At 37.9% G+C, this 65,068-nt stretch overlaps 7 protein-coding genes across 10 annotated transcripts; 4 read left to right on the top strand and 3 right to left on the bottom strand.

Moving 5' to 3' along the window:
- The first annotated feature begins 16,567 nt into the window (after positions 1–16,567).
- LOC133730101 (uncharacterized) lies at positions 16,568–24,456 on the top strand. Its single transcript, XM_062157772.1, has 18 exons — positions 16,568–18,131; positions 18,222–18,308; positions 18,405–18,606; positions 18,696–18,822; positions 19,338–19,556; positions 19,705–19,786; positions 19,869–19,928; positions 20,007–20,059; positions 20,382–20,548; positions 21,823–22,033; positions 22,217–22,274; positions 22,370–22,426; positions 22,546–22,791; positions 23,221–23,285; positions 23,387–23,443; positions 23,530–23,623; positions 23,707–23,847; positions 23,952–24,456. Exons 1-18 carry the CDS (start codon positions 16,851–16,853, stop codon positions 24,075–24,077), a joined length of 3,333 nt encoding a protein of 1,110 aa, XP_062013756.1. The 5' UTR covers positions 16,568–16,850; the 3' UTR covers positions 24,078–24,456.
- A 549-nt stretch (positions 24,457–25,005) lies between these two features.
- Positions 25,006–26,295, top strand: LOC133734268 (cyclin-dependent kinases regulatory subunit 1). Its single transcript, XM_062161894.1, has 3 exons — positions 25,006–25,226; positions 25,349–25,409; positions 25,875–26,295. The coding sequence occupies exons 1-3, from the start codon at positions 25,174–25,176 to the stop codon at positions 26,016–26,018; spliced, it is 258 nt and encodes an 85-aa protein (XP_062017878.1). The 5' UTR covers positions 25,006–25,173; the 3' UTR covers positions 26,019–26,295.
- A 4,878-nt stretch (positions 26,296–31,173) lies between these two features.
- LOC133733407 (uncharacterized) lies at positions 31,174–31,995 on the bottom strand. Of its 2 annotated transcripts, XM_062161038.1 has the most exons (3): positions 31,867–31,949; positions 31,663–31,781; positions 31,174–31,552 (listed from the first exon to the last, which is right to left on the bottom strand). In XM_062161038.1, exons 1-2 carry the CDS (start codon positions 31,932–31,934, stop codon positions 31,676–31,678), a joined length of 174 nt encoding a protein of 57 aa, XP_062017022.1. In that variant the 5' UTR covers positions 31,935–31,949; the 3' UTR covers positions 31,174–31,552; positions 31,663–31,675. The 2 variants fall into 2 exon arrangements, with proteins under 2 accessions (XP_062017022.1, XP_062017021.1); XM_062161037.1 differs by having other exon boundaries at positions 31,174–31,781; positions 31,867–31,995.
- Positions 31,996–35,007: 3,012 nt separating this feature from the next.
- LOC133732083 (uncharacterized) lies at positions 35,008–39,818 on the bottom strand. The gene is made up of 6 exons (XM_062159546.1): positions 39,459–39,818; positions 38,981–39,177; positions 36,969–37,046; positions 35,976–36,215; positions 35,686–35,763; positions 35,008–35,512 (listed from the first exon to the last, which is right to left on the bottom strand). The coding sequence occupies exons 1-6, from the start codon at positions 39,571–39,573 to the stop codon at positions 35,273–35,275; spliced, it is 948 nt and encodes a 315-aa protein (XP_062015530.1). The 5' UTR covers positions 39,574–39,818; the 3' UTR covers positions 35,008–35,272.
- A 4,284-nt stretch (positions 39,819–44,102) lies between these two features.
- LOC133730556 (uncharacterized) lies at positions 44,103–44,741 on the bottom strand. The gene is made up of 2 exons (XM_062158122.1): positions 44,197–44,741; positions 44,103–44,109 (listed from the first exon to the last, which is right to left on the bottom strand). The coding sequence occupies exons 1-2, from the start codon at positions 44,739–44,741 to the stop codon at positions 44,103–44,105; spliced, it is 552 nt and encodes a 183-aa protein (XP_062014106.1).
- Positions 44,742–46,838: 2,097 nt separating this feature from the next.
- LOC133729912 (uncharacterized) lies at positions 46,839–50,629 on the top strand. Of its 3 annotated transcripts, none has more exons than XM_062157540.1 (4): positions 46,839–46,995; positions 49,777–49,886; positions 49,969–50,103; positions 50,611–50,629. In XM_062157540.1, exons 2-3 carry the CDS (start codon positions 49,804–49,806, stop codon positions 50,093–50,095), a joined length of 210 nt encoding a protein of 69 aa, XP_062013524.1. In that variant the 5' UTR covers positions 46,839–46,995; positions 49,777–49,803; the 3' UTR covers positions 50,096–50,103; positions 50,611–50,629. The 3 variants fall into 3 exon arrangements, with proteins under 3 accessions (XP_062013524.1, XP_062013523.1, XP_062013522.1); XM_062157539.1 differs by lacking the exon at positions 50,611–50,629 and adding an exon at positions 50,186–50,379; XM_062157538.1 differs by lacking the exon at positions 50,611–50,629 and having other exon boundaries at positions 49,969–50,379.
- Positions 50,630–51,057: 428 nt separating this feature from the next.
- LOC133729910 (pheophorbide a oxygenase, chloroplastic) lies at positions 51,058–57,438 on the top strand. The gene is made up of 7 exons (XM_062157536.1): positions 51,058–51,663; positions 51,833–52,068; positions 52,246–52,372; positions 52,777–52,913; positions 55,502–55,661; positions 56,671–56,949; positions 57,088–57,438. The coding sequence occupies exons 1-7, from the start codon at positions 51,223–51,225 to the stop codon at positions 57,340–57,342; spliced, it is 1,635 nt and encodes a 544-aa protein (XP_062013520.1). The 5' UTR covers positions 51,058–51,222; the 3' UTR covers positions 57,343–57,438.
- The last annotated feature ends 7,630 nt before the right edge of the window (positions 57,439–65,068 follow it).

Raw genomic sequence — 65,068 nt, 5'->3', positions numbered from 1 at the left:
TTTTCTTTTTTCTTTTTTCATTTTTAGCATTAGTATTTATTTCTTTTTGTGTTTCACTGAGGGGTAAAATTGGATATTTTGGACATAATATGGTTTGTAGGGTGAAAAAAATAGACAATAGGGTGGCAATAGCCGCACCTTTGTACAAAACATATTATTGAGATACTTATGTTAAAAAGTTCATCAAATCCCGTTAAATAAGAGCACGTGCAGTGCACAGGACCAGAAAATCAGGGGTAAAAACAACTTTGCTCAATTATATTTCTTGTCCACTATCTTCATTCCCTTCATCTAAGTACCGCAGAAGCAAGAATACACATATCTTTCGTGCATAAACCCAAAAAAAAAAAAAAAAAAAAAAAACTTCTCTTGGTGAGGCCTCCAACAACCCATATTGATCAAAATTATGGTCGAAAAATTCTTAATTCTCACAAAATTTAGAGGCCTGAAGCTTTTCTGGCTTGATGAAAAAAAAAATCTGCTATTTGTAGGGACGCGAAGATCATGTGTTCTTAGAAGATCAAGGAGGACTGCAAAGCAATCGGGGTTATGATCAATGAAGTACTCATTAGAATTGTTATCATATTGTAGATTCCAACCCTTGTGAACGTGGCGCTGAACAGGGAATTCCAGCCGACATTGGTGAGAGTTGTGGCGACCGTTTTGAAGATTTTGCCTCCAACATTGAATCTCACATGGTCTTTCTGGTATTCCATGAAATTTGAGAAACTCAGATAGATTTTAAGCTGGAAAATGAGGCAAAGGAATCTATATTGAATCTCACACAGTCTTTCTAGTATCCGAGTCCGATGTAAGACCTTTTTGGTGGCAGAGATTTGAGGGAGGGAAGAAGATGGTTGAATTCGGTTTGGGGAGGAGGTACGAGGATTGGATGAGGGGGAAGGCAGTGAGGGTTGTGGCTGCGAAGACTTGGACTGCCATGGAAGTGAGTTTTGAGATATGGGGAGGGAGGGAGGGAGGGAGAGAGAGAGAGAGAGAGAGAGAGAGAGAGAGAGAGAGAGAGAACCATATCAAATCCTTGGGTGGGAGATGCAAAAGAATTTCAAAATTGTATAATTGAATATCTACCACTGGTATGGAAGATTATCAAATTTGATAATCAAATTTGGTATCCCATTTAGCCAACATTGACTACGAGTCATTGGATACTGCCAAATCTCTAACTTGAGGGCATAAAAGTCATTTCAATAGATCAAGATGTGCGATACCTTATTTATCCTCATATTTAATGGTGGATTGATAAAATTTTGACTAAAGTATCTCAAAGATATGTTTTATAGAATTCAGGTACCTAGTTGATCACTTTTAAAGTTTGGGTGTTATTTTGTCCAGTTCAATAAAGTACAGACTCCATCTATGATAAAAACCCTTTTCAATATGCATTGGGCGTTCATGAAAGACATCATTATGAGAAATGTAAATAGCACTTTGGTTATCACAATAAAGATTTGAAGGCGGCAGATTTGAAGCCAACTTGAGTTTGGAAACTAATTCTTTGAAATGGCCAGGTGGATATGCCTTGTTGAACAAATCTGCTGGTTGATAAATGGAGGAAATTGGACGAAGGCTAACAATACCATGAGCAATGTGTTGACGTACATAGTGACAATCATTTTCAATATGCTTTGTGTTTTCATGAAAGACATCATTATGGGCAATGTAGATAGCACTTTGGTTATCACAATAGAGAGTAGTGGCAGAGGAGTGAGAGACGCCCATATTCTCAAGTAACCATTGAAGCCAAATAAGCTGTTGAGCAGTATCAACAATGAGTACCGTGCTAGCCTCAATACTAAAACTAGAGTTGAGGGATTGCTTTTTACTGCCCCAAGATATGAGAGACTCCCCTAAGAAGAAACGGAAGCCTATGGTAGAACGACAATCTATAGGATCACCAGCCCAATTGACATTAGAATATGCAGAAAGCTCAAGAGATGAATGAGCAGAAAAATGAAGACCATGAAATAAAGTGCCCTTTATATATCAAAGAATGCAGAGAACAACAGCAAAATGAGTAGAGTGAGGAGCAAACAGAAATTGGCTGACAATATGAACAATGTAAGCAATGTCGGGCTGAGTAATAGTGAGATAGACTAGACTACTAACAAGTTGGCTCTAGAGGGTGGCATCAGCAAGTGGAGTACCATCAACATGAGTGAGTTTCACATTGGTTTCAAGTAGAGTAGATGCAGTCTGGTTATTAGTTAAGCTAGCTCGAGAAACAAGATCAGATGCATATTTGGCTTGAGAAAAAGTATAACCATCTGAATGGGATGAGAATTTGAGACTAAGAAAATAGCTAAGATGGCCAAGATCCTTCATCTAGTGTTGGCTGAGATGATTTTTAAGATTAGAAATACCATAAACATCATTCCCAGTGATTATCATATCATCGACATAAAGTAAAAGAAGAGTAGCACCTTGTCCCATCTTACAAATGAAAAGAGTTGCATCATGAGGACTCGAGGTGAAACCATATTCTCCAATAACACTGCTTAACTTAGAAAATCAAGCACGAGGGACTTGCTTGAGGCCATACAAAGCTCGACGAAGTTTGCAAACCTTATTAAGAGGATGATGGTAGCTAGAAAGAGGTTTCATATGAACATCTTCAATGACGTCGCCATTAAGAAATGCATTCTTAACATCCATATGAAACAATGTCTATTTCTGGATAGCAGCAACAGCAATCAGGCTTCATACATAAGTAAGACGAGAAATAGGAGCGAAAGACACTTCATAATCAATATCATATTCTTGTGTGAAACCTTTAGCAACCAATCGAGCCTTGTATCTTTCAATAGAGCTATCAGAGCGGGTCTTAATTTATATCCATTTACAACCCACAGCAGACTTGCCAAGCGGAATATCAACCAAATCCCATGTGTGAGTTTTGTCTAAGGCCTATAATTCTTCGGCCATTACTTGCTGCCAAATAGGTTAGAACAAGCTTCATGGTAGGACTAAGGCTTATATAAGAGAAGAATAGCATAATATCAATTAAAACCCTCAAGAATAGTGGATGGTTGTCTTACCCGAGTAAAACAACGAGGAGATAGATCATCCTCAAAAGAGGAGGAACTGGAAGAGATGACTCAGAAGAATCATTAATAGATGAATCAGTAGAAGAAGAAGCCAAACAAGTGTCAAAGATAATGTGGAAGATCACCATATGAAGCAGAACCTTGAGGCGGTGCAGTAAGATCAGTAAGACCAGCGATAGGGACATCAGTAGAAGAACCTATAGTGACATCACCAGGAAACAAGTCAACCAAAAAATTAGTAAAAAATGACAAAGTATTGGAAGAGCGTAAGTGGAACTGGGACAACGAGGAGAACATTTTATGTTCCCAAAAGACAACATGACAAGAGACACGAAGACGATTGGAGGAAGGATCCCAACACCTGTAGCCTTTATGCTCAATTCCATACATAAGAAAACAACAAAGACGTGCTCTGGGTTCTAATATTGTACGTTCATGAGGTTGGAGAAGGACAAAGAAAGCAGACCTAAAGACTTTAAGAGAAGTATAATCAGGAGGAGAACCATACAAGCGTTCAAATAGAGATTGATTTCCAATTTGAGGAGATGGCACACGATTGATGGTGTAAACAACAGTGAGAGCGGCTTCACCCCAGAAATGTTCAGGACAAGAAGTGGAAATAAGGAGAGCACAAATTGTTTCTAATCGATATGTCTATGTTTATGCTTGGCGCACCCATTTTGTTGAGAAGTTCCAGGACAAGAGCGATGGCAAATAGTTACTTGTTTGTTTGGAAAAAAAATTGAGAAATTATGCACTCTTATGGTCCATGTCATTGTTAGTTCGAAATATTTTAATGGACCGAGAAAATTGAGTTTTTATCATTTGAACAAAATTATAATAAATCTAAGGTAATTCAGAGCGATTTTGAATAAGATACAACCAAGTAAACCGAGAGCAATCATAAACGAATATGACAAAGTATTTAGATCCTCCCATTGTAATAGTAGGAGATGGCCACCATATATTTGAATCGATTATATCAAAAGGTGCAGATGAAACAGAAACACTGTTATTAAATGGCAAAGAAGTTTGTTTTGCAAGTGGACAATATAAGCAATCAACATCTTCAACACTAAAATGACCTAACTGACCATTGGAAATCAAGATACTTATACCGCTAAGAGAAGCATGACCCAAACAAGAGTGTCAAAGATGAAGAGGAGTAGAAGTGGCCGACGTGGATGTGGAAGCGGCAATGGAAGATGAAAACTTTGGTGGAATGTGAAGAGTAATGAGCTCAAACAACCGTCTATTCTTATGCCAGATCCCAAGGATCTGCCCCGTCTATGTATCCTGCACAGGACAACCAGAACGAGAAAAGATGACATCAAGACCAAGATCACATTATTGACCAAAGAGAGGAGATTTAACGTAAGTTTGGGAATTAAGTAAGTGTCAAAAAGTGATAAATTGGAAGTGGAAATTGTGCTATTGTGGGTAACAGACATATTTGAACCATCAGTTGTATGAATGTTTGGCACATGAGAAGTATATTGTTTGGAACTAAAAATGGTTTGGTCGGATGTCATGTGATTACAATATGCATAATCAAAAACCCAAGAGGAGTTACCTAAGGTAGCAGACATGGCAGAAGGTGGAGGAGTACTAGAATTAGAAAGAAGAACCTTTTAAAGAATGCATTTTAAATCACTCACAGAAAAAGAGATGGTGGAAGACTCTGAAAGATTAAGATCATCCACATTTGAACCTTGATTAGTAGCAGCAGCAACGAAATAAGAATTAAAGCTAGATTTGTAACTGAATCTGTATTGGCCTCCTTTAGGTTTATTGTTGAGGTGTTTGTTGGGATTGATCGGACAATCATCAGGGTAATGACTTGTTTTGTGGCAATATTTGCAAACCCCTTTTTGGACAATCCAACAGAAAATGACATGGCTGGTGACAATATTTGCACATCCTCTTGTCCATGGTAAATTAAATAACAAGAAGGAAAACAATGATGTGGTGACTTTTGATTATTTACAAGTTGAAAGAGAATGAGTCTAATCAAAAGGTTGTGAGTGAGTGAACTGGTTTGAGGTCACAGAGTCAAAAAAAGCTCTGATACCATGTTGAAATGGTAATTGAGATTTTGTATTCAACTTGTATGTTATGTATAAAAGCATGACCCTCTTTATAGGGTTGATTATGGTAGTACAATACTATTCTAGTATACTGAAAGTTATCATAAATCTAGACTAATATATCTATGTCTAAGTCCGGAAGTTACATATACATGACTATAAAGTAGAGAGGAAATCAAGGAATTGAAATATAGAACCAAATAAATTAAGCAAACAAAGATGAAAAAAGAGCTCTTCAGATGGAATAGCCCCCGTCTAAGCTCTTGCATGTATCTAAGTATCTGACCCAACAAGAAAAAAAGGAAGAATAATAAGAAGATGCCTCTTCTTGTATGTATTTATGAACGTAGGTTCATATTATTCATGAGAGACTAAGAGATTAATATTGATTTATTAACAACAATGTTTATATACACTTTGAAAATAATAGATGAGAATGATTAAACTAGCACTTCTCCATTACTTGGTTACTCCATTATTAATGGAGTGTAATCTAACTTTAGTGATTTCTTCACTTCCTGAATTAACCACAGAGTAATGCTATACACCTTGACATTAATAGAGCTCTCCATCTACCATGGGCGAGTAGCAAGTCTCTGTGAGAAAGTTCTACTCGTTCTTATTTTGCTTGCGTTACTTGAGAGTTGAGATAGCATCCAAGCAAAAGCTGTCTAGTCTCAAATTGGTGAGTACCAAAAGCATCTTCATTCATCAATATTCCCCTCATCTTTAGTTCACAAATACAAAATATTGCTAGGTTGATTCTTAATTCACTTGCTAGCTAGACTACCCCATGCCAAAAAAATCCCCAAAATGTAGAGCCATGAGAGAGTTAAAAATCAAAAGGGTGAAAGAACATTAAAGAAGTACTTATGAATTAAGAATGCACAAGTATAACACTAACCACACTCTTTGCAGAGCAATTAAATGCATTAAATGGAGAATGCACATGTATAGCTGGATACATTCCACAGCTTAAACAATACAACTTGACAAATTGTTTCGCTTCATAAATCATCAGACATGGAATGAATGAGGGATTGAACCATTCCAGGCAATCATTTTCAAGAATCACATTGGCAGTAGCAAATTTCACTCCTTGAGTGAAGGTATCATTTTCTGCCTCAATTGAAAAAATTACGGTGAGTGAATATGTTGAGCCTCTATCTGCCCAAACAGGCACCCTCTCATTATCTCTGATAACAACCCTAATGCTAGCATGAAGGGGGGATTAATTCCAGGCTCAACCAAAATTTGCTTTGACAAAGGAGATAGGAGGAGGGGTCGAAACCTTTGTTGGAGCTAGATTGGGTAGGTCTGTGGCTAGGTTAACTGAGATATTACTTTGATGATGAGAAACTTCTCTGTTGCTCAGCTGGCTTTGAAAATAGTAGGGTCAATAGTGATTTATGTTCCCTTGTAGATGGAAGCACACCTTGATTTCCTGATTTCCCAAAGAATGAAACTAAGAAAGTTATAACCAGAAGGAGCTGCCCGGGGCTGCATGGTGGTTCTTAAGGGTCTCCAAAATCCAGGAGTTAATGGTGGAAATTCTTTCTTTATGTATTGTTATCATTGTTTGGCCAAAAGCACAGCAAAATCAGAGACTCTCTGTCCATGAACAAAGCAAGAGGTAGTATTCCACTCATCATGGGAACCACAAAGACAGCAAATGGGAGATTTGGTCATTTTCCTTTTGAGTGTTCTTGAGTAGACCTCGTCACAGCTTTCCAAAGAAAATGCCACTTTTGGAGTTACCCTGACTTTTGACAAAATTAGAGTGTAGCTTTAAGAATAGGAGCATGGTAGCCTCAATGAACAGAATAATTGCCTTCAGGTGAGTGAGGCCAAATAATTCTATCTTCGAAGGAATGGTCACCAATAGGGAGAGCTAAGATGGCTTCGACTTCAAAAGGAGAAAGGAAGGAAGTGTGTGGTTAATGTTCCATTGGTGAGTGTCTAGGTCAATGAGGTCATGGACAGGGAGGGGGCGAATTTGTTTGGGGCAGTGTTGGGTGGATGAGGCCATCTGCAATGTTTAGGATCCAGCAACTCTTCCATATACATCAGTGCTCTTTGCCATTGTTAACCTACCACCTCAGAGTTGATTCAATGATTTCTCACCCAGCCAAGATACTGCTCCATGCCCATGATGCACAAGAGCGCACATTTGCATCAAGAAAAGAACTTTTGGGAAATACCTTGCTTTGAGGATCTTGACACAAAGGCATCTGGATTTTGCAAAATTCTCCAACACTGCTATATAAGGAGAGATTTGCTGAAAGTTCAAAGAATTCTAGGTCCTATTCCATAAGTTCTTTTTACCTTTTGCAAAGAGAATTTCAGGATTTCCCAAGGATATTCTGCTTGACATTATCTTCTCTCCACCAAAATTTGGCAATATCTGAGTTGACAGAGTCATATAGAGTTGCTAGTAGGAGGAAGCATGGCATTAAATAAGCAGGACAGCAGTAGCTACTGATTAGATAAGAAACTCTTGTGATTTCAGATTAGATAAGAAACTCTTGTGATTTCAAACCATTGATCTTACTTTGAACGCTTGTATATTGAATTTGATAACATAGAACCTGTTAGAATTGACCAATATAACATCTTTCATTACCTTCAGTTAAGGGCTCTATTGCAGATAGCATAGCTTCTACTGTAGTGGCTTCCTGCAACATTAAATGAAATTGAGCCTTTAAATGAAGGTATAAAAGGAAGCATCTTCTTTGCCAAATGTTCCACCAGAGGAAGAAGTCATCAATTTAATCAAAGCATCAGAACTATTAAGAATTACATCAACCTTCAACTGAAGACTAAAAACATAAAAATAAAAAATAAAGACTTGACCTTTCAAGAAATGTTTGCTAGTTGGACTGTACAATTGGTTTCCAGCAAGAAATTTTAAGTTCCTTCATTCTTTAAATTGCAAGCAGAGAAGACGAAGATGTACAATAAATTTGTGAGTAATTTTGTGTTTTAGTGCATAGCAATGGCAAAAGAAAAATAAAGAAACAACTAATAAGTACTTTAGTAATGGTAGTTGAGAGGAATATTGGGCATTAACACACTTGAAATGTAGGAAACTTAAAACACAAATCAAACTAGTATATATAGCAACTATTTCTGACATAGTTTCCTCGAAAATTAAACAGCACTATGTGCTTTGCTTTAATATGATGGTGACTTGCTTCATGTGCTTTCTTTAATCTTTACAGACGCTAGGCATTATCAGACAAGAAATCTTATTAACCTATTAGTAAGTTAAGTTGAGCACTGCCACATGACTCGCCTGTTTTACTCGGACTTACTTGGTCCAGAACCCTCAGAACCTACAATTAGTGTCTGTTGAGACAGAAACTTAGTGTGCTTGCATGCACCTTTTGAAATAATTACTTGTTGCCTCTGAAAATTGTCTCGGCCAAGATAGCCGAGAGATCAAGGAACAAACGTCCTTCTTGATGAGAAGATTGCGGGACATGCCTGCACATCTGGATTCAAGTGTTTTAAAGTAGGAATTTTCTCTATGAGCTTTTCTAAGATGTTTCTAGTCTTTGTTTGTACCACGATTGAGTGTTGGCAGATTAGGCTAGATGATTGATTTTTCCTTAGGAAGCGAGTTATTCTTGCTTAGCTAGGCTTGCTCTCCAGCAAGCGTCCCTTTAGACTTTAATGAGTTTTTTTTTTTTAGAGAAATAGTCAGCCACTTTATTAATAAAAATAAGAACGATTACAACTTATAGATGTAGAAACTACATCAAAATAAAGGATAACAAAAGCAATACTAGATGCCACAAGGCATCAGAAATAAAACCTAACAAGGATATTAAGGGATGCAATAAAGCATTTGATGAAGCACCGGGAAGACCCCGGGCTCTGTAAAATAGTACCAATAGTATGGTCAACCATACTTCCACGTAAAGAAATACGTTGAACAGAGGGTAACCTTCTATCAAGGTAACTGGCGGTAGTGTGACCGACCTTGCCTACTCCACGTAAAATAATACGTCGAATAGAGAGCAATCTTCTACCTAAGTAGCCGATAATCCAAATCCAAAATGTAGTTGAAGAAGGAGTCCATGAAAAGTCTCCTGGATCCCAGATGCGAATCCAAATAGAAAATAAAGCCCAAGCAAAGACCCATCTTGAGCAGTCCAAACAAAAAATGGCCCAAGTCCACAATTGGGCACCCAAAAACTCTTTGAGCACCCAGCTGTCCCCTGACCTTGACCCCAGCCAGAGCTCCACCTTCCCTCGCCGGAAATAACCAATCCCGGTTCCGTCCACTCGACTCCAAGTGCCACCACCCACGCCACCAGTCATATAGCCCCATCCGAGATCAAACCAACCTTGAAGCCCCACGCCGGCACCTGACTGCTTCACCTCCGTCCCAAACCTGCGCCGGACTGTCGCACCGCCATCACCTACGGACTGCTGCGCCGCCGTCGATCGAATCTCCTGCCGCGAATTCCCACAGATCTGATCTGGGACGTAGCAACCAAGAGGAAAGCTCGACCCCCACCACCGCTCCAACAACTGCATCAACTTCTGTCGCGCCCGAATTGGGCGAAGCCGCCCGACTCTCAGTGCCATCCAGATCCAAGAGGACAGCGCATCATCTTCTTCTCCCCATTGGACAGAGAAGCCACGATCAGAAAGGATCTGAACAAAAGAGGTTGCCACATGCCACAGTGCGAACCACGACCTGATACAAGGCACGAGGTGAGTCGTGCGCGATAGATTCGACACAGAAAACGGTGCCAGAACAGTACTCCATCGATGATGGAGAAAGGTACAGAGAGGCCGGAGGCGGCGCTCTCCCAACACTAGCAGAGCAAGCCCGCTAGGTATTTTCATTGTATACTATGGTTTTAGACTACAAAACTGACTTTAATGAGTTTAGTATAGGCTTAGATAGGATATCTGGTCTTGTTAGACTCTGTCCTGTTTTCATGGCTTTGATTTATAATAATATCAAATCCTATTCAAAAAAAAAAAAAGTAAAATTTTAAAAAGCCAACATGGCCTGTTTTGCAACACATTCTTTTTTCCTATTAAAAAAATACACAATTTAAAGAATAACTCAATTTAAATCAAAATCAATAACATAACCTCTTGAAAAATCATAATTCTTGAAAGAAAGATAAACTCATCATATAAGCACAGAAATTGAAATGATCATTCGACTTTCTCCACAAACATAACAAATATTACAACAAGATAACACAAGAGCCTAAGTGGTTTATCATACCCCCAGGTAAGTAGATAAACTAAACCAGATGTATTCTGGTTATATACATATATCTAGCTTCTGATTTAGGTTAGCTTACTATAAGAATGCATCTTAGCTCACCAAAGTTCTTGATCCTTCAAAAGCGAAACAAAAGTTTGACAGTGAGGGGAAAGTTCCAACTTCAACAAAATCAACTAATCACCACTTGAAATTTTGAGGGAATAGGGATGAGCATATACAATGCCTAGTAGGGATTTCAAAAAATCAATTTTGAAATCACATTTGTCTCAAAAATCATTCTATGCCTTCTTGAAACAAAAGCTCAATTTGAACATGAAAAAGATCAAAAATTTCTCAAACCACATAAACATCATGTAACTAAAATATATAAGTTGGTGTCACAAGGTAGGAGAGTTTCTTATGCAATATAGCAAAGGAACTAAAATTCATTGTTCCAGAAGAATCATTGAGAAACAACTCTTTAAATCTAAAGATTTCAAACAGAAATCATTACATAGAGATCAACACAATTGGAAGGGATTTCGGCATACCTAGCCATTCACTTACTTCTCATATTCATAACAAACTGCCTTTACAAGGGGCTTCCCCAGGGAAATTGGGTCATTGTGCCCATTACAACCTGAGCTTAAGAGTCATAAGCTACCACAACACTCTTTTAGGCCACCAAATATCCACTTCCATTACATAAACATGCAACTATAATTTGGATTTCATTACATAAGAACATCATAAACATAACTTTACTAGCTTTTTAATTTTCAAGCTCGAAGAAGCAAATAGTGTTGCATGAAAGTTTGGAGTCTAAAACCATAGCATGCAATTGCCTCTAATTAACAAAGAAGCAAACTGGGCACTGGCAACATAAATCTCAAAATAAAGTAGTTTTTTTTTTTTTTTTTTCCACTCAATATTGAAAAAGAGAAATTGGGCAATATCAAGCTGGTAAAGTAGTTTTTTTTTTTTTTTTTTTCACTCAATATTGAAAAAGAGAAATTGGGCAATATCAAGCTGGTATGGCCTGGGTTGGAGGCGATCTTACGCAGTCGCGCCTGGAGAATCTGCCTTTGGTTGATCAAAATCTGGGTTTTAATTTGTTCGAACTCCGGTTTGTGATGCTAACGGTGGTGTTGCAGGGAGGCAGAGGGTGCCTAAAGTGGTGGTCAGCTGGGGCACAGATGAAGGGTGCCCGATCTTGGGTGTCCAAATCAGATTGAGCTTCCATGAATTTGGGCTGCTTATGGGCCCAGTTTAACTTTCTATTGGGCCAGACCTCTCCATGGGTCTAGATTTGGGACCCAGGAGACCTTCTATCTGGTTGCTGTTTAAGTTTTGCTACGTGTAATATTTTGGGTGTGCTGCGTTTACTCTTGGGTAAATTGATCATTGCTACATTCTACGAAGAGTCTCAGTACAATCGCGCTGTGAGTACCACAATTGAGTGCCTTGGCAAGCAATGTGTTTTAGGCTGGGATGAATTTGGTTTTGATTGGTCTACCAATTCCTTGCATACCCGAATTGCAGATACTGATGATTTGCTCTACAAATTTCAAGGTCATGACAATGGTGCTATTGTTGGTAATTATCTTGAGGAGGCTGAGATTTTATCTTCAGTTTTTGCTAAGTTCTCTATTAGTGCTTCAGAGCAATGTTTTATTGTAAAAGGACAAATTGTTGGTGGAGTTCACGTTCTAATTTGTTCTCATTTAGCTCTATGGTCAAGCCGAATTTGGCTTTTGTATGCTCCCAATCTCATGTGGGATGCCCTCTTGAGCGATTTCTATCGCTAATTCAATGAATTCTCTTCTTTCAAAAAAAAAAAAAAAAGTGATCAATGCATTCAAAAAATGAAAGTACAGAGTTTAACAAAATCATTAAATAAATTTTCTTTTAAGAGAATCAAAACCCCAATAGCTTGAAAACAAATTTTCCCTACCTCAAAGTTTAACAGCTGGATTTTGCATGATCATGATGCTCAACAGCTTGCTCCAAATTAATCTCCCTCTTGCTTATCTTTTACATCTGCTGTCAAGGACTTTATATTATCAATTTCTTAAAATTTTGGACAGATTTGAATTGAAAAAGAAGATGAATAGGTGACCGAAATATGCTGATTGCTGATTTCTGAGCAACCTATAATCAAACTGACGTATAGATCTCAATGCAGATCCGATTGTGCCAAAATTTTTGGATATTGTAGATAGACGATGATGAACAACTTTTCTGAAGACGATGTTGTACTAAGGCATGCAAGTTAGCTGACGAACATAGGTAAGAGAATATACTTGAAAGGGAGGAATGAGTCTTAATCAAATTTATCGATAATCTCAGAAATCAAGTGAATGGTCGGTTTATAAATTTTTCCCTATAAGGTTAAGATTGGGCTAGGCTTTTTTTTTTTTTTTTTGAATAATGGGCTAGGCTTAATAAAATTTGGATAGTATTTCTAAACTTAAGAAAATCATATCTCAAAAAAGGGTGGTTCTATTCAGACCTCTTTAATTGATATTTGGACCTCCATTGATTTTTATTTTCCCAAATCTTCCAATTTTATCCCTTTTTATTACTATTTACACCTCTTTTTTATTTTTCTTTTTCATCCCCATCTTCTTATGTTTCATTTTGGAAGAAGATCGATGCGAACAAATGGGAAGAGAAACCCTTTGAAACTTCAATTGCTCTTGACCTACAATCAAATAGAAATCAAATGAAAATTTGAATTGCATTTGTTCACAACTCATTGAAACATTAAAATATTGAAACTTTTGCCTTCGCTGCTAGAAGAAAAACCATGATTAGATTAAACTTGCACAGCTATGGATCTAATCAACCATTTATATCGTAGAAAGACTTGGGTCAAATTAAAATTATCATCAGACTTTATTATCAGTGACATAATTAAACCAAAACATGAAAAACATGCTAGCTTCAAAGTGAAAATTCAATGGATATTCATTCTATGAATGTATGGCAATAGTAAGTTCTTTATCAATCAGATGAGCAACACCACCTCCCGTCATAAGTATTATGCTTCTGCTATCTTTATCCTTCCTTCTATGTATATTCTTAATTAAAGACTCAAACATATCTACGTCCCCTCTCCTTCGCCCATTTGCCCTCTCTCTCGATCTTCTCAGCAAAGGATTCACTGTTTTTTAATATATATAAAGGGTAAATAGGATTTTATAAATTACTAAAAAATTAAGAGGGTCTATATAGCAATTTAGGAGGTCTGAATAGAACAACTCCTCAAGAAAATGCCAATTGTAGAAAAAGTAAATTTATCTTAAAAAGTAAAATAGCAGGCTGTAACAAATTTTGGCACAAATTAAAGTTCCGTAAAAGTAAAAAACAACTTACTTTTTTTTTTTTTTTAATTCCTAATAAAGAGGATCAAAGGGTTTCACTCCTGCCCCCATGGTTACTTGAACCCATGACTTCGTACATAGGTAGTGGGCACTTTGAAAGAGAAATTCATTCATTTATTACGAGCATCAAGATCACTATTATGCGATTACATACACCAAGGCCTAACTACATGCGACAACAATGTGCCTTATTGCCTACTTAGTTGAGGTAATGAAAATAAACCTAGAAAATAACACACAATTGAGTTTAAGAGAAGTACACTTATTAAAAGTGAAAAAAAAAAAAAAAAAACCACTGCAAGTGGCCTAGTGGTTCTTGCCTAGTTGGGTGTGCTCCCCAATTTAGGTTCGAATCCCAAAGCTGTCAAAGTGGCCAGGCACTGTGCTGCAATGCACAGTCATGTTAGTCACTGGAACTTTAGAAACTGACGTACAAGGGGACTTGAAGTAATTAAGATTTACAATATATAGCTCTCAGCCTTGAAACAAACCAACCACCGTGGCTAGATAATATTGAAGTACCTTGAAGAAGCGAGTGATCGAAAAATTTGTATAACATTATTCTTTGTACAAGAAATTACGAATCGAGTAATCTAAGGAACTAATGTAAGATAAAAATTGTCGCCGTGACATTTTAAAATTTTGAACCATCTGGTCAATATGTCGTGTCTTTTATGTCTCAAAATATCGTCCGGTTGTGATTGAACATGAATTCAAATGCATAGAATCTGACTATAGTGATAGTCTGTCACATGGCCGTTGCGTCAATTGACAGGTAAACTGCAGCAGATTAGATACAATGCACTTTCTCTCTTCCCTTTCTTCATTTATTTCGCTCTCTTCTTCCCTTCACAACATGGACTTTATGGTCAAGTTCAAAAAGCACATTGACATTTGATTAGCCAGTTTAAACCAGACACTCAAACTCAATGGTACACACTTCTATGCTATATATCAACATCAATAGTCACTTTAATGTCAAAATGCACCAACAGTGAGATTCACATGTAAAAAAACATTATTTTTATCCCAAGTGAGTCTTGTCTTTTCTACCCTTTTCGCTCTTTCATTCTTATATATATATATATATATATATATATATATATATATATATATATTTTTTTTTTTGGTTACATTGATTTTTTATATTTTTAAACGAAATAATTTTTAAGAGTTTTTATCACCATTAGGTGATGTTTGTTACATGGGATTGGATGGGCTTATCTAATATAACAAGGATTATCCCTTGTTTGGTGTGACCCGGGACTCATTTAAATGAGACTCTAGAGTCCCAAAAACGGAGTCAACTCCTTCTTCCAGAGTGACACCAAAACTCATCGGACTGTGGCAGCTTCCTTCTTCGCTTCAACCTCGCCTCGTCATTCTCACCTCTTTACTGCAAATTCTTCTCCATCTGAGCATCTGGATCTTTTGGGTTTTCAATTTCTTGTCATCAATTCCTTATTTCTTATCATTGTCTGGGTTTCTGGTTATTCGATGGTGCTCTCTCTCTCTCTCTCTCTCTCTCTCTGCAATTTCATGGAGGTACCAATGCTTTGTGGGTTTCCAGCAAAGGACGAGTTGCTGAAACACTAGAAACTGACCTCCGTCTTGCGATCCAGATTTCCAGCAAAGGACGAGTTCCAGCAAAGGCTGTCTTGCGAATTTGAGTAGGAATTCGAATGGTTAGATGGTTTCGAGAGAAATTGAGAATGCCCAGAACGTTTGAAGAGGGTTTTGCAACCGGAGGAAGAATTGAAGAGTTTGAGGAAGAATTGAAGAGTTTTGCCCAGAAATTGGCTGCAAGAATTGAAGAGTTTGAGATAGAACCAATTCAATTCCAGGTATGGAAGAGGGTTTTGCAATTTGTGTTTGATTTGCTTGCTTCTATTGTTGAGACAAACCCAATTTTGTTGTGAATTGTGAGGATTGTGCATATGATTCATTGTCTGGGTTTCTGGTTATTCGATGGTGCTCTCTCTCTCTCTCTCTCTCTCTCTGCAATTTCATGGAGGTACCAATGCTTTGTGGGTTTCCAGCAAAGGACGAGTTGCTGAAACACTAGAAACTGACCTCCGTCTTGCGATCCAGATTTCCAGCAAAGGACGAGTTCCAGCAAAGGCTGTCTTGCGAATTTGAGTAGGAATTCGAATGGTTAGATGGTTTCGAGAGAAATTGAGAATGCCCAGAACGTTTGAAGAGGGTTTTGCAACCGGAGGAAGAATTGAAGAGTTTGAGGAAGAATTGAAGAGTTTTGCCCAGAAATTGGCTGCAAGAATTGAAGAGTTTGAGATAGAACCAATTCAATTCCAGGTATGGAAGAGGGTTTTGCAATTTGTGTTTGATTTGCTTGCTTCTATTGTTGAGACAAACCCAATTTTGTTGTGAATTGTGAGGATTGTGCATATGATTCATTAGTTGCTTCTGTGTTCTTTCTTGCTGCTCCTTAGTCCTAGACAGTGCCAAACATGATTCATGGCTTATTATAGCATAACCCAAGTTAAAGGAGTCCAGGACTCTAGTAGAAATTAAGGTCGGGAGTGATAGTCCGGTGAAACAAACACAGCCTTAGTGTTATAAATTTCTTGCCTCGGACAAAATGATATCTAACTTTCAAAATTAATCAAAATGATACATGATTTTAATTCATGACAAAAGGAAACAGTAATTTTCGAGAATTTTTGAAGGAAATAAATACCAAGCAAAATCCCAAAAAACACAGGGCATGGTCGTAACAGGGGTATTTCCGTCATTGCAATAAATTCCTCCTCCTCCTCCTCTCTCTTTCATACCTGGTGTGACTCCCGGTCTTCTACAACTCCTCTTCAAAGCAAACACCTTGGCATTCCTGTTCTATCCTCCAAAATCGGAAAGCACAAAATTTCTCTCCCGCACAAACCCTAATTTCGATAATTCCGCCAGATTCAATTTTTAATTCCAACCCATTCCCACACACACCCACCCCACCTTATCGGTTGCTTATTATTATTATTATTTTTTTAATTTTTTTTTCCTAAACGAAATCTGAACCGGGAGGGAAGATTGGGGGAAATTTCTAGGGTTTTGGACGGCGTGCATGGCGAACGGAACGGGTTCCGACGAGTTCGTGGTGCGGTCTCGGGTCCGGCCGGGGCTGAAGCGCGAATTGACCTTCGCATTGGCTCAGGCGGAGGTCTCCTGTTCGTTGGGCCGGACCCGGGCCAGGAACGCCCTTCTGGTGAATGTGAACCGTAAGAGATTGAAGAAGGAGGCGAAAAGCGAGCCGCAGAAGGACGACGAGGAGGAGAAACCGGCGAGTGGTGGCGAGAATGTGAAGGTTGTTGAGGATTTGGTGGAGGCTATAAGCGAAGAAGATGCGAAGAGCGATGTGGTGGATCTAATGAGCGACGACGAGCCTAGAAGCCATGCGGCGGAGTCCAAGGTCGTCACCGAAGACGAATTGAAGAACGGTGTTGTAGAGATGGCTATGGATAATGAGCAAAACGTTGGGTCTGTTGGTAATGAAGATGAGGCTAAGCGGGAGCAGTTGAAGAAGGAGGAGCCCGAAAAGCCCGATTCGATTGGAAAAGGTGAAAAGGTGGAACCGGAAAAGCCCAATTCGATTGAAAATGGTGAAAAGGTGGAAGGAGAAGTGATTGAAAAGCCGCTGAGGAGGTACACTCGGTCGGCATCGAGGCGGAAGAGCCAAGTAGCTGAGTCTAAGCTGACAGAGAAGGTCTGCGGAGACGAAATGAAGAATGGTGCAGTGGATATGGCTATTGATACCGGCTGCGGTGGTGATTCCGTGAATGAAGATGAGCCTAAGCAGGAGGAACAGCCTTTGGTGAAACTAGAAATCCTCAATTTGATTGAAAAGGGTGATACGGTTGAAGGTGAGGTGAGTGAAACGCCGCAGAGGCGGTACACTCGGTCAGCATTGAAGCTTAAAAGCCAAGTCGCTGAGTCTATCTTGAAGGTCAGTGAAGATGAAACGAAGAATGGTGTAGTGGATATGGCTATTGATGATGAACCCAATACCGGTAGTGTTGGTGATTCTGTGGCTGAAGATGAGCCTAGGCAGGAGGAATTGAAGAAGAGTGAATCTGAACAGCCTTTGGTGAAACTAGAAATCCTCGATTTGATTGAAAAGGGTGATAAGGTGGAATGTGAGGCGAATGAAAAGCCGCAGAGGAGGTTCACTCGGTCAACATTGAACACAGAGAATGAAGCCCTAGACTTCAATTCGGTTTCCCAGAAAAGCGCACCAGCTGAGGTTGAGACGAAAATGCGGAAGACTGTGAAAAAGTTTAGACTGTTAGAGCTTCTTGAAACTGGTATTCTCGAGGGGCAGCGGGTGACTTACCTTAAAGGATCAAAGGTACATCCTTTTCGATTGTTGGTGCTGTATGTTTCACTGTGTATGATTATTACTAATGTTGCTTTAATTTTATAATTTTATTGTTGTTAGGGAAGAAAAACTGCAGAGAAAGGGCTTACAGGAGTGATTACTGGTTCTGCTATAATGTGTCACTGTGAGCGATGCAACGGAACTGATGTGAGTATTTTATGATGCCGTGTTATTCTGTACTTTTATTTTAAATTTGTCTCTTGCTCTAGTGATTTGATAGATTGGTTTATTGAATTTCTGTAGGGTGTTTCACCAGCTATTTTTGAGTTGCATGCTGAAAGCGCAAATAAACGTCCTCCTGAGTATATATATCTTGAGAACGGGAAGACCCTTCGGGATGTCCTAACTGCATGCAATTCTTCATTGGAAACCTTGGAAGAAGCTGTCCGGCTCGCTGTTGGTCGCTCATCTATAAAGACGTGTACCATCTGCCTCAATTGCAAAGGTGCTTACCTTCACTTTAAGAAAATAAATGCCTTGGGATGTTCCTTTTTTTCCTTTGCATGTGAACCTTTCATATACAATCAAATGCAGGATCTATTTGCAAAGATGATACTAGATCAGCAATGCTTCTTTGTCGCTCCTGCTTGGACTTGAAAGAGACCCAAGCTAAGTTATCTGTAGCTGCAAAACCTTCTGAAGTTGCAAACGATTGTTCTGAGTAAGCTTTGCAACTCTGCTTATTTGGTTATGTGTCATCTGATTGTTTGACAAGTCCTGCCTTGTATGAAAGTTTAATGTATCTTTGAGAGGTAGAAAGTTAGCATTTTAATATACGTTTAAATAAAAATAAAATTTTGTGTTATCTGGGTTGTTATACATGGTATTTTGAATTCATTAAGCTTTTCAATAACACATGGAGTCTCACAGAAACTTGCGCTGCGAGTATGACAGTGACTTTTTGGCAATACTTGTTATTTTCTTCACATTTGATTGCATAGTTATGTTTATGAAATATCTGTTGTAAACTGCATTCATGGATATGCAGAAGTGTACATCCAGCAAAGTAGCAATAATTTCAGTCATGCTCTCTTTATGTGTCTATCAGGTTGTTTGATGTATAGTCAGGGTTTTTGTTTTTCTATGAACTATAAACACAAACAAGTGTCTTTAATAATTTATTTGTTTAGATGTTGTTATTACTAATTAGTGATGGGCATTTGGAAAATATTTCAGATTACCCAAGCCGGTTTCAGTTGCAAACTGTCCTGACACCGTTCCAGAGTGTCCTGACATTGTCCTAGAGTGCCCTAACGCCATTTCAAGGTGTCATGATACTGTTTCAAAGTGTCTCGGTACCATTTCAAATTGCCCTGATTCTTCTCCTAAGTGTCCTGATACTGTGCTGAAGAGTAGGTCGTCAGCAAGTAAGAGTCGAGGAAGAGTAACCAGAAAGTATTCATCCTCTCTCACTCTCTTGTTTTCTATTCGTTTCATGTTTATCGGTTTTAAAGAAAATTTTAGCATTTAATGTTCCTTTTTTATTTTTTTATGATCTAATTAGAGCACTCACTTTGCCTGTTGTCTGTCATTTTTTCATTAGGGATACCGGGATGCACAAGTTGGTTTTTGAGGATAATTTCTTACCGGATGGAACTGAAGTAGTTTATGTTTCGGGTGGACAGGTTGCAATTAAAACATGTGAAGTAGTTTTTTTTGGCTAGTTGAAGTAGAATTTTGTTTTGATTGATCGTATTTTGCTTGCAGAGACGGGCTGTCGGCTATAAAAAGGGGTCTGGCATCATGTGTAGTTGCTGCAATACAGAGGTACTTTTACTTTTTATGGAGACTAATATTGTTGGTGGTATTATTAACAGATATATGATTGTCTTGCATAATGTGCAGGTCAGTCCCTCGCAGTTTGAAGCCCATGCTGGCTGTTCATCACGTCGCAAACCGTGAGTCCTTGGTTAAATTTTTATTTTTTATTTATTTTTTATTTTTTAAGTTTGTGGTCTTGCAATTGCAAAACGATAACTTGAAAAAGTTTGTGGTCTTGCATTTTCTAAACGATAAACTTAAAAAAGTTTATCATCTTATGTACACACTGGTCCTGCACTGACTAATTCTAGCTATGTCATATGACCTTTTGAATTGGGAAGACCACCGTGGGTGGGCCCATTTTTGGGTGGGAAGATGAATGTGGGCAATTTTTTTTATTCATATTATGTTTTTATCTTTCCAGACTATAGTTCAACTTTGGTTTGCTTTGTTTGACAGCTACCACAACATTTTCATATCTAATGGGGTATCTCTTCACGAGTTGGCATTAAAGCTTTCAAAAAAGCGGAGGTTGTCTACCGAGGACAGTGATGACCTTTGCTTCATCTGCAGAAAAGGAGGAAAGGTCATATGCTGTGATAGTTGCCCAAGGGTTTTTCATGCAGGTTGGTTTTGTAGTTATTTGGCTGCATGAACACATATTTCTCAAATTTCATGTGTAGATTTTGTGTAGTATATGTTTATATACTGAAGTATGTTTCTATTGACATCCATAAAAGCGCTGGTCATGGCAATGCTTTGCAGCTTTTGCCATTTCTTTTTGAATGTTTTATTTACATATGTGAATATGGTAAATTCCAACGAAGTTAGGGGCTGTATCTGCTTCTGCTTGCACCGCTTGTTCCATCACACTGTTCATAACTTAATACATCCCTCCCTAAAACATTACCACACTTCTTTTCACACTGTATACACATTCCAAAACTGTCCGTCTGTTTTATTCTTGGAATACTAAAGGTAAAGAGTACTTGACTGGTCTGCCGTGGCAGAAGCCAAAGCTATGACAGTGCCATGGCTTTTAAAAATAAAAGATCAGGATATGGCCAGAGGGGGCTGAGAGAAGAGAAAAGTTGCATCCTTCAAGTTTTGTAAAAAGTAGATAAATGATATTTGGTGAGTGTAGAATTTGAATGCACTTCTGGTCGCACCTTTTATCCCACGACACTGTGCACAACCCCCTCCCTCAAAAGTGTGAAAAAAATGGGAAGTGCGGCCTGGCCAGGGAAGATGAGTTAACCATATAGTCATATACAAAAGCTAGCCATTTTGCTGGAGTAACACAAGTCAAATTGAAGAATAGTTAACCATATAGTCATATACAAAAGCTAACCATTTTGCCGGAGTAATACAAGTCAAATTCCAGTACAATTGCGTGCTGGACCAGCATACAGTCTTGCAAGTGCATGCCCAACCCATTGTGTTAGCTTCCACAACTCTGTAGTCTATAGGTGATTGTGAGTCGAGTTTCTTAGAATTTGTTTGTATGATTTAACCAGAATTTTCCTGCACCTCTTAATGCATTTATTTTATTTTTCTTTAATTTTTCAATTTGATATGTCCAAGTAACTGCAAATGGAAATTTGTCCAGTTAACTGTATTTTTTTTTTTTAAATGAAACGAATGATAAAATCGGATTATTGATATTTTATTTTTTATTATTTATTACTGCATGTGTAATTCGTGGGTGTCAAATCTGTCAATGTTCATCTATATCTGGTTTTCTCTTAACTTATTTGTTGTCCAAACTAGTTTTTATAGTAGTGTCAGAATTATGACACAAAAGGAACAAAAGAAAAGAGATGGCCATGCATATATATACTTCCACATCTCTTGTGCTTGATTACATTTTTATGCCTTTTTTTTTTTATGCGAATTGCAGGGTGCCTTTCTCTACCAACTGTCCCTAATGGTACTTGGTACTGTAAACATTGCCAGACTATGTTCGATAGAGATATAGATGCAGAGCGTAATGTCAATGCTGTTGCAGCTGGAAGGGTTGCAGGAGTTGATCCTATAAAACAAATAACCAACCGATGCATTCGTATTGTCACAGCTTGCGATGAAAAGTTTGGTGGATGTGCACTGTGCAGGTTGCATCTTGTTTTAGTCTCCTATCCTTCAATGATCTTATGTCTGTTTATTGTCATCTACAATAATATTTTCCGTTGAGCAATTACTGATTTCCATATCTTTTGATGATATATATTTTATCATGATTTGCTTAAATTTCTTGCGTTTACACAAACATGTAAAATTGATTTTGATGTCTGCAGAGGCCATGAGTTCAAAAACGAGGGTTTTGGTCCTGGGACAGTTATTTTATGCGATCAGGTACTATGATTGCCTACTGATCTGTGACCTTCCTAATTGACTTTGAAGTATTTAAATTTTTGCTTCTCCAAATGATATTTTTCCTTACTCTTCAGTGTGAAAGGGAATTTCATGTCGGCTGTTTGAAGGAAAAAGGAATTGTAGATTTGAAGGTGCATCAGTCATCCTCTGTTTGTATTTTGCACAGCAGTTTTCTGTATTATTGTTGTTATGCTCTCTTTTTGGCTGGTCAATTTATCTAAATGTAAATGTACAAACATTTCCTCTCCAGGAAGTTCCAAAAGAGAAGTGGTTCTGTCATCCAGATTGTCTCAGGGTTCATTCAGCTTTGCAGAAGTTGGTAGTTCATGGGCAACAGAAGCTTCCAGAGTCCCTCCTGAATGTTGTTAGGAAGAAAAAGAATGAAAAAGGTCCAGCAAAGGGGGGTCTTGATATAAAATGGAGGGTGCTTAGTGGGAAAATGTCTAATGATGATGAAAGTTTACAGTTGCTTTCCAAGGCTCTTGCCATATTTCATGTGAGTAAAGTCATAATTTGTTACTCTGTTAAGAATATCTACGTCTTTTGTAACATCACCCATCTTTTACCAAGCTATACCCTCGAGCCATAGTGAACCATTCTAAGTTTGCTTTTAGGAATGTTATTTGTTAAATTTAGTTCTGTTAATGTATGACCACATGTGTCCTTAAATTTATCTATAAAATAGGGGACAAGGTCTCCACTGATTATCTAACAATCATGTGTCCTTAATATTTCATGCTCCCAGGTGTCCACTGATTATCTAACAGTCATATGTCCTTAATATTTCATGCTCCCCGGCCCTTTGTCTATATTTAGCACCATTGACCTTCTGATACTACAATTATGACTTTCTGTCAATTGGGGATTACATTTTGAGGCAAATTAACTTTTTTTTTTTTTTTTCATTTCTTTTTCTGTGCTGTAGGATCAATTTGCTCCTATTGTTGATAAGGAATCAGGCCTCGACTTCATTAGGGAAATGCTTTATGGGTGAGCCACTGTGTTCTCTTTTTCATTGGCCATCTTTAGCAGTTACTTATTGTCATCCTTTTTTAATTGATTTTGACGTATTATATCAACTGAATATGCAGAGGGGCCATAAAGACTCAAGATTTTGCTGGGATGTACTGTGCAATAGTTACACTCAAGTGAGGATCATTTCCGACTCTTTTAGCAACCTTATGTATATGATAAGGTAACTTGTTTTATTTGACATGTATTGCTTATTATGCAGCGAATCGGTTGTGTCAGCTGCTATGTTTCGTATCTATGGGACAGATGTGGCAGAGCTTCCTCTAGTGGCAACAAGTGCTGATTGCCAAGGACAGGTTAGTTTAGTACTGCTGTCTACCCTGTGTCGATGTGTGGAATGTCGGATTGTGACCATTTTTTTTTTCCTTGACTTCTGCAGGGTTACTTTCAGACCTTATTTTCATGTATTGAGAGGCTTCTTGCATTTCTAAACGTGAAAATTCTTCTGCTGCCTGCTGCTGATAAGGCAGCATCCATATGGACAAAAAAATTTGGTTTTCAGAATCTAAACCAAAGTGAGGTGTGTAAACTGTTGAACTTCGTACCCCCTATGTTTTTTTTTTTTTTTGGTATAATTATTAATTCAAGTATTTTTATTCACATTTGCACCATGCACTGTTGCAGATACACGAGTACAGGAAACGTTACCCAATACTGATTTTCCATGGGACATCAGTGCTGCAGAAGTCAGTCCCCAAGCGCAGAGTACCTGGTTCACAGGAGAGTAAGGCGAAGGTTGAATCATCGTAGTTTAGTTGTTTTGAGATGGAGAAGCTAATATTTTGTAGAGCCTATCCCACAGAATGTACAGGGCTCCCATGTTTCTTGGTGTACAGAAAAGCAGAAGATATAGCTTAACTATACTGGCAGGTTAGGTTTTCTTTTTTGGTCGACCTATATATGAGAGATATTGAATCCACAGAAAATGGGGGAGTAAGTTCCGAAGACACTATCAAAACTCGAATATAGAAAGTTGGGGAGCAAGTGTATGGAGAAGTTGGCTCTGATGTCTCTGTTTCTGGGCACGGGATTCCATTTTTGTAGCTTTGGTTTGGTTTTTCTTTGTACTTTCAAACTTGCATTCGCATTAATTAAAGAAGAACACACTTTGAATGTGGTGATTATGGAATTGTTATCTTTCTTGCTGCGTTTCGATTCAGTTTTATCATCCGCTTTATAAACTAATCATAAACTAGACTAAAATGATCATGTGAGTTCCGGATTTATGAACTTCTTGCAAATGAAGCAGATTATTCAAATTGTACCGTTGCAAAAACTAGAGGGGTGATTGCATGTGAACAAAGCCAATCAAGAACTTTACGAGGAGAATTGCGATTGGCTCGGTGCTCGTTATCATAATAATAAAAGTTTGAAACAATCTTACCGTTATGGAGCTAATGACGTGTCCCCCTAAAATAAATAAAACCAATTGCGAAAAAAGGAGCGGGATAAATTCAAAAATTTGAAATTCAAATGACCGACGCATTTGCTTTTTATTTTTCCAAATTACGAAAAGAAGAAATAAATGAGCAAAAAAGGCACATTTTAGGAAAGCGAATTTACAGTTTACCCCCTGGTAGAAGTTCCCTCTATTCACTCTCAAGTCTCAACCCTATTATATAAAAACCCCTCTCACGCTCTTGTGACTCTGTGGCTCTCTATGTGAGGTATGTATGGGCTTTCTCTACTTTCTCTCTCCCTGCTCTAATTCGTGTTTTGGGTTTTGATCGCACTATCGATTTCGATTGGGTTTTTGAAAGAAGAGGGTTTGTTTGCGCAGATCGAAGTGAGAAAATTGGGAAAAGCGGTTGAGATTTTGGGGATTGAGAAGTGACAAGTGAGAAAGATGGGTCAGATCCAGTATTCTGAGAAATACTTCGATGATACTTACGAGTACAGGTAACCCAACCCCCCTCATTTTCATTTTCATTTTCACTTTCCATCTCTTCTTCTTCATTTCTTTTCTTTTCCATTTTTTTTTTTTTTAATGTTTGGATTAACCTAAAATGTTTGCACTACAGGCATGTGGTTCTTCCTTCAGAAGTGTCCAAACTACTTCCAAAGAATCGGCTTCTTTCTGAGGTAGGTTTCTAGGGCTTACCTTTTTTTTGAATTTGTATTGTGATCGCGGGTCTGTTTTTGTTGTTATTTGGAACAATATTTGTGTTTGGTTGCTGTGGAAAGGGATTTAATCACTGAAATCTTGTTATTTAAATGTGTTATCATACAAACCCCAATTGGATATTTAACTGGGTGAATGCGTCAATTTAGTGTTTACGTCACTGCATCTAGTGGGTTTTATGTTTGGCTATCACTCTTTGATCCCCAATTGGTGTTTTTCGCCTTTTTTCTTTTTAACTTGTCGTGTTGTTTGGTTTATGTCGAAATTGAAAGAGGAATAAGATAGTGACATTATGATCATGTACCATGTTCTTGATGCACAAGTAGTCATTAACGTTTAACTGCAATGTGGTCTGTTGATGTTGGAATCCTAGTCCCTGAAATATAGTTATTAACCCACATTTTTGTGTTGTGTTGTGTTTTTAGAATGAATGGCGTGCTATTGGGGTTCAGCAGAGCCGTGGTTGGGTCCACTATGCAATTCATCGCCCTGAGCCACACATCATGCTCTTCAGGAGGCCATTGAACTATCAGCAGCAGCAGGAGAACCAGGCTGTGCTTTCAAAGTGATTGTTGTGATGGAGCAGACCATGTAATCTCTATAACTGAAATGCTAGATAAGGAGAGGTTATTATATGTTTAAAAGTAATTTGGATGATGTTTGTGTCCTGGCACACATGTACTGTAATTCTCTCCTTTGGAGAATTGCAAGTCTTTAGTGACTTCCAACTACCGTAAATTCTGGTGTGTTACTATGTAAGCTGTGGTGTTGGTGAATTTATGTCATCGTACTGGTATCCTCTAGTTTATCTATGGTCAATGTACTGCTTTTCTTCTGTGGATTCAATTGATAATGTTCAGTTTCTTGCTTTAGAACTAGAATGATGTATGATTTGTGTGATTGTTAAAATTTCTGACCAAGTAGTGGTTGTGATTTGAATCTTGTCTTTTTAGTGGTTGATACTCACAACAGGCAGAATACTTTAGGAGTGAGTTTGCTAGTGATGTGAAAACCAGGGCAAAGTGAAAAACTAGGAGTGAGAGTTTTCTTTGCGGGTTGTCTGAGTTATGTTTGATTGTCTGAGTTATTTTTGATTGACGCATCAGAAGTGAAAGAAAAAGGACTTAGACACAGGTTTTGTTATCCAAATTTTTGATCCCAAAATTTAGTGGGCTTTGGTCAGTTATTTTGTTTAATTGGCTTTTCATGTGAAGACCTTGTATAACTCAAAAGTTAGATAAAAGAGGTTTATTTTTTGTATAAAAGTTTGGATGTTTGGTTCCTGGCACTCGTGTAGAAGTCTCCTTTGGAGAATTGCAAGCCTTAGTGATTATTAATTATTGCAAGGCTTTGGTCAGTTATTTGGTTTAATTGGCTTTTCTTGTGAAGACCTTAGATAAAAGAGGTTTATTTTTTGTTTAAAAGTTTGGACATTTGGTTCCTGGCACTCATGTAGAAGTCTGCTTTGGATAATTGCAAAGCTTAGTGATTGCTAATTATTGTAAACTGTGGTGTTTTACTATGTAATCTCTGGTGTTGATGAATTTGACTGGGTATTGTTTAGTGAGGTTATTATTTGTCTTGCTTATGTCGCTGCATCTAGTGGATGTTCTGTAATCTGTATAGTTCAGTCTTAGATTCCTAATTGGTGTTCCCACCCATTATGCTTCACCTCTGGCAAATGTTCTGATTCTGCTTTTCTTGTGTGAATTTTGTTCTGTTGTGGCTTTATTATTGCCTTCTGTGGCTGTTTGTTTGTTGATTCTGGCCTAATTTCATAACAAGAATTAATGAATTATGAATTATGTACTGCTTTGGTGGCTAATGTTTCTGACCAAGAGACGTGAGTGAGTTTGCTTTGGGACTTCTGTCAGTTGGTTAATGATAGGCAGATGATATTGTCCTTATTTGATTGACAGTAGGAATAGATGATTCTCTAATTGTTGGAAGAAAATCTGATCCATGGAGAAGATTTCAGTCGTTGAGCCAGTTTTCTTTTTCTTTTTTATTTTCTTAAGCTCATTGCTGTAGATCATTAGTATTACAGTTGCATCCTGTATTAGATTTGTGTTAATACCGGTCTAATTATTTGCTTGCAATACTCTTTAACATTATGCTTCTGTCGTCTGTATGAGACAACATTTGTATTTACTACTTAGTAGCAGTTTTGTGAGAACCACATATTAGCTCAGCTAGGAGTATATTTTTGATCTTTTCTAGGCAATAACGCAGACCACACGTTCATGGGTAATATGAAAAGTAACATTTTTGTCCAACACACTTTCATGGTTTAATAGGAAAAAGAACCCAGGCACCCAACCATCCAAAGATACTTAGAGGTGAAAGGAAAGTTAATTTGAGATATTATGGGTAGAGATACCGGTTCGGGGTCTGATACTCAGATTGATGTTAAAGCGACCAGAAGATTCCTGATAACCCTATTACAATGCTCCTATTCTTCTCTTCACGAGAATCCTACCATCAAACCGCCACCAAATCACCATCCCTTCTCCTCTCTTTACAATGGCCTCCATTGACGCTGTCTTTGGCTGAAAGAGAGAAGCCAGTTGGTATCTTGACGTATGGCAGGAGGTCCTGCAAAAGAAATCTCTCAATTTTACTATATTGGCAAGATCCACAAGGAGGTTCAGATCCATGACCATTTTCGCCGCATTTGGGTCTTGGAGACGTCCTTTAGGGTCCAAGAGAACCTGGGATACAAGTTGCTTTTCTCTTTTGATGACAAAGGTGAAAAGGAGAGCCATGGCTCTGACTTGTGTTCAGCTGAATCTGCTTAAGGAATCATTGTCCAATCTGAGCCTGTGAAGAAGAAGAGAGGTAGACCGGTTGGTTCTAACAAGGTTCCTAAGACGAAGTAGTAGAAGAAGACATTCAGAAGAGCGTCTCTCTCTAAAAGCTAGAGAGAGAAAACAGATCTGAGACCAGTTCCCCCCTCCCCTCTTGCTCGGCTCTTGATCCTTCCGGATCTAGATCGGGTTGCTTGAGGGTTGGGGGAGGCCTCCTCCTTCGGGCTCTGTCCCGAATCTCTGTTTCCTTTCTCGTTTGTTTACGTTTTTCTCTTTCTTTCAATAAGAGTTACTGGGGGCCTTGTGTGTCCGAGAGGGTGTCTTCCTAGAGTTGGCTCTGTCGGTGCGAAGGTGTTGTGGTGATGGGTTCGCCGTCCAAATTTTCTGATGGAGTTGTTGGGCGGTGGGTTCTGGCGGCACCAAATCGGCGATCTGGGAGGAGGCAATGGCGTGTTCCAGGGCTGGAGAAGGGTGGCTCGATCTCGGAGCGGGCTGATCGGTCTCGATCTGCTCTTCTGGGATTGGGGAGGAAGGCAGCCATGGTGCAGCGCTGGGTTGGAACTTACCGCCGGCGAGTTGTGGCGGTTCTTTGGCATCTGGGATCCGTACGGCGGCTGAGACCTCGTTCTCATGGCGGTGATTCTGGGCGGAGGCGTGGTGATGCTGGAGGGCGGTGGCAGCGAGTTTGGCTGGCGGCGCTAGAGCCCGGGATGCAGTGGTGGTTGGGCCGGGCTTTTGCATTTGGGCCTTGCTGGTGGTTGTTGGTAACAGTTTATTGCTTTTTTGTTTGTCTTTCTTCAGTTGTTGCTTTGTCTGTAATAACCTCCAACCGTGTTCCGGTAGGAGGCAGTGGCCTGTGTGCCAGTCTTTGCACCTTGTGTGCCTGTTTTGCTCTTGGTAGGCGGCGAGTTCCTTGCACTTGCAAATGGTCGCTGCCTCTTAGGAGCAGAGTGAAATTAAGTGTCACTGGATGTAGTGTCCAGTGGCATCATGATGGGAAAGCTGTGCGTTTGGTAGTTATGCTTTGCTGCACTCGGGTTGCAGATCAAGTTATCTTTCCGTTGTGTCACCGCTGCGTTAAAGCAGTTAAAGCAAATAGAATCGCCAGTAGAGCGCTCTTTGCTAGTTGGTGCTTTGTTGAGTACAAGCATTTAGTAGAGACTCAGGATAGTATTTCAGAATGTTCTACTTATTGTAATCAGGGGTTTAGGCTCAATGTCCCCCCCCCCCTTGTATTCGACAATTTCTTTAATCAAGGCTATCAAGGCTTGAGGGCTGCCGCACCGCCCTTTTCTCAAAAAAAAAAAAAAAAGTATTAGAAGAAGACTTTTGGACCAGCCACATAGATTATTATGCGTCCTGCCGGTACAGGAAGCAAAATTCTAGCATAGGAGAGCCAGTACAATACCATGCGAACTAATCGTCTGCTCATGCTTAAAATCTTTCGCGTATCAGTACATGTCCATCAATCCGTTGCAACATCCCAGAGCAATTGTTCGTTGTCCATTAATGAAGAAATAGTAAACCAGTCCTTCACGCATCCTTTCCAACAAAAGTGCCTCCCAAGCCCTAATGTCATATTTCCAACTTGCTCCACATCTCCTTTAGTTCTTCCAAGTTCTTTTACCACCCGAATCAAAACCAACCTTGCAATAATATGGTACTATGAGGGCAGTGTTGGTACTTAACTCCTAGTGAACTAACCATTAGGGTATTGCTTGATGATTTGACAAGCATGTACCATCTGAGTTGCTTCGATTTCAGCACTATACACTAGCGCCAACTTCTCCTGATCTTCTACATCGAGAAACTTCTTCCATGCATAACTCTGCAATCTGCATGAGGTGTTTGATTTCCTAAATGCAAACATGTTTTGGCAGATCTCTGATTTTCAACTCATGTATCACGAGTTCACGACAGAGGGTTGAGAAACAGGGTTTGCTTCACCGACAGTTTTCCCGGTTCTAAGAGGGAGTGTTCACTTTTGATAATCATGATCTCCTTGCTGCCTCTGTGCTATTATCCTTTTGTATACATTTTCTGTTTAAGCTTAGAAATACAGTTAAGAAGGATTTCATTAGAACAATTTACAGATTGTTTGTACAAGTTCCTGATCTTCATAGCAATAGAATGTGTTTGGACTTTGGACTGACAAGGCTATCACTTTCGTGGGATCATGTCCTTGTTAGTGTATCTTTTGGGAAATCTTGGGTGTTATGCATTCTACTAAGGTATTCTTTCCTCTTTGTCATTCAAATTTAGTTTTTGAGATGTAAAAACTTCATCAAGGCTTATGCAGTACTTCCAACTTTTCTTAGAAGGTATGACTCTAGCCATATTACCTTTTTAGTAGTTGATGGCATCATGATACTTATAATAACACACGGTTTCAACTTTTTTAAAAGTCAAATTAATGTATCAAAAGGCAGAGAAGCTCACATATTGTGATGGTGCATAATGCCCCTGCAACTTCCTGTCAAAACATAAATCATCAAGATAATATTCTTGCTATTTTATTGTTGCTTTTCTTACTTTCATTTTTGGTTTAACCTTCTCCCCGTCAAAACATACTCTGTTGTATGCATCATGACCTGCTATACTATTCCAATCCGGCCAAAAGCTTTGTGTTTTTGACTGGTTATTTGACTATGTTCTAACTAATGACTTGAAATCAGATTCATCAAGATGGTTAATTGAGATATGGGAAATGTTTTGTAGATTGTATGATGATTTGTTAAGAATTGTTTGGATATATTCTGTTGCTTCTAGTCACAAGATAAGTTTTGAGAAATCCAGTATCTCCTCAGGGTACTAATGATGATTTTTCCTTGGAAACTAATCAGATTCTTGGATCTCCCTTATGAAAAGTCTTGACAAACATTTCGGATCCAAATGGAGATATACTCTTTAGGAATAATTCAATCTCAAAAACAAACTATTATATAATTCACTATCCAATATAACAACTCTTTCAGATCAGATTATAGTACCATTCAATGCTACGATCACAATCATTCGAACCAACCAAGGAGTAACGGAGAAAAACCAAGTGGAAGAGAAGAAAAACAGACAGAAAAAATGGAAAAATTAAGCAAACAGCTTAATGAAGATAAGAATTGGACTTTTTTATGGCAACCAAAATTGGAGTACCCTTGCCATTTTTGGGCTCTACACGCTCCCAAAGCCTCCTTCACCAAGCTTTTGTAACCTGCTGAAGCCATTGGCTGAATCCCTGAGCTCTTGGAATGAGAAAGCCTTCAAATTTCTCTTTGTACAATTCTGGTATGCTTCTTGGTCTAATACAGGAGTTGGGAAGGAGCACACATTAAACCCAACAAACCACACCCAATTAGCTAGAACTCTTTAGCACCCAATGAAGAAGTCAGGAATGAGAGAATGGAAGTACCCAAATGAAGGAGTCAGGAATGAGGTGGCGGATCGGAATTGGGGTTCTGGCGGCGAAGGTCTTCGATTAAGCTTCCGAGTTCTTTGCGAGCAGATTCTCTTCCAAACATGAAGCCGTACCTGATTCACAAAATTATTTGTTAACCAATTTATTTGAAAAAGAATGGAATTCCGGCGGCAAGTGAGAGAGTAAGTAAGTAAGTACCAGCCGGAAACGGCAGAGAAGACAGTTGCCACTGCAATTGTGTGAACCAGAGTGAAAGCTTTCTCCATTTTCACAAACCCTTTCTGAAAAGCAGTTGTTTTCTCAATTTTAGAACAAGAGAGTATTGGGCTCCGGTTGAAGGCCCAGCCCTAAGTACTACATCAATATATATATATATATTTTTTAATATCAATATTTCGGACTTGGACACATCATAAAGTTCAAAACAACAGAGAATCATTCATGTATAACTTACGGTAACAAGCCTAAAAGAATTTTTATGAATCCTAGTGAAATATGTATTACGACTAAATTACATTCATTAGCATCAAGATTGTTGTAGAAAATAGAAAACCCGGTTCCAACTATTGCCTCATATCTTGTTTTCATGATGATCGTATCCTGTATCTGAGTATCTCTATGTTTTTGTGTATGATTATTCAATTTATAGTTCCATGATCCTCCTCAAAGAAAAGATCTGAAGCAATCAATTTATTGTTCTGGACCTCCTCTGGTAATGAAATCTTACTTTGCTTCTCTTGTTAAGTAAATAGCCTGTTAGTTTCAGTAATCTCATTTCTTAATGCTCTTGCTCGAACTTCAATTGCTCACTTGCACTTTCAGTACAGCTACTAGTGTTTGTTTCTGAGGAATGAAAAGCATCAAGCAAGATTGGAGAGGCATTTAGTTAAAAATCATTCGGACATTGCAGGACCATATATTTCACTTGGGGATTAGATGGTGCCATAAGAGGCTTCGGAGTCCTGATTTAGCCATTTTCAGTGGCTCTCATTCAACACTGTAAGCTCAAATCCCTAAATTGGTAAATGAAAAACAAGAACCCATCAATTTGTGAACGAAATTTTATAGGCCAATAGACCTTAAAAGTTGAGTTCCTGCCTGAGCGAAAACGTACAAGAGAACAAAGTCCCACATCGAAAGTCAGAAGCTATGAGAGCGCTTTATATATGTCTACAATACCTAATGCATCGCCGAGCTTGGTAACGCGAGCTTATAACCCGAGTGGGGGCATCAAGGTCTTGGAACATTGGCTTTGCGCTAGCGGGTCGGGTTCGGTTTGGCTTCATACTGACCCGCCCGTTCCAAGCGGAGAGTTGGGCTATGTGGCTTGGGCGAAGGCTCTGGGTCTCATGGTCCTTAGAGTGGAGGGCACTGCGTGAGGCTGGTTTCACAGAGCAGCGACTACCTCCCGCTCCTTGCAGTGGAAGGATAACGGGTCGGTGCCTCCCGGATCCACCATGGCCTGCTAGACCCTGCCAATCGGACCCAAACTTTTTTTTTTTTGCAATTTCTCCTCCTTTTTAGTTCTCTTAGGATTTCAGCTCCATAACTGTGTACTCCATTGGTTCCCTGCACTTTTTAATTAAAAGCACCGGAATTTGCTGCATTTATATGCTTCTGAGGTCTCTCTTTAACAGTCCAAACTGCTTTTCTCTGAGTGGTATCATTCCTAATGGATTAAATCACACCATCATTACCTCCACCTCGTTTCAGATTTGTTTGAATAGAGAGCTCAAGAACACTACCAAAGATTTTTGGCTCTTTGCATTATCCCTTCTGATTCATTCTGCTAGATGAGGGTCAATGTAAAGCAGTTATGACTTCCCAATATGGCCTAGTGCTTTACACAGTTTCTTTGTTAATGACTTGATGCTTTTTGCTGAACCTACTTGTAATCAGGCAACTATACTTGAGAAATGCTTCTTCTGCAATCGCTCTGGCCAAGCCATGAGTTACTGATCCCTTCCTAACACGAGAAGAAGCACTGCTACTGTCATCGATCACGTATGTGGTTACACCTCTCACTGCTAATCTTGGAAATGTTTAGGTATCCCTCTCATCCACTCTAGAACTACTGAATACACTTATGCTGGTATTTGTTATAAAGTCCAATGTAGACTGGCTAGCTGGAAAAGTAAGTCCCCAGCATGCCTTACTCTGAAAGTCAGTTACTTCTTCTATTCGCACTTATGCCATGCAAAGGACTGAGCTCCCTAGTCAGCTTAGCAATAATCTTGATAGACTAAATAGACATTTTCTGTGGGGTGATTTGGAAAATAAAAGGACAGTTTACTTTGTCAACTGGGACATGGTTTGGAATCCCAAGGATAAGGGAGGTCTTGGGGTGAATAAAACTGCTGAAACGAACCAAGTTATACTAGCTGAAGCTGGTTCGAATTTCATAAAATGTTTCTGGTACATGGATGTCTATTCTTCAGCTCAAAGTACCTTTCAAGACAGCTCACTCACTGATCTGAATTGTAAACCTCCTACCAGAAGTTGACAAATGTGCAGAGTCAGAACGTACTGATGATATAGACACCATACTTCACATATTAAGAGAATGCCCCAGATCAATGGCGATGTGGAGAGCTTTTTAGTGGCCCTCTACTGTTAGAAAAACTTCTCAAATGGATAGGATTTTCTGGCTCACTATATTCACTGCGCAAGTGGCTGCTATAATGGCTTGAAAAGTTGAATGGTGTGGTTTATTCCGTGCATTTGTTGTCATATATGGAAGTGGAGAAATAAGCAAGTTTTCCTGATACCTTATGACTCTGTGTGGCTGTGTATGTTGTGCTGAGCCACTCTACTGTATGGTAATGTGCACATTCTAAAACTGAGATGATGGGTTAACCTGTTGGAGAACTGCTCTCTTCAGTTACACACAGCATAAAGGTTCTCTGAATAACAGCAGCAAGCACCTGCTTTGCTGCTTTGAATATGTTGTGCTTCATCATATCGATCCACAAAGCAATATGGCTGATGAGTCTCTTAATAAATACAGATGAATGGTGATTCTGGGGTGCTTTAATTATCCTTCCCCCTCAAGCAACTCATCATATCGATAGGCACTAGAGTTTGTTGCTCTAGTGTCAAGCATGTAGGCTAGTTCTCTTGCTTCTTCAGAAATTTAATTGTATTTAGAAATCATGAGTTAAACCTCCTAACTCTGATTCTGATGGCAGGATTTGAGTCATTAGTTATGCCATGGCTCCGCTCCTGTGTTCCATACTTGATAACTAGGACCGTTAAACCCAAAAAATAAAATAAAAACAGTAACAAGAGTTACAAGCATCACAATGTGAAAATTTTAAAATAACAGTAGCCATAATAATATAATAACTATATAAACAATGGTACTCACAACTTTACCGACCAGTGAGCATCCAAAAGGCAAGAGTTTGACATCATTCCCTAATCTTCTCATCAGTTCATCAAGTTTCCTGGCCATAACAAAATGGGGAAAAGCACCTTCTAAATTTTATGGCAGATTTCTAGAGCTGCCATAAAAAATCCTACTTTTCAGGAATGCAAGTGTTTGGAGCAAAATATACAATATATATTCCAAGGCACTTGCAAGCGGGCATATGAAATCAAGTTATTAGAGGCGGGTGGAATTTCGAGTTGATCTTCTCAGATTACGAGCAGGTAAGGAAGACTGAGAGGAACTAGATTCAACTATATCTCCATCACCAATTCGGCTTGTTCTCAGTTTCTTTCTCTTGGGTTCCACAGGTGGTTGGCTCTGAGTAGCGCAATCTGGCTCGTCATCTTCTACAGCTTCTGCTTTTGGTCCTGTATATTGCCATTGAGTACCACAACTTGGACAAACTCTTTCACCCTGAAATTCATCAAGCAGATTGATTAAGCACTAGGCTCTTTTGTTCTTTACTACCATATAAGTAAATCAATAGGGGAGTCAATAAGCTAATCAATATCAGTGAAGAGTTTGGCAATGTTAAGATCTATTTAAATGTGGAGTGCAAAATCTACTGCCCTATCAATATAATATACCTTTTTCTTAGCAAACAGTTTTCCTAGGCAGTACTGATGAATTCGAACCGAACAACCCTCTTTCTGGCATAACACTGCCTGTCAGACATAATACACCACCAAATTGTCATATACGACAGCATCAGCAAACTATTGGCAAGTTGCACTAGTAATAATTATCCTGGAATTAAAATGGTTAGGAAGGAAGAAAGAAGCATGAGAGCAAAGCTGTAACTTGAATTATTTAATTTCGAGCAGTCAAAAATCAAAAATTATGAATTGAACAATTGTGAGACAAAGCAAGAGACAACCTTCACGCCAGCTTCGTTGCACACTTCGCATGAAGGAACATCATTATTGCGAAACCAACTTCGCAGATCAAGGAAGGATCTGACACCAAGTCCAACATGACCCTCAGCAGTGAAGGAAAGCCATTTATCCCGTACAAATTCATCAAGAGTTTTTTCCTTCTGGGACATTGAAAAGTTCTTCAATGCAGTAGGGATAGGAAGTGGACCTCCTTGTGATTGTGATGATGTACCACTGTTAACCTAAAGAAAGACCACCAGAGTTATCAAGCATGCATGTACAAGATTAATAACCTTTGCGTATTAAATAGTGCATCCCCTTGATTTTACTCTGATTCCTTAGTCTCAAATTCAGGCTTATTTTTGGCCTTTCTTTAGTTCTGCAGCCTCATTAATCTTAGAGAGTGGCACATTATATTAATCTTAGTTCGGATAAACAAGACCTTTTTACATTATATTTGGGTTATGAGTCTACTAGTCCTCAATCAAAGACACAGTTGTTGGGTTGTGTGCTGCCTTTTGGTCTCATACGTTATATACATGTCAGACACCATATTATATCTAATCACTCAGGTTAACTTGATCAGAGTAATTAGCTAAGGAGGTCAAATCAACCCTTTTTTCTTTCGGAATGAGGGAGACCACATCTGACACCCGTACAAGTTCGCAGTTGAGCAGAAGGTGGATATATACCTAGAGTTCTAGCGTTCAGTTTCTATCAAGAGCTTTTTATAAATATCTAAACCACCAATAATCCACTTTGAGAACTTCCTTATTGGATAAGCCCCTGCTCAACTAACTACAGTCATCTTAAATGTACTTCTCCTATTTTGTGTTTGTAAAACTGGAAAACAGGCAGCCAGGCAGGCAAATAATTTCCTATCTATTTCATCCTCACTTTTTTGAAAAAACAAGACCTACTTTATCAACTTAAGCTTTTATACAAAAGCTAATGCAATGCAAAGACAAAGCTTGCTGGAGCAAAAATTTTCACACCTGATTCTCTAATCGTAGATTAAGAGCGTCACTGCTAGATATGGTTCCTTGAGCAGCTTCTTGCACTATTGCTTCTATCTGATAATATCAAAAGAATAGACCAGAAAATATAAATGAATAAACAAATATCAAAATAAAACACAACAAAAACATTAAGCCACATACAATTTCAAAAAAAGAAAAAAGAAATACTCATTAAGCCCTATACTTAAACTTGTACTGTTCTTTACATACACATCTGTAGACGAGGATTATGCTCCAGCGTGCACACAATGCACAATTGCATATGATTACACACCCCACACATACAAAGATAAAACTGAAGACACTATACTAAGATAACTTTGTGTTTGGAGGGAGTGATTATAGCAGAAACCCAATTCCAACCAAGTGCAACAGTATGAGAGAAGTGCATGGACATTCTAATCACTGGTATCCTTTTCGTTTAACTTTTGGCTTCAAAACTTCTTTGTAAAGCATGAGCTGGAGGAATAGGTATATATCTTGCTTCAGAAACACAGGTGAAGAATCTTTATAAATTCAACTAATTCACCATTTGTCCAAAGTATCATACATGACCTTTTGGAGGATAAAGATTTCTCTATAGGAGACACACAAACTGACAAATAAAGTGGATTGGCTTGGGAAAATACTTATAATCAAACACACAAAATGGAAGGTATAAGAAAATCAAGAAGAAAGAATCAAAGGGGAGTCTATAGGTAGGCATATCAAATGCATCAATGGATGACTCAATAATAACACAAACAAGCAGCAAGTGTATGGACACAAAAGAAAGTAGGACCCAAAAGAGCCTGAGTCCCACCAATATTGGGTCAGGTAAGGAAATAAATCATTGCAGGGATCAAAGATAAGTTTAGCATAAAATAGTGGTCAACGACGCTCCTAAGATGATAATTGATAAGCCAAGAGAGCCTTTGTCCTAGCATCAGCTAATAGACACAAATTTTCATAATAAAGTCTAGTAGATTCATATGCTATTAATATCATGGTCAAATCAGAAACAGGTTATAAAACAAAAGAGTAAGATTTCAGGACTAATTTCTGTACCCTCAAATGCAACTTGCAGACTGAGATGAGTCAAATGCCAATAGAACCAAGTCACTAGAACTTAGGGGTCACATATCAATTTAGAAGTTGCATGGACTAGCAAAATCAAAATTTATAAAAATGACTAACATTTTGATTCTTTTCCTCAGGTAGTCTATACATCAATTTTTGATTATGAAATCCCAATCACTCTAATATTTCAAACAGTCCATAATTGTCCAAGTACTCATCAAATTAGTCCTGTGTCACACAGCATTAGCAAATATATTCAAATAATATATAACCAAATCCAGCTACAGATTCTCACCACTGGACTTGTCCATCCAACTTATAGAGAAAGAAAGAGAGAGGGGGACTACAAAATTTTAAACAAGTGCAATCTTGACAAAGCTAAATCTAACAATCACCCAAAAAATAGAAAATGTAAGGCAGAAGATAATAATCTTTTTCCTATTCAACTTTTCATAACACATCACCTGAGGAATATTAAACACCTGAAGTAGTTTACTCTCAATACACCAACACATTTAACTATTTCCTAAGCTCAATCTCTTGTAGTATTGACAGTAATAAAATACCATCCACCTACTCCAAGATACTGCTATTCAGAGCCTTTCAAACTCAATGCACACTTCTATACCTAAATCTCTTGTCTCAACATCTTAACTTTTGATAACCATAGTATGCTGTCAATATACAAGATCACCCATGCTATTTTATCCAAGCCCATCAATTTAATCACAAGCATCGATTATAATGTTGAGTCATTCCCTAATAGTTAAATACTGACAACGAGCCCTAACTTTTCTGAAACTCACAGTCAGGGTATAGCTGATTCACTAAAGATAATGTTAAAGAATCAAAGTCTTATTGTATGATAAGCAAGATAAACACAGGCAATTAGTTAATTTTTCAAAGCTGTAAAAAGATTTCGGACTTACAATAGCCTTATAGAAAGCAATCTGAGCAACCGAATAAGTAGTTCCCAGCTTCGATTCTTCATCAGAGACATTATTGACAACTCCATAATAAACTTGACCATCATATTGATTCCTGCATCCCCGCAGCTCGAACTGAACATAAGAAAGGGCCTTGTTTATCCTCAGAAGATAATCATCAAACGCCTTCCGACGAACACCTGTTCCATCATCAAATATCAAAGGCCTTGTTGCCTCTAGTTTCAATTCAACATCGTAACTGCTATCAAGTGTGAAACCCCCCAACTTAACAAACTCACTGGCACCAAACAATCACATAAAAATGTTACCTTTCAAGCAAAGTTATCTAATTTCTTTTAATTTTGACACAATCAAACAGATTCAAAGGCACGGATCAGCTTATCCATAGAAACATTGAGTAATTGAACTTCAATTTTTCATATAAACAATGGAAACAGCAAAAAAATTGAAGAACGGAGACCTGGGTTTTCTCCGGTGAGTTCCGAGAACATGCGGTGGAACTGGTCCTCTTTAAGTGGGCCGCGAGAGAGCAGAGCTTGAATCAGAGTGTGGTGCTTCGCGTTCAGTTCCGTCATACTCTGAAAACCTAGGGCTCCGCTGGATTGGTTCGCGAAACCCTAACGGAGTAGCAGATCAAGAATCAAGAAAATAGGGGGTTTTCTCGGAAATTAGGGTTTTGGGTGAGAAAGCGATTCGATTTCTGGGACTCCAGAAGCAAGTAGGTTTTGGAAGGCGGGAAATCTTAGTTTCGGGTTATTTGAGAGGGCGGGAGATGAGTGAATCCATTTTTGAGGAAATTACAGCTTTCCACAAGGTGATGTGACTGTTGTCCGCACTTGCTTTATTTATTTACTAGCCTCTTAACACATGCTTACGCTTAGGCGGGGATTAATTCATCTTAGTTTTACTTTCTATTTATTTAAAAATAATTATTTATTACTATTTTTTAATTAAACAATTTTTTGTGTGATAAACTGTTTTTCTTTCTCCAATTGCAATTCCAATCAAGACGAGTTGTGTTAGCATTGAAGTCACCCTCAAGTGCAAGAGGTACAAGTTATAGAATATGGGATTAAGTAAGGATGTCGAACCCACGAGGATTGGTAAATCATTTCCTAGTTAGGGAAAACCTAAAGGAAAACTAGAAGAATATGCAAATGTACAATCACAAACAAAGACTCACAAGTGAACCAAAGTTCATGGTGAGTATGTGCAAGATGGTGTGTAGAGATTTGATTTTGATTTTGAGATTGGTTTCGATTCAAATTGAAACAACGAAAGCAAGTAATATAAACTAAGCTAAACTAAACAAGTTGCTATCAAATGGATGGAAGTTAGGGCATCGGGTCTCACCTTTTGCCTCCTTTGCAAGCATTAAAGCAATTGAATATGAATTATGCAAAGCTAATTGTCCAACTACCCTCTTAGCATCCAGATAAGACTACAAAGGCTTAAACCCCTTTCATTTTATTAACTCTAACTAGAGCTATCAATGGGTCGTGTCGGGTTGGGTTCGTGTCGGGTCAAGATATTTATCGTGTCACAAAATATAAACTCAAACCCAACCCATTTAATAATCGTGTCAAAAATTTAAATCCAAACCCAACCCATTTATTAAACCGGTTACCCGTTTCCAACCCGCTTAACCCATTTAATAAATAGGTCGTGTCTTGTTAGACAAAATGACTCATTTAAGCGTTAACAATGAGACCCATTTAACTAAAAAAATGCCTAAATTGATTAAAATCACTAAAAACTCCACAAGACGAAAAATATAAATAATTATATATAATTCATAAAATAATTAAATCCAATAATTAAAAAGCGAAATATTTCAAATTGTCTAATCCTATGATAAAATACTCCGAACGTCCAAAATTTCAAGAATAAACATAGCACAAATGGGTTATACGGGTTCACTTCGTGTTGGCAAGTTGACCCGTGGCCGACCCATTTATTAAATGGGTCATGGCGGGTTGACCCACCGCCGACCAGCTTTTTAATCGTGCGGGTTCAACCTGCTTTATTTCGTGCGGGTTTCGAGTCGTGTTATCGGGTCGTGTCAGAATTGACAGCCCTAACTCTAACTGGATAAGTCTAGAGCTAACTACCTAGAGAAAAATTCAATTACCAGATAGGTCTCAATCCTTTGCCCCTAAATGCATAAAGCTTAGAGTTTAGGTAACCAAGCAAGCAAACCAATCATATCTCTAGGTGATTTTAACTCACTACCCTCACATGCACACATGGTGTGCTTTCATGCTCCCTTTTTGCCTAAAGGTGACCAATCTCTAGGAAAAACTTCATGTCATGACAAACACATAACTCAAATTGATTAGGTCTAAGTAATGCATTCAACTATTGACTTAGCATGTGAGAATGACATGAATTTGCATCAATTTATAAACAAAAGCATCAATACAAGCAAGTTTAGCATGACAACATGAATTTGCATCAATTTCTAAACAAAAGCATCAATATAAGCAAGTTTGGCTAAGACTTTCAATCCTAGCCCCAACTAGTTCACTACTCACACATAACTAGATACACAAGCTTCAACATTCTATTAAACATCAAATACAATAATACATAAAGAGATAGGGAGTAAAAGATGATTATTGATGATGCCGGAAGAGGTGGTGGAGATGGGTCTCCAAGAACATGATGTGGTGGTAGTCACCTCCTTCTCCTTGCTCCAAGCTCTTGATATTGGTAAGAATGGTGGTGTTTTCTCTAGAGAGAAAATGGATCTTAGATAGGATGAAGATGATGGAATGGAGTCAAGAATGCTGAAAATCAGTCTTTGGCCTCTCTTTGATCAGCTATGTATGTCCTCTTGGTCTCAAGATGTGCAAGAGATGCTCTTACACCATTGTCGCCCAAATAGTCTCAAATTGGCAAGGTGACAAAAGGACAAGGTATAGGGAGATATTTGAATTTCAAGTGATGGGAGATTCTGACAACCATGGTCCTCCTTTGTTGGAGAAAGGACCCTCCATGAGTGGTGGCTCGCCGGAAAAGTTCACCCGAAAAGTCGCTAGAAAAGTTCACCGGAAAAGTCAATTTGCAATTTTCTTCCAATCTCTGTGTCTTCTTCTCCTAGCTTCAAATCTCCGCATTTCAAGCCTCAAATGGTCATTTTATTCTCAATGCAAGGTTTCCTACAAATAAAAGGAAATGGATTAAAAAGGGTAAAATAGCATGGAAGACAAATCAATTTTCATAGTTATGGGGCACAATTCATAAGTAATTTGTGACTCAACAAATACCCCCAAACTTGAATATTGCTTGTCCTCAAGCAAAATCATTAACCCAAATCCGAAACATAACAAAACTAACACAATCTAATCATTCCAACATTATCCTCAAAGAACACAATTTGCTCAAAGCAAGAAAATCAAGTCATGTCTCAAAAGTTTATGAAGCTATAGGACAAATGCTAGAGTAAAATGTATGTCATGCACTCATGCCATGATTGTCACTTTGATGCACCAAAACCAAGCTTGCACAACAAAACCGTGCTAACCATAAACTCATTAGATTTTCACTCTAATTTTCACACAAGTGTTTATAGGTTAGCTACACTATCACTCAAACAATCTCATGCAAATGTCGCCATATGCTTGCTTTTCAATCTCATCTCCACGGATCATGCACAAACCATCTTGGATCAAAAATGACTTTTATTAGGTTGTAATGAGGCTTAGGGTGAGGGGTTAGAGAAATGAAGTGGATAGGAAATCACAAATTCCAAGCAACTCCCTTGATGAGATTTTACGAACTTAAGAACCTAAGATGCTTCATATGATTCACTCCTCTTAGCCATTCCTCCAAACTTTAAACTAAAAACTATTTATTGAACTAGAAACTTTCTTTTTGAACTTTTTTTGTTTTTTTCTTTGAAATTTTCTTTCTTGACTTTCTTGAAATGTAAAGACAAATTACAATTGCACAACAAACAAAATACTCCTCCACACTTATTTCTTTTCAAGTACCCCCAATTTTTTTTTTTTTTTAAGCATCTTGACATACACAATCTCACATTGCTTACTAAGAAAACTTGGAAATGGTAAGGCTAGTGTTTAAGCTAGAAGGTAAGACATTTGTGGTGCAAAGAAATGAAAAGCTAACCAAAGGCACAAATTGGCAATTTAAGGGTATTCATCTTTTTAGGAAAAGAGCTTGTTTGGCCATGGTGGAATCCTATTGCCTAAATCATTTCCGCGATGTATTCATGCTTGACAAAAGTTTTGAAAGATATAAAGCAAGTTCTAGAGATGCAATTCACAAAAGATTGATCACACATGAAGAATAAAGTGCTAAGAGCTATTGGATGCACTTTCATTAGGCTCAAAACTCACATTTGTGGTGCAAATAGTTCTCACAAATCTCATCATGCCAACCATATCTCAATGCATCAACTTGACAATCAAAGGTAACAATGAAGTTAAGCATAAGTCCCATAACCTTTATTTATTTGAAAAATTGAGTTCACAAGACATAAACATGATTTCTAGCCCTTTACAAATTAAGTTTAAGTTTCATCATAGGAGTTGGAAGGAACTAAACACAAACAAACACACAAAAACTAGAAACAACAAAAAGCTAAAAACAATTTTTTTTTTTTCTAAGTTTGGTGGCCAGCTGACCAAATGGTCGGTGACCTTCTGGACAAATTTCACTCCTTTCTCCACTGGTCAAACAATGTGGACGACCGTTTGGCCAAACAAGTAGGAAGATTTCAGAACAGAAAATTATGGAATTAGATTTATTCTCCAAATCAAACTAAACAATCATAATCCAAAGTGATTAAAGGTAAATTGAAACACAAAGTACTCACAAGAACAAGAACAACAAGAACACAAGAACAGCTAATGTATAATTTGATGAAATTGATGGTGGTAGTGAAATGAAGCCAAATTAAGATAGCAATCTGATTACCCATAGCTTCACAACCTCAAAACAAAACTTAGATAGCAAAAACAATTGATAATATCAATTCAAAAAGCTGAAAATTTTCGGGTTTGAATGCTTGTCATGATGCCCAACACAAAATCCATCAAATTTCTTCAAATTACAACCAAAATCAAACAACCCATGACTCTTACAACCTAGAATAGAAGGAAAACGAAACAAAAATCCTAGAATCAACACCAAAATCACAAAATTGATCGAAGAAGAAAAGATGAAATCCATACCACTTGAAGAGAGCCAAAAACGTCAAAATGCATTTCAAATTCACCAAGAAGCAAGAGAAGCACGAAAAATCACTCATAAACCCAGAAAATTGAAAGATTTTGGATATAACTGCCAAAATGCCACTTTGTAGATATGACTTCAACCGGTGACCATTGACTTTGAATGTGCTCTCATTATTTAGATTCTTGATTTCGATAGCTCCATGGGGAAAAACTTGCACCACTTCAAATGGACCACTCCACCTTGATCTAAGTTTTCCGGGAAAAAGCTTGAGTCTTGAATCGTAGAGAAGAACAAGTTGTCCCACATGAAATTCCTTCTTCACCAACTTCTTGTCATGATAAAGCTTGCTTCTTTCTTTATACAACTTTGCATTCTCATAAGCCTCCATCCGGATTTCGTCAAGCTCACATAAATCAAGCTTCCTCTTCTCTCCCGCTTTGTCAAGATCAAAATTGAGCTTTTTGATTGCCCAACTTGCTTTGTGCTCTAATTCAACCGGCAAGTGACATGCTTTACCATAAATCAACCGGCAAGGTGACATACCAATAGCGGTCTTGTATGAGGTCCGGTAAGCCCATAGTGCATCTTCAAGCTTGGTGCTCCAATATTTCCTTGTAATCCCCACAACTTTCTCTAAATGCTCTTGATCTCTCGGTTTGAGATTTCAACTTGACCACTTATTTGTGGGTGGTAGGGGGTGCCAACCTTGTGTTTGATGTCATACTTCTTGCATAAAGCCTCAAAATGCTTGTTAATGAAGTGAGATCCTCCATCACTTATGATGGCTCTTGGGATGTGGACCTTTGAAAGATGTTCTCCTTGAGGAATTTGAGCACAACATTATGATCATTCTTGACACTTACAATTGCTTCTACCCACTTGGACACATAATCAACTCGCATAAGAATGTATTGGTTGCCATAAGAGCTTGGGAATGGTCCCATGAAATCAATGCCCCAACAATCAAAAATCTCCACTTCCATGTTGTTGGTGAGGGGCATTTGGTTCCTTGAAGAAATGTTGTCACTCCTTTGACATTTATCACAAGTACTAGCATAGGCATATGCATCCTTGAAAAGAGTAGGCCAATAGAATTCACTACTTAGTACCTTGAATGTCGTCTTCTTTCCTCTAAAATGACATCCACAAGCAAGTGTATGACAATGAGAAATGATACTAGGAACCTCTTCTTGGGCTATGCACTTTCTCAACACTTGGTCATTGCCAAACTTGAACAAATATGGGTCATCCCACAAATAATGGCGTACCTCCTTGAGAAACCGCTTTCTTCCTTGATAATCAAGCTCCCTTGGAATGTACTTCCCTTCACTTGCATGATAATTCACCAAGTTAGCAAACTATGGGAGCTCCTTGGTATTGACATTGAACAATTGCTCATCAGGAAATGTGTCATTCAAAGGAATAAAAGCATTATCACCTCCCTCTTGCAACCTTGACAAATGATCCGCCACTTGATTCTCTTTACCCGACTTATCCTTGATTTCTATCTCAAATTCTTGTAACAAAAGAATCCATCGTATCAATCTTGGCTTTGCCTATAGACCCCATGAAATTTTGAACGTCACTTTTGGACGGGATAATTTTTCGCGACCTTTGTGTGGCTAAAGACTTTTGGAAATAGTTTGGGCTTGGGCCTAAGGCCCAAGAATAGCTTAAGGTTAGAGTCCATAATTTACTTTGGACATCCAACAGATGGGTATGCTAGTGAACCTAGCCCAATAAGTTAGTTGACCTTTGACCCGAACATCTCCTTTGATCCAATAAGGTTCTTGTAGCTCATGATAGCGTCCTTGCATAATTTTGAAATTTACTTGTGCGTGCATTTACGATTTTCTTATTTTACTTGATTTCTTAACAATTGGTGGAATTTCTATTCACCTTACCCGACGCTTACTCATCAACCATCCATCCGACTTTCAAAAACACTACTTATTTACTCAATATATATTTTTCAAACTCGAACAAAATTCCGACAAAACTTACCTTGCCATTTTTCTATCTAAATACAAGTTTTGTAAGCTTATTTAATCTTTTCAAACTCGGTAAATTGCTGCATGCTTTTCATGTACATGTCTACAAAATCCTGTTGCACCACATTTTGCTCTGGAACATTGACAGTGACGACAAGTTTGAGGTTGTATGAATCCGTCTCGCCATCTTTAAGATATGCCCTTTTCTCTTCTGAGGCCGAAACTTGTTCCTGACATTTTACAATTTATATTTTCTCAAAATATCCTTTTATAATCGTTTGCTTTTTCCTTGTGTCTTAACCAAATTGAACTTCATCCTTAATTTATTGCAATGCATGCATCAAATTTGTTATATTATTTTTCATTCTGTAGCAAGTAGTTATTCAAAATTATCAATGCTTGAAATGTCTTAATCGAAAAATATTTGATATAACATACTTGTCATCTGGATCTTGATTATCTTCGGTTGACAACATAATCAAATTAGACTAGTCATACCAAAAAACATAAAATATAATTCAACTAGAAATAACATAGAACTCTCTCTAAAGTAATAATTTTCCGTAGTCCAAATATTATTCATTTATAGAGGCTTTACTGTATGAAGTAGTGGAAATTTTTTTCTCAATGCACGTAGTTTACTTTATAGCCATATAATTTCTTTTTATTTTATTTTATGTATTAACGCTGGTCTTTGATAATTAATTTTACGTTTTTGCTAGAGTTGCAAATTTGCGGCCTTTGCACTTAGGCCCAAATCGAAGTCTCCGGCGACCAATCGCCGTCATTTGGAAACTGACTCAGGTAGTCGAAAATCTCTATCTACTTTTCTTTTCTCGCAATTTATAGTTTTCCAATTCATTGCTCATTCAATGTGTTCATAGTTGAATTTGAATTTGAATTTGATGGTTGCCTTAGTTTTACTCTATTGATTCAAAAGAGATTGGTACGTCTGCGTCGGCTAGAAATTATGAAATTCTGTAATGCTTTTAAAGAAGAGCTGGTGGGTTTAGTCAGGGGTCCTGAATGTGAAGATTTGAAGCTTACTTTTGTGAAAAACTGTAGTCGGAACATAGCTTTTTTCAATTTTTGGGGATATTTAGCTATTTACATGGGGATTGGCATTATAGCAGGACTGATTCTGAGGCTTGTTGACCAGAAGGTGGTATTAGATTCTTTTCGGAATTCGATTTTCTTGTGTTTTGTTAATATATGTTAGTAAACTGAACAGGGTGCATTGTTGTTAGGATTATCATATGTCATTAACTATATATGACATGTATCATATATGTTAGGATCCTAAACTGAAGCCATTCAGGGATTATCACTTTAATAGTTTTACAGTATCAATCTTTAGGGAATCATATGAAATGTTCCCATCTCTTTTTCTGTTTACTACAATTTAAACCTAAGATTTACTGTTTGAATTAAAATTAGAGTTTGGAGGCTGCTTGAAATTTTCTTTTTATCGTAATTGTTATGCACTTCTCAGACTTCATGAAAGGGTGGGGTGAAATTCATGCCCAGGGCTGGGAGGGGTACAAGTTTATGAGAAATCTCAAGTGTCTAGAGGAGAAAATAATAGCCTAGAGCAAGGAAAATTTTGGGGATATTAGGGAGGATGAAGCCAAAATCATGGAGTTGGATGAGACTGATATGGAAGGAGGTCTGAGTGAGGAGAAGAAGAGGGAGTGGTAACTGTTGAGACATTGATGGGAGAAATTGGCGTTTAGAGAAGATTAATTTGGGAGGCAAAGAGCCAAGCAGATAGGGCAATAGAAGGTGATAGCAACTCAGAATTTTGACAAAGATAGTAAATGGAGAAGACAAAAAAAGGCCCAAAAAAGAATTTGACAGAAAAGTTGGAGATGAGCAGTGGTACTGTGGTAGATGATGAAAGTTTGATAGAGCAATAAGTTTTCAGTTTCTTTGCAGATCTTTATTCAAGCAAGCAAGACCTAAGATGGGGGGATTAGATGGAATCCAATTAGTTACTGAAAAGCAAAGTGGTTGGAGAGGCCTTCTGAGGGTAAAGAAATTAAAAGGACTGCTTTTGATAAATTGCCAGGTCCGGATTGGTTTTCTTTGGCAGTGCTGCAAAGAAATTGGGAAGTTGTAAAAGGAGAGCTGATGGAGGTAATGGGTCAGTTCTGTAAAAATGGTGTCATCAATAAATTGACAAGTCAAATGTATATCTGTCTTATTGCAAAAAGGCAATAAGACAGATTTTGGCTGTAATGTTGTGTGCCCAGGCAGCTTTTATCAGGGGAAGAAAAATGGCTGTAGTTGATGAGGCAAGGAAGAAGGATGATGGGGGTTTACTCTGGAAAATTTATTTTGAGAAAGCTTTCGATCATGTTGAGTGGTTCTTCCTGGATAGTGTTATGGAAAATGAAGGTTTTAGCGTTAGATGGAGAAACTGGATCAGTGGATTCTTTGATCAGCAAATTTTTCCCTGATAATAAATGGGCGGCCCAGAGATAAATTTGTCGCTGCTAGGGGGTTAAGACAAGGTAACCCTGTTTCACATTTTTTTACCCTTGTTGTGGATTTTTGAGTAGGCTTGTGGAAAGCTATCAGTTCATAATCTTGTTTGCTATCAGGGGTGAAAACCAGCAAAGATAAACCAACAATATTGTGTGCACTGGCAGCTTTTGTCAGTTCACAATTTCCTACTTGATAACTCTTTTCATCCCTTCTTTCCTCCTGCAAGTTCAATATGGAAAGCTAAGGTTCCCCTCCAAGTCAAAATTCTTGGTTGGCTTGCGGCACATGAGGGAAGTGAATACTATTGATATATTCAATGAAGGAGGCCGAGGAGTTGTTTCTCCCCCCATTGGTCTCTTCTATGTTAAAATCAGGGAGAAAGAGAGTAGGTCATGTTTTTGTGCACTGTTCTGTTGTGGCATGTTATGGCAGAGATTGTTTATGGACGCTGGGTTGAGCTGGGCTGCTTCACAGAGTTAGCTGGTCTCTTATGTGGTCATTGTTCTGCTTTCAGTAAAAGGAAGAAGGCCAAAGTTCTTTGGGGTTACTGTGTTTTGGGAATGGTTTGCGTTATATGGATGGAGAGGAATATAAGAATCTATGAAGACTATAAAGGAGTGGGGGTCGAGGAGCTTTGGGGGAGACTCAGGTTCTTATCATTACATTATTCAAGACTGGAAGGCTGCTGTAGCTTAGTTTTCTGGTTTTGTGTTTCCTAGGCTTTCTTGTCTTGCTTGTGTTATTTGATCTTGTTCTTTTCTGCTGTGAACGTCTTATCTACAGCTCTTTTTTTTTTTTTTTTTTCCTTTTTTCTATTAGTGCCTAAAACTCTCTAAAAGAACAAAAGTTTGCTATTCCTCTTTAGCAAGCTAGCATTTTCCCGTACAAGGCCTAGCTTTTGTACTGTGGACTGAACATTTCTTGCCTAGCTTTATGATCAATTATACATTTCCATTTTTCAAACTCTGCATATGTTTGTTCTCACTATTGAAGACAGGATGTAATTCCAAATGGCATTGTGCATAATACTATCATAATCACATGTTTCAAGTAGTATCATTCAAGAACCTGACAGTGATATTTCTTGTCTACTTCCAGATATATAGTTCTACTTCGGTAGTCTTAATGGCACTATCACGGAATGCTATTGTTGCTACTGGCTTGGTAGTTTTCGCATCTGCGGGGTTGGCATTTCCCTTTTACATGGCGTAAGTAGATTTTAAACTCAATGAACAATGAATACACCCAATCTCATTTCCCTATTAGAATAATGAGGCTTCTGCTATTCAGGTCATCAAAAACGCCTGTTATCGATCCAACAAAGCCACTGTCACCTCAGGCAACTTTTCGAGGGCCTTATATAAACACTGGTTCGCGTGATGTTGGACCTGATCGTCAGACCTACCCTAAGAAGTGATCTATCTGGTATGATATCTGCTCCTGTGAGTCAGTAAACATTAACCTGCATTTTGCCCGAATTGAATCTGGCTCGAATTTTCTCCTCCAGATGAATGGACATGCTTGCATTAAGCACTGTTTTGTTCTAGCACATAACTAGATGTGCGTGGTTTGAAATTCTTCTCATGTTATATAGAATATGTAAAATTAACTGGTAGTGAGATTTCATTATGAGACTTGAGTATGTAAAGAATAAAGATATTGGTATAAAATCCAGACCATGGGGATGGATATTTATAGTTTTGACTGGTCTCAAACTAGGGTATTATTTTTCTTTTTGTGAACACAAGGTTGATAATCTACTTCCTTAGCTGGATGTAAAATCCTATTCCGGCATTTGTTAGAATACCCTGTCACTTGCTTCCGTATATGTATGAAGTATAAACTGTGCTTCAGATTGATTTTGAAGTTCAATGAGATTTGCGCCAATCAATGATGAATCTAATCAGAAATCTTTACTTGATGAAACTGTAGTTAGCAAAAAGATGCAACCGTCTCAAATTGCAGTCGATAGATATGCTCGTGATTTACATTAAATGTCGAGCAACTCTCTATAGCAATAGATTAGTTTTATGCAGATGTAGAGCTCGAGATCAGGTTAAGCTAGTCTATTAATATATAAAACCAGTTTACTTATGTATAGAAGATTAGAAACTGATCTGCCTAATGTATCGCAAACGAATAATTTGTATTGTTTACAACCGAGCTACTTCTTTTTGAAAACGAGAGATTGGTTTTTTTCTAGTAACGTCTAGACTCCGAGTCTGAGAAGCAACGTCGTTTCTTCAAAATTGTGGCTGTGCCTTCACCAACGGCCGGCACTGTCAACACCATCAAAAACCCAGCCAATAAGCTCTCGCCACGACACCAACAACAACAAACAGTTGGTAGTAGTTGTACACAACTTTCCCTCCTGAAATTACCGTTGGGCTCCAGAGAGAGCTCCACAGTTCCCACCAGAAAAATCTGACGAACGAAGAAGAAAGGACCCCATTTCAAACTTGCACGCAAACTCCTCCTCCTCCATTTTCTAAAGCCTCAAACTTTTTTCATCCCAGAATTGAAAGACCCAGAAACAAACCCATTATGGCAATCTTGCTCTCTTCCTCTGCTTCTGCTTCAATCTTCACACCCTCACCATCCCAATCCCTCAAGCCACTGAACCCATCTCTCCCTTTCTTGATCTCCACCGCTAACCCACATCGAAAACCTTCAGGAAGAGCAAAGAGTCTTTTTCCTTTAAGAGTAGCAACCCAACCTCAGACCACAGACCCAGATCGACCCACCCAAACAGAACAAGATGGGGAAAGTTACAATCTTGGAGATGAGGTTGAGGATGAAAGCTCAGCAACCAAGTTCAATTGGAGAGATCACTGGTACCCAGTTTCTTTGATTGAAGATTTGGACCCCAAATTGCCTACCCCATTTCAGCTTCTGGGTCGAGACATAGTTTTGTGGTTCGATAGGAACAAGCAGGAATGGGTGGCTTTAGATGACAAATGCCCTCACCGCCTCGCGCCATTATCCGTAAGCTTCTTCCTTCATTCTTTAGGGTTTAGGGTTTAGAGTTGTAAGAATAAGACTACAGAATAAACCCAAGTTTGCTTTTTTGATACTCAAATCAGTCTATGAATGAGACCCAACATACAACTGTGGTTTATGAATGATTTGAATTGGGGGTTATTTGGTTTTGCAGGAAGGGAGGATTGATGAAGGTGGAAACTTGCAGTGTTCATACCATGGGTGGTCATTTGATGGGTGTGGATCCTGTGTTAAGATTCCACAGGCTTCACCTCAAGGTCCTGAAGCTCGAGCCATTCGGTCTCCAAGAGCATGTGCCACTAGGTTTCCTACTCAGGTGTCTCAAGGCCTGCTCTTTGTTTGGCCTGATGAGAATGGTTGGGAAAGAGCCAATGCCTCCAAGCCTCCAATGTAATTGATTGTTTATATACGTCTTTGATTTGTACTTTCAATTGTGATAATATTTTAATGAGGATTGTTGATTATGATGTTTAAGTGTTTTTTAATGTTTTATATGGGGAGTTGGATTTGTTATACCTGGAATATTTTAATGAGATTATGATGTGCTTGTATTTGTTTAATGTTTAGGTTACCTGATGAGTTTGGCAAACCTGAGTTTTCCACCGTGACAATCCAGCGTGATCTCTTCTATGGCTATGATACCCTCATGGAAAATGTGTCTGATCCTTCCCACATTGACTTTGCTCATCACAAGGTACATGTCTAATATCTGGGTGTTTTATCCTGTTCTTTCTCTCAGTAAACAGATACAGATAAGTAGTTTGAACGATGGTGACTGTAAAGGTTAGTCAAATGAGCCGTGGGGGGTATTGTAAAAGGATAAATCTACCAAATATTCTAATTATACATTAATGTGCCTGTTCTAATGATATATACTTGCACTGATTATCTGTCTGAGTCCATCTTTGAATTTGTATGTATTTTGGATTGTGGTGTTTTGCATGTGAATGCTAAGATCCAAACCTTGCTAATCAGGCTGTGTTGTTAGAAAATGGACAATCTAGGGAATATACGTGATAGACTAAGGAGCATTGTTACTTGACAATTTGAGCACTTTTTTTGGTAGAGATAGTGCTTATGGGTGAAATCACTCTGCAGGTTACAGGAAGGAGAGATAGAGCGAAGCCTTTGCCATTTAAACTGGAAGCTAGTGGCCCCTGGGGCTTTTCTGGAGCAAATGAGGGCAACCCACGGATTACTGCTGAGTTTATAGCGCCTTGTTATTATTTAAATAAGTAAGTTCATCAGCCTTGCATAAGTAGTAAATATACAACATCTCAGGCTCGAGTTATGTGTAGACTGCACTTAGATGCTATCAACTCCTTGTTTACTTTCACCCAATGTTGTCAAAGTTCAATATGTGTTGGTTATGGATTCTTGCACAGTTTCTTAGTTTTCATAGTTTTAGAGTCACTACCCAACCCTATGGGAAATAACCCAATGAAATAATGGTGTCTAAGCAATTAAATTACTGTCATAGAGAGATACATCCTAAGGTTCGGGAGCAATATGTCATGGCCTCGAATACAGAATTGTTCACAGGATAGTTAGAGAGAAACTAAGTTTGATTGAGAAGTGAGTTAGGTGATGGTTCAGTGACTGAAGACGAAGGTAAAACTGAGGAAGGAATAATCAGCTTTATACAAGGCCCTAAGCAAAATAAGAGGTTCGAAGACAACTTGAAGGATTGGTAAGCCAACTTGGTTAGAGATACCTTTTAAGGAGGATGAGGTAAGGATGGCTGTTTCAGATTTGTTGCAAGGACAAGTGGCCCTGATGGCCTTTCTACCAGAGTTCATCAACTATGTTGGGATATGATGAGGGATGATTCGATGATAGTTCTTGAGGAGTATCAATGTACTTTAGTCTTAATAAAAAACAAAAAATAAAAAATAAAAAGAACAAAATGAATGGAATGAAGAATTGGGGATTATAGGCCAATTATTTTGGTGTCAAGCTTCTACAATATTATTTCAAGGTTTTTCTTTGAAGAAAGTTTTGGGGATATACCATTTATTTCTCATGCTCAATGAGCCTTTGATGAAGGTAGATAGATTTTAAAGGTGGAGGAGGTATGACAAATTGGAAAAAAAGGGATAGTCTTCAACATTGATTTCGAAAAAGCCTACGACTATGGGAAATGGTATTACAGATTGTGTGTTGCAAGAGAAGGATTTGGTGTGATTTGGAGAAATGGATGTGGGGCTGTTATTATCAATGGTAGGCCAAGGAGGTAACATTGGAGCCACAAGAGAGTTAAAACAAAGGTCAGTTACCCCCTCTTTATTGACCTTGGTTGCTGATGATATTAAGTAGGATGGTGGATAAAGCCAGGGAGGTGCAGTCAGTAGAAGGACTGCAGAGAAGCAGCCAGAATTTTGCATCTCAATTCGCTGATGGTACATTTCTTGTTTTCTTTCCAGGGGGAGCAGTATTTGGGTAATCTTCTAATGATAAGTGAATATTTTTGCGTATTCACTGGACTAAAAAGCAATAGGGCAAAGTATTTCATTGCTGCTATTAATATTAATGAACGAAGGTGGAGGGCTTAGCATCTCATTTGGGATGTGCGGGAGTTGGCCATTGAAAGACTATGGGCTGCCACTTGGAGGTAATCCTAGGGCACTGAGCTTTTGTGATCCTAGGTGAATAAAGAGGAGAAGAAGTTTGAAGGTTGGAGTGGAGCCTTTCTATCTAGGGGAGGGTGATTAAGTTTGATTCAGTCAGTTTTGAGCAGTGTGCTAATCTGTTCTGTTTCTCTTTTTGGATCCCATGTGGAGTGGCTAGACATATCGAGAGATTGACGAAGTCTTTTTATGGGAGGCGGAGGATGGAAAATAAATATTATTTAATCAATAGGGATGTGGTATCTAAGTGATGAAGAAAGGGGGTTTAGGGGTGGGGACTTTGGTGAGGATAAATGAGGCTTTACTTGGAAAATGGTTATTGATTTTTCAAGAAGACAGAGATTCTTCTGGTATGCTGTCATTAGAAGTAAATATGGGCTGAAAGCAGATGGTGGGGATTCCAATATTATGTGTTAAGTAGTATCTGGGAAGAGAGGTGGTTAGGGAAGAAGCATTTTGTCATTCCTTATTTAGGGTATATAGATTGTCTCAGTAGTCAGTACCATAACCTTTCAATTTCCAGGGTGTGCACAAATTTCTCCATTCTTCCTTTAAGTTGTGATTTTGGCTTTTGTAGGAATTTGAATGATAGGGAATCCGGAAATGCTTGTGTCTATTATCTCTGCTTGAGATGTGGTGCTGGTTTCAAGGGGGTTGGTTGTTTAAGTCTTCAGGCAGATTATCTTGTATATCCTACTCTAGACATCTGATGGGCAACCCTTCTCCTTCTCAGTAAATTTGAAGGCTAAAGTACTTCTGAAGGCACGGGTGTGTGTTGGATTGTGGCTGTAGGAAGGTGAATACTTGTGATATGGGTCAGAGGAAAGATCCTGCGTTTGTCCACCAGATCATTGGTGTCTGATGTGCAAAGCCGCTGAGAGTGTGAATCATTCTTCAGTGAGAGCTAACAAAATTCTTAGAGTAGGTTTCTTAACAGCATGCCTTCGTACTTTTCAATGGACTAAAAGTTGGCCTTCGTACTTTTCAATGGAATAAAAGTTGTTGTTCTTGATTGGACAATGCTTAGTCCTTACCTAAACAAGAGTTGAGAGTACTACACACACAAAAAAACACATATATGTAACATTTATCTTTTGTGGATCTTATTGAGCCTACAATATAATTATATCTAATTATTATTGTAATTATTTTCTTCTTTGTAAAACTTAATCATGCTTTTATCCTCTTTTACTCAGAATAGAGATTGATACAAAGCTTCCACTAGTTGGTGATCAAAAATGGGTTATATGGATTTGTTCCTTCAATGTTCCAATGGCACCAGGGAAGACTCGCTCTATCGTTTGTAGTGCTCGAAACTTCTTCCAGTTCAGCATGCCAGGGCCTGCTTGGTGGCAGGTGAGAACTTCATGCTTATTTATTTTCTAGCTGTGCTTTTATTACAACCCATTAGTTAAACCAGCAGAGGTGGGTGTTGTGTTTTAGTAAACTATTTTTACTGATTACAAGTTGGATAGCATATGCTATGCCGAGAGGATAGCATACATTTCATGGTGATAATGCAGTTCCTATACTAGTCCTGTAATTTCCCCCGCTACAGTTTGTAGCAGTACACCTTTTGAAAAGGCAAGTAGCTAGAAATTCTGATGTCCAAGGGTGTACATATGTCACTAGGTTTTTGGAAGCAGAAGTTCAGAAATAGATTGCAGTAAGCTATAGAATAAGAACTTAGATAGCTGAGGTGTGAAATCTGGAATTAGTTCGTTAAATGTCGAATATTTTGATCCAAAAATAAAAATGTTGTATCCATGTTGAAAAGGTGATATCCTGATTAACTTAGATAGGGTTTTGAGATCACACTAGATATTAAGTCTCAACTTTTTGCATAGAACGCCTCAAGTTTAGTTTCTCTAGTTAATGTTTTTAGTTGCATGAAGGTCTATACAGCCATAGAAGAAGGAATCCAGTTGGTAACATTCCAGATTCTGAGGATTGGATGCCATACAATCCCTCAACCTAACTTTTGACGACCTTCAATTGGCTTATAGTTGATATGCATCAATTCTATTGTTGTTTCTACTGATTTCTCATTCCATAAGTAAGAAGTTTCAAATTTGTAAATAATTTCTGTTTTACTACATAATCAAATAATCTGAAGATTTGTGCTCAAAATATGGTTCAATTTCGATTTTATTAACAGAATGTTTTGTATCCTCATAATCTAGGATTTCCCTCATATTCAACTTGAAGTCTTAAATCTGTAAATAATTTCTGTTTTGCTGGATAATCGAATAATCTGAAGTTTTGTGCTCAAACTATGGATCAATTTCAATTTCTTTTTCCTAAACAGAATATATTGTATCCTCATAATCTAGGATTTCCCTCATATTTCTACTTGTACTGTCAGGTGATTCCTAGATGGCATGAACATTGGACTTCAAATAAGGTGTATGATGGAGACATGATTGTCCTTCAGGGTCAAGAGAAGGTCTTTCTATCCAAGTCAAAGGAGGAATTTGGTGATGTTAATAAGCAGTACACGACAATTACATTTACACCCACACAAGCAGATCGTTTTGTCTTGGCATTTCGAAATTGGCTAAGGCGACACGGCAACAGCCAACCTGAGTGGTTTGGTACAAGTGACCAGCAACCTTTGCCCTCAACTATCTTATCAAAACATCAGGTCCGGGAAAATAGCATTTCTTTCCTTTCTTTAAAGAACTGTCATAAACAAAAAAAATTTCAATAAAGACTACACCTACTTGCAATTTCTTTTTGGTTCATTGGTCTGTCTTTTCATTTTTTTTGTTTTTTTATGCAGATGTTGGATAGATTTGAGCAGCACACACTTAAATGTTCATCATGTAAAGGAGCTTATACAGCATTCCAGACATGGAAGAAGTTGCTAATTGGAGCAGCCGTTGTTTTCGCCTCAACGGCCGGGATCCCTTCAGATCTGCAGCTACGGATCATTTTGGCTGGGTTTGCCCTTGTGAGTGCTGGGTTAGCATATGCTTTACATGAACTTGAAAAGAATTTTGTTTTTGTTGATTATGTACATGCTGACATTGAATAAAGATGTATAGATAGGGAGTAGTATTGCATCAGAAATGAAAGAATTGTTCGTACTTGGTGTAAGGCCTTAGAAAGTAGAAACTAGTTTGAGAGTGTATCTTGGTTGATTATAGGACATCATAAGCAAAAGGTGCAAGTCTAAAATTAATCCCTTACTTGAAGAGCCAAGGCTCCATTTGGGTGATCAAACAATTGAAAAGATATTGATTATAGAAATTGAAAAATGAGAGCTTTGACCCCCACCCCTCGCCGCACTCCGGTCACATTGTTATTAATGTGACCAATGCATTAGATTGGAGTAAATGCTTTGCCTTTGTTATGGATATAATGGGAGCTCGTCCTAATTGCCATGCCCAGGTCTGTATCCAATATTTCTGACATGTTTATGTTCTTGCATGTGTAATGCGTAGCGATGAACCAACATACCCACTACATATTTTTGCAATGGAAATAGAAAATCTCTAGCAGCTTTGTTGTTCTTTTGATTTTATATCTTCCACCCGTCAGTGTAATTTCACTCGGTATTGTTCTCTAACCTTCTGTTTTGTTCAAGCTCCAGCAAAAGAATCGATAGTAATTTAAATTCTGATTAAAGTCCTACACTCCTACTCATGTGTAACATCAGATGGATGCTCGCTCCTTAGGAATATAGGACTTTAGGACACAGAGAGATAAGGGGATTACAAATAAAGAATGGCTTTATCCCTACAGCTGTGTTCAAGTCCTGGATGCCAAAACACTAAAAATTTATATCTTATTATAAAAGAGTTGGCAATTCTTGGCTCATACACAAACATGCCATTACCAGCATTGAAGGTATTAGAGGAGTCTTCTACAGTTTGTCCTGGCACTCTTTACAGAATTGAGATATTATGTATGTATCAATCAAATTGTAACAGAACCTTTAGACTCAATTTGTCAAAAGTATATACAAGTGCACTGCCTTGTAGCCTGTAATGGTTCTGCACCATATAAAAGATGCAAGCACCATTTGACCAAAACCCAAAGTCTGAAAGTGTGAAGAGAGGTTCCCTCTAATTCACACCGATAAATGAACGTACCGTCCTTCCTTGCTATTTTCTTTTATTTCATCATCAGAGTAATAAGGATGAGACCAACCAATATGAAGACCAACCATTTGGACTGATGAGAGCAGCAAAGCTTGAATGTGCCAAAGTTTTGACTGAAAATTTTCCAACTTTGCTTTGAACTTCAAAATCAAAACCCGCTCCCTGTTGTTCCCTCCTTTCCTATTTCAACCCTTCTATATAGAGCAGAATCTATCAATAGTCTGTCATGAACTAGCTAGCTTTGATATGTTCCATGGCTTAACCATTGTGCCCCATCCGGTTACAACCTTGCTGCTTCTGCCTTATAGATAGATCTGTAGTCACTGCAACGCCTTAGTACTACCATGGCGTCTTCTCACCAGAAATTATTCTCCATCTTCAGCTTCCAACAAGTTCTCGTAGTTTTGAAAATCATGCAACCCTCTTGGGGATCCCTGATCTTGAAGTATTTGATTGAGTTCGGATCACAAGTTAGAAAAAAATTAAAAATCCAATGATGTTGTCTACGTACTTAGTAATCATAGGAGTTGCATGTCAGTGGCTAGGTCTCACTCCTCGGTAATCTCTCTGCTGTGACTCTGTGAGATGCACTATGAAAAAGCACAGTACATTTATTCAGTCCTAGCACTGCCTTATGTAGGGAGTCAAGGAGTTCTTGATAAAATTGCATAGTTTGAATCCTAGATTTCTGACAGAAAGAAGAGAAATTATGCTGATTAGCTTGCAATGCTTTACATTAATGCAAATGAATCCTTATCGGCATGTTATTTCTAGGAAAGGAATAACAATCAAAGGATGGTTTTGTTGGTGAAAAGATTACATATCTCCGTTTCTCCTTCACATCCTTGTCCTGAGTGGCACTCTAATGGAGTAGAAAATGCTTCTGAAAACTACACAATTTTTTCCCTAGGGTTAGAAGTGCGAAAGTTTACACTAACTTAAGTAATGAAAAAATAGACAACATAGATCGCCTTCACCTCCTCATCCCTAATGGGTTTCTATTGTTTCGGCAGCATTCTCTAAGGTTAGTAGTGCAAAAGTAATTAAACAATAAAACTACAGTTAAGGAGGTTGAGAGCATGTTTAGTAGACTCTCTATTTTGGCTCCTAAGCTATTTTGGAGAGCATGTTTAGCTTTTTATCTATTTTAGCAGCTGCACCAGACTCTTAAGTGGCTCTCAATTATAACTTTTAGCTATCTCGCTCCTAAATATAGAAAGCGAGATGAGACTCTCTATAATTTAAAACATTCATTTTTAAACTATTTTATGTAATTTATAAATACATTTAAACTATTTATATTCATTTAAAAAATAATATAAATTCAAAACTAGTCAGAATAGAGAGCACTGATGCAGATGTATTTCTAAAGTGGCTAGCTAAAATGACTTTTTAGCTATTTTGGCTAAAATTTAACTCAAAAATGGCTAGCATTGCTAAAGATACTCTGACAACTTCTCCAAAAAAAAGAAAAAAAGGAGGTTGACAATTTTGTAATGAAAGAACAACATTATATCTCCTTCACGTCCTTGTCCCACATGGATTTCTAATGTTTCAGCAGCATTCTCTAAGGTTAGAAGGGCAAAACTTGACAAATCTGTGATGAAAAGAACAACATTATATCTCCTTCGATGATCCGTACGTCCTCACTCTACATGGGTTTATAATGGATTAGAGATCATTGCTTCTGAAACTAAATGCTTTTCCCCTGAGGCGAGAAGTGAAAAAGGTTTCCGACAAATCCAGAGTAAGGAAATCAATAAGATGGAATTTGTTAAATGGATGTGGCCAGACTGCTTCACTGAAAATACGTACATAACCAAATCAAAGCTGATTAGAAACTGCTTGCAAAGTCAAGAAAGTCCCTAAATACTCTCAATTTCAGTCAAGATAAAGTACGGGGGATTATTCAAAAAAAAAAAAAAAACAAAAAACAAAAGAGTATGGGGTCAGAAAAACCAGAGGTGATAGATGGTCACTTGGTCAGCCAAGGAAGAGGTGAATATGAACAGAACCCAAGATATCTTAATACAAAACTACAGTTCTAATAATATTCTTAATCCGTAATCTTATGAGGATTGAAAAAAAATCCCTAATCTTATTAGGAGAAGAAAATCATCAGGATTGAGAAAATTCTTAATTTCATGAGGGGAATATTTAAAACGTTAGGAGCAAGTAAGGTATATTTCTCAACCGGATATTAGGGGAATATTTATTCTTGCAAAAGAAAATGTTAGACAATGTAGAACAAATATATATATTTATATGATTTACGACTTTACAAATGAAGGGGAATTTGAGTTTTAATTTCTAAATTAATACCTAAATAGTATACAAGTGACACACCAAAACACAGAATCAACTAGATAAAGAGGGATGGAATGAATTAATGATGTAGTCAACCACTATTAACACGTTGGCAAGGTTTCAAATTTCAAATTACGAATCAAAACATGTTTTAGCAAGGAATCAATCAAGAACAAAGATGAACGCATACAAAGTCCGTTTTACTTACCTTAATTAAATCAACTATATGAACGCACCTTAGTTAACCCTATTAAGCATGCTAATTACTAGTGGTAGCTAATCACTAACAAAAACACAATCAACGCATTAAGCACACATGAAAGTTTGATCAATTCAAGTAACGAAAATTCTTCGGTGCACGGTAGGTGGAAGTGCACGCGCGACAATCTGAGCCATACGATGGAAGTGCACATCCTATCTCAGCCGCATGATATGTGGGCTCGACTATCAATGTATGGATCATCCAATCACCTTTGCTGCACGTGGGCTGTGTATGTACACCGCCGTGTACTGAATTTGATCAATTCAAGTAAAGACAACAAGTTAGAACGTCAATCATATCATACAAAACTCATTATTGATTTAGCTAAGGAACTATAGGTTTTCCACTTCAATTATTAAGACCTAGAACGCTAGCTTATCTTAATATGAATTCAATTACATGCTCATCAATCAAAGTTTGTGATTATTCATTCATCATCCATTCTTTTTATTAGAGAATCTAGAACCTTTGGAAGGTTAGCTAGAGTTATGACAAAAAAAAACCGTGTTTTGGATTGTGAAGAGACTGCAACATCTGAAACAAAGTGTCTGTGGTATTGCACCTCACATCTGGGCTGCCATCATTCAGCCATTCAAACATAACATTAATATAATCCCTGAATTCGACAGCTAAACCCTTTCTTTCACTAGGATGGTATTTCATACAAATGCCAACTATAGACCCGATCGCTGTTAGAGTGGCACATCTATACTTCATGTCCTCCTTTACCATATTTTACCTCACAAATTCTATAACGGGACCTAGAATTGCTTGGCTCACTGTCCTGGAAACATTTTCCACGTAGTGAGCGCCAACATTTGAGATGTCTCGATGAAGTAAAGTATCATAGATGTTAAGCACAAGATAAGAAAGTAGTTTTTGAATCAGTATGGAATGAGGGGCCTTATATCCTCCTAGTCTTCATTCTTCAAATCTGACGAGACTCCTCTCTTGTAATTGGATTTCTTTTAACTGCACCAAAGAAGTACACAATTTAAAACCCCATCAATGTAGTAAGAGCAAGTAGGGTATCTTTCTCAATCGGAGATTAGGGGAATATTTATTCATGCAAAAGAAAACGTTAGACAAAATAGAACAAATATATATATTTACATGATTTATGATTTTACAAATGAAGGGGATTTTGGGTTTTAATTTCTAAATTAACAACTAAAAAATATACAAGTGATACACCAAAATACAGAATCAACTAGATAAAGATGGATGGAATGAATTACAGATGTAGTCAACCACTACTAGCATGTTAAGTTTTAAAGTTCAAATTACGAATCAAAACATGTTATCTCAAGAAATCAATCAAGAACAAATATGAACGCATACAAAGTCCTTTTTACTTCCCTTAATTAAATCAACTAGATGAATGCACCTTAGTTAACCCTATTATGCATGCTAATTACTAGTGGTAGCTAATCATTAACAAAAACACAATCAACGCATTAAGCACACATGAAAGTTTGATCAGTTCAAGTAAAGACAACAAGTTAGAACGGCAATCATATCATACAAAACTCATTATTGATTTAGCTAAGGAACTATAGGTTTTCCACTTCAATTATTACGACCTAGAACGCTAGCTTATCTTAATATGGATTCAATTACATGCTCATCAATCAAAGTATGTGATTCTTTGTTCATCATCCATTCTTTTTATTAGAGCATCTAGAACTTTTAGAAGGTTAGCTGGAGTTATGACAAAAAAACCATGTTTTGGATTGTGAAGAAACTGCGACATCTGAAACAAAGTGTCTGTGGTATTGCACCTCACATCTGGGCTGCCATCATTCAGCCATTCAAGTAGAACATTAATATAATCCCTGAATTCGACAGCAAAACCCTCTGTTTTACTAGGATGGTATTTCAGACAAATGCCAACTATAGACCCGATCGCTGTTAGAGTGACACATCAATACTTCAAGTTCTCCTTTACCATATTTTCCCTCACAAATTATATAACGGGACCTAGAATTGCTTGGCTCACTGTCCTGGAAACCATTTCCAGGTAGTGGGTGCTAGCATTTGAGATGTCTCGATGAAGTAAAGTATCATAGATGTTAGGCACAAGATAAGAAAGCGATTTTTGAATCGGTATGGAATGAGGGGCTTTATATCTTCCCAGTCTTCATTCTTCAAATCTAACGGGACTTCTCTCTTGTAATTGGATTTCTTTTAACTGCACCAAAGTTAGTACACAATTTAAAGCCTCATCAATGTAGTAAGAGCAAGTAGGGTATCTTTCTCAATCGGAGATTAGGGGAATATTTATTCATGCAAAAGAAAACGTTAGACAAAATAGAACAAATATATATATTTACATGATTTATGATTTTACAAATGAAGGGGATTTTGGGTTTTAATTTCTAAATTAACAACTAAAAAATATACAAGTGATACACCAAAATACAGAATCAACTAGATAAAGATGGATGGAATGAATTACAGATGTAGTCAACCACTACTAGCATGTCTGAAAGGTTTTAAAGTTCAAATTACGAATCAAAACATGTTATCGCAAGAAATCAATGAAGAACAAAGATGAACGCATACAAAGTCCTTTTTACTTCTCTTAATTAAATCAACTAGATGAACGCACCTTAATTAACCATATTAAGCATTCTAATTACTAGTGGTAGCTAATCACTAACAAAAACATAATCAACGCATTAAGCACACATGAAAGTTTGATCAATTCAAGTAAAGACAACAAATTAGAACGTCAATCATATCATACAAAACTCATTATTGATTTAGCTAAGGAACTATAGGTTTTCCACTTCAATTATTACGACCTACAACACTAGCTTATCTTAATATGGATTCAATTACATGCTCATAAATCAAAGTCTGTGATTCTAGCTTCGTTCATCATCCATTCTTTTTATTAGAGCATCTAGAACCTTTAGAAGGTTAGCTAGAGTTATGACAAAAAAAACCATGTTTTGGATTGTGAAGAGACTGCGACATCCGAAATAAAGTGTCTGTGGTATTGCACCTCACATCTGGGCTGCCATCATTCAGCCATTCAAGCAAAACATTAATATAATCCCTGAATTCGACAGCAAAACCCTCTGTTTTACTAGGATGGTATTTCAGACAAATGCCAACTATAGACCCGATCACTGTTAGAGTGACACATCAATACTTCAAGTTCTCCTTTACCATATTTTACCTCACAAATTCTATAACGGGACCTAGAATTGCTTGGCTCGCTGTCCTGGAAACCATTTCCAGGTAGTGAGTGCCAGCATTTGAGATGTCTTGATGAAGTAAAGTATCATAGATGTTAGGCACAAGATAAGAAAGCGATTTTTGAATCGGTATGGAATGAGGGGCTTTATATTGATTATACGCATTTCTATGCATGTAATTGTATCTAAAATACTAGAACTAAGCTAATTCTCAAGTCAATTATTATGTAATTAATCTATTTTTATTTATTGTGTAGGAAATAAGAGGAATTGCGGAAATCGGGAGAAAATTGTGGGAAATTGGAGCAAATAGGAGTTTTCGACAAAAGGACAAAATTATCGTAGCGGTCAAGTGTGGTCAACGTTGACAAAGAAAAGAAAAAGGAAAAAAAAAATAAAAAAAAATAATAGTGGCTAATTAATTAATCAATCTATGATTGATTAGTTATTTAAATTGTTAGCAATCTATGATTGATTAGTTAATTAAATTGATTGTTAGCAATCTATGATTGATTAGTTAATTAAATTGGTAGCAATGAACCATTTGTTCATTATGCAGCACGTGTGACCCTCTTCTCTTCTCAATTAACCATTTGGAATGGTTAATTGAATTATTGCCATCAGATCAAAGTGCAGCACGTGTTCATCATCAATTCTCCTTTTCCTCTCATCACCAGGAGCCACGTATCCCATACCCATGATCTTTCCTCTTGACCACAAAATAGCCACCCACCTCGCAATATATATATTCATCCTATTCTCACGCCTAGGGGGAGGAACCGAGACAGGAGCAGCGCCGCAAGGGAAGGGCTTTGCCCTTTCCCATCAGATCCATTCCTTCCCTTCTTCCCACAACAGATCATCACCATTCTTTCTCTTCTC

The sequence above is a fragment of the Rosa rugosa genome, chromosome 2 (assembly GCF_958449725.1).
Source record: "Rosa rugosa chromosome 2, drRosRugo1.1, whole genome shotgun sequence".
NCBI lineage: Eukaryota > Viridiplantae > Streptophyta > Magnoliopsida > Rosales > Rosaceae > Rosa > Rosa rugosa.
Note: the sequence above shows the minus strand (reverse complement) of the source record. Positions and strands in the feature narration are given on the sequence as shown.

Coding starts and splice junctions, on each gene's coding strand:
- LOC133732083 (XM_062159546.1), bottom strand. CDS start 39,573: ATGACGGAACTGAACGCGAAGCACCACACTCTGATTCAAGCTCTGCTC. Junction 36,216..36,968: donor ATCTACGATTAGAGAATCAG/GTGTGAAAATTT, acceptor GTCTTTCTTTAG/GTTAACAGTGGTACATCATC. Junction 35,513..35,685: donor AACTGTTTGCTAAGAAAAAG/GTATATTATATT, acceptor GATGAATTTCAG/GGTGAAAGAGTTTGTCCAAG.
- LOC133734268 (XM_062161894.1), top strand. CDS start 25,174: ATGGGTCAGATCCAGTATTCTGAGAAATACTTCGATGATACTTACGAG. Junction 25,227..25,348: donor GATGATACTTACGAGTACAG/GTAACCCAACCC, acceptor TTTGCACTACAG/GCATGTGGTTCTTCCTTCAG. Junction 25,410..25,874: donor AGAATCGGCTTCTTTCTGAG/GTAGGTTTCTAG, acceptor TTGTGTTTTTAG/AATGAATGGCGTGCTATTGG.
- LOC133729912 (XM_062157540.1), top strand. CDS start 49,804: ATGGCACTATCACGGAATGCTATTGTTGCTACTGGCTTGGTAGTTTTC. Junction 49,887..49,968: donor GCATTTCCCTTTTACATGGC/GTAAGTAGATTT, acceptor TCTGCTATTCAG/GTCATCAAAAACGCCTGTTA.
- LOC133730556 (XM_062158122.1), bottom strand. CDS start 44,741: ATGTCACCTTGCCGGTTGATTTATGGTAAAGCATGTCACTTGCCGGTT.
- LOC133733407 (XM_062161037.1), bottom strand. CDS start 31,934: ATGGAGAAAGCTTTCACTCTGGTTCACACAATTGCAGTGGCAACTGTC. Junction 31,782..31,866: donor TTCTCTGCCGTTTCCGGCTG/GTACTTACTTAC, acceptor TTTGTGAATCAG/GTACGGCTTCATGTTTGGAA.
- LOC133729910 (XM_062157536.1), top strand. CDS start 51,223: ATGGCAATCTTGCTCTCTTCCTCTGCTTCTGCTTCAATCTTCACACCC. Junction 52,069..52,245: donor AATGCCTCCAAGCCTCCAAT/GTAATTGATTGT, acceptor TTTAATGTTTAG/GTTACCTGATGAGTTTGGCA. Junction 55,662..56,670: donor CAGGGCCTGCTTGGTGGCAG/GTGAGAACTTCA, acceptor TTGTACTGTCAG/GTGATTCCTAGATGGCATGA.
- LOC133730101 (XM_062157772.1), top strand. CDS start 16,851: ATGGCGAACGGAACGGGTTCCGACGAGTTCGTGGTGCGGTCTCGGGTC. Junction 20,060..20,381: donor TGTTCATCACGTCGCAAACC/GTGAGTCCTTGG, acceptor TTTGTTTGACAG/CTACCACAACATTTTCATAT. Junction 22,792..23,220: donor AGGCTCTTGCCATATTTCAT/GTGAGTAAAGTC, acceptor TCTGTGCTGTAG/GATCAATTTGCTCCTATTGT.